The sequence below is a fragment of the Mercenaria mercenaria genome, chromosome 19 (assembly GCF_021730395.1).
Source record: "Mercenaria mercenaria strain notata chromosome 19, MADL_Memer_1, whole genome shotgun sequence".
Lineage (NCBI taxonomy): Eukaryota > Metazoa > Mollusca > Bivalvia > Venerida > Veneridae > Mercenaria > Mercenaria mercenaria.
This window is the reverse complement of record NC_069379.1, coordinates 44763092-44835180: the sequence shown is the minus strand read 5'-3', so window position 1 is coordinate 44835180 and position 72089 is coordinate 44763092. Positions and strand designations below refer to the sequence as shown.

The 72089-nt window shown below is 33.0% G+C and overlaps 3 protein-coding genes and 2 long non-coding RNA genes across 5 annotated transcripts; all 5 read right to left on the bottom strand.

Annotated features, from left to right (window-relative positions):
- Positions 1–32834: 32834 nt before the first annotated feature.
- Positions 32835–34661, bottom strand: LOC128551326 (uncharacterized). The gene is made up of 5 exons (XR_008368762.1): positions 34553–34661; positions 34076–34104; positions 33386–33570; positions 33082–33165; positions 32835–32887 (listed from the first exon to the last, which is right to left on the bottom strand). It is a non-coding gene; the product is annotated as an uncharacterized LOC128551326 (long non-coding RNA).
- A 3339-nt stretch (positions 34662–38000) lies between these two features.
- On the bottom strand, positions 38001–39136 carry LOC128551325 (uncharacterized). The gene is made up of 3 exons (XR_008368761.1): positions 39067–39136; positions 38379–38535; positions 38001–38162 (listed from the first exon to the last, which is right to left on the bottom strand). It is a non-coding gene; the product is annotated as an uncharacterized LOC128551325 (long non-coding RNA).
- Positions 39137–39783: 647 nt separating this feature from the next.
- LOC128551049 (deleted in malignant brain tumors 1 protein-like) lies at positions 39784–47613 on the bottom strand. The gene is made up of 4 exons (XM_053531340.1): positions 47460–47613; positions 40572–40747; positions 40253–40409; positions 39784–40018 (listed from the first exon to the last, which is right to left on the bottom strand). Exons 1-4 carry the CDS (start codon positions 47471–47473, stop codon positions 39784–39786), a joined length of 582 nt encoding a protein of 193 aa, XP_053387315.1. The 5' UTR covers positions 47474–47613.
- A 1399-nt stretch (positions 47614–49012) lies between these two features.
- On the bottom strand, positions 49013–54746 carry LOC128551104 (scavenger receptor cysteine-rich domain superfamily protein-like). Its single transcript, XM_053531496.1, has 3 exons — positions 54591–54746; positions 49843–49999; positions 49013–49211 (listed from the first exon to the last, which is right to left on the bottom strand). The coding sequence occupies exons 1-3, from the start codon at positions 54646–54648 to the stop codon at positions 49022–49024; spliced, it is 405 nt and encodes a 134-aa protein (XP_053387471.1). The 5' UTR covers positions 54649–54746; the 3' UTR covers positions 49013–49021.
- Positions 54747–58314: 3568 nt separating this feature from the next.
- On the bottom strand, positions 58315–64053 carry LOC128551048 (scavenger receptor cysteine-rich type 1 protein M130-like). The gene is made up of 7 exons (XM_053531339.1): positions 63956–64053; positions 63056–63215; positions 62289–62449; positions 61742–61903; positions 60393–60540; positions 59052–59221; positions 58315–58493 (listed from the first exon to the last, which is right to left on the bottom strand). The coding sequence occupies exons 1-7, from the start codon at positions 64032–64034 to the stop codon at positions 58315–58317; spliced, it is 1059 nt and encodes a 352-aa protein (XP_053387314.1). The 5' UTR covers positions 64035–64053.
- Positions 64054–72089: the final 8036 nt, after the last annotated feature.

The window sequence follows — 72089 nt, the reverse complement described above, 5'->3', positions numbered from 1 at the left end:
ACTGACATGCCGGCTTGGAGTATTCTTTTTGTATAACAAAGCGCATTAAAAGACATATAATTTCATTAAATGTATGTCTTTGTATTGAACTGAATAGATGATTTCTCGAAGCGGACGCTTTCCACTAGGCTACCAAGGTGGTCGTCGTTTTAACGTATATATTTTCTATATTCTGACTGGTACTGTTTCAGCTAAAATATCAATCTATTAGATTGCCTTAAGAAAATCGATGTGTTCTTCCTAATCGTCACGGATACATCATTTTGATACCGATGTTGAAATTTATTAGTATATATATATAAATACAGTCGGAACTCAGTATCTCGAATTTCAACGGACCATGCTTTTTATTTCGAGATAACCGAAATTCGAGTTATGAGAAGGGACGTATACGGACGAAGTGAGTACACATTACGAACAGATTTACTGTTTCCTTGATGCCGTGTATACGCTGTCGGCAATATACGCGTACATGATTCCGTACAGTTCGTTTTTATCTGAGTTTTAAGTTTGTCGAAGAATAAAAATGGTACCAACCTCAAATATTTTTGAGTCAAGTTTCTTTTTTGTACTACGTTTCTTTCCAAGAGGATTGACAGCATTTCGATCTGACATTTTGAGCAAATGATGCTTTCCCCCAAGAAGTTAATTTTTATACAGTCTCATCGCGATTACCTCTTAATCCTTATTAAATATCCCAACGTAGTCAAACCAATTAATTCATTAGTTTAAATTAAAAGCAATTTTCACAATGTCTCAAAAATGAATGTCTGCTGATTAAAGACATCAAACAGTTATCATTGCACGCGCAAACAAGCATTACGTCATCTCACTTTGATAATCGCCGCACCTTTGATATGTCGGCATCACGGCTTTCTGTTAGGCAATAAACATAGACATGTGTTAAAAACCAACCACATTTACAATGACATGTACGAAATGTTATCGCATATTTTTCTCACTTCGACTAACCGAGTTAACAATACACTTGAATTTTATTGACGGGACTGAAAATCCCTTTCGACACATCCGGAGTCTCGGTAAGTCAAATTTTGACGAAACCGAAGTTGAATTACATATATGAAGAAGGAAATTTGACGGGACTTGCAAATTTCTTCGACTTAAGCGGAATTTCGAGGTAAGCGAGTTTGAGATACCGTGTTTCGACTGTATTTTTTGATTTATAGCATTCGATCTGTAAGTTTTGTACGCCATAATAATTTTGAATTTATCTTATACTAACATGTGAAAGCGGAAATCTAAAAACATATTTAGCTTAAGTCATTTATCCACCAAAACATTAATTAACGATACCAGCTTCAGGAGTCGAGCTTTAGAATAACACGGAAGAGAAAATATAGGATTTTTATTTTCTGCGCATTAACCATTACATTGACATCATAAATATTTTTAAAAGATATCAAGTTTATGTCTTTGTAAGTTTATTGCACCTATAAAACATTTTGCCATATAAAACAGGAATGTTCTTTCTCTGATTACATTTATTTGGTACAATTTTAACTTTTTGCATCATATCATTTACATCAGTTGCATAAAATGTGACAGCTTACACTGTCTTTGCTAGCGGAAAGCGTCCTGCAGTAAGTAGAAATGTTGTACGCGAGATTCTCATGCAATATGTAATAGTCTGTCTAAATTATGTGCATAATTTTTATATACAACAAAATTTCCCGATTTAAACTAGAAGTTGATACAGACAGTTCTTAATTTAGTAATTTCAAATATATAACATATGGCTTTTGATCGCACACATATCATAAAGATGATAAAGTAACTAACACGATTCATACAAATTTAATGTTAAAAGCATTTCATTTAACACAAGAGGGCACTGTTATCAGTCAAATTAATATAGTTAACTAATGAATTTGATATAAGTGTCATTCAAATGTCCACAACGATACTTAAAAAGCCACCAAGCACAACAAAACAGAGCTTACTAATGTTCTGTGATTGAGTAACAAACACACCTTGGCCCAGTTCTTTGAAACTTTAACAGACTGTTAAACTAATCGCCTGTTAAATTTTGATTCAAAATACTTCTCTTGGTGGGAAACACTAACACAATGCTTTAATTTTAACGTTTTAGTGTTCGTAATGCTTAAGTCGTAAATTTGTTTTTTTAAGTTTTCTAAAATGCTGAAATATTACTTTAAAAGTTAATCGAATGTTACCTGAATCAACTGTTAAAGTTTCGAACATATGGATCCTGGTCTTCCTTCAGGAATTAAAATGCTTTGTCACATCCAGACGGTCAATGAATATTTAAAAAGAAATGAGGCTTAAAACGTAAGTAATTAAAGTTGCTACATATGTTAACTCTATCTATTCTGAGTGTTTTTGCAAATAGTTAACAGTAATGCATACAGCCTGTGGTATGTCTTAAAATGGGACATTTTAGAGCTCATGATCGAAACTATTCAGTCACTGAAGAAACAAGGAAGAGATTTTTTATTTGTTGTGCACTGAAAATTTATTTGTCGTAATGGGTATTTTAAAAGATATTAAGTTTAAATCAGTGTGTAATTTATTATACTTAAATCTTTCTTTTTTTTTTTTTTTTTTTTTGCCAATTAAAACACAAGAACATTACTGTCTGATTTCTTTCACTGGGTACAACTTAACTTTCTGTCTTATATCATTTATATAAATAATAGTACTTATATTATCAATATGTTTTAATGCCAAGTGAGGGCCATAAAATATCGTCAAATTTTTATCATTTTTTCTCACATTGAATGATATATTGTTACAAAAGTAATAGGATTTATTTAGAGAAAACATGATTTACCTTCTGTGCAGTATATCTTAAAAGAAGGAAGATCGTCGTAAATAATGATATTTTGATAAACAACAAGACATGTTTTGTAGCTTAATTAATGCACTTGTTTTATTCAAACAGTTCAACGGGGTTATTTTAACGCAAACGCATGAATAAATGCATCATGAAATAATTGTTTTGCAAAAAAATTTATAAGAAATGAACAAGTATTTGAGTAGTTCCTGGCTCCATTCTGAATATCTCTGATAAGTGTTTCGAAATTAATGTAACTCAGCGTATACTGCGCATTCTGAAGCTCTACAATCAAAATAATTTCAAGTATAGATCATTTTGCTACTTTCCGGCTTTGATGGTGGCGGGAATAAAAAAACTGGTGCCAATTCGTGCATTTTTTATCTCAGTAAACAAAAAACAAACACGATCAAATAAACAAAAAGAGAAGTGTTTTAGGTACTTTTGACTGTTTTCTTTTTTCGATAGAGGTACTTAAAGTGATTGATCGCATTCTTTATTTTACAATGTTCTGCTTGTTAATTGTATTGAACAATTCTTTAATCATGTAACCTATATATGGAAATGTATGTATACACCACACACAAGGAAGAAGAAGTTTGTACTTTTTTCGAACGTGAAAGTATTCGTTAAAAATAGTTTGGCATGTTTAAAGGACAACCAAGCTATTAACAGTTACAATGAATATCTTCAGTTATGTATTACACGTGTATTATAGCGGGAAGAAAGTATAAGAAAACGATTCAAGGGCAAAATTGAAAGCCGTTATTTCGTCAACTGATATTCTAAATGTAAATCAATGAAACTGTATTTCCATATAGATATAATTTCTCGTGTCAAAATCAAAAGTGTAAGCTGACTTTTAGTTTAAGAATTCTGATCACTGGTTTATTATTCCAATATCTATTAAACAAAGCAATTTGATTGGCAAGGTCAAATTAAAACATCTATGAACGGTTTTTATCACTTTTTTATCTATTACAGTTTATTTTCGAGAAGATCGAAATATAACAGCCCTGATTGAATGTACGGGGAGACATTTTACGGCCGCCATACGGCACAAACAACGCTGTGATAATTAAATAGAAAAAAGTGGAAATTTCATAGGTCGCCCAACACGACAAAAACGAACAAGTTGTGGGCTCGGTTTGACTGAGCCTGTTCATGGACGGGAGTGGAAATGCATGCTACCGCCCACGCCCTCTAGCCCCGGGTTGAGCAGAACTCAACATTTACACATGCTAAACCGAACAATACTAATAACAGACAAATAATCAATACAACGTGGCTGTCGTACTGAAATATTTTATTAGAGCATCCCTCCATGAAACTGCGTACTCAAAACGACACATACTAGTATACAAAATAATTCGTAACCATTTATATTGAACCCACGACCTTCTGCAATAGGAACGGGTGCTTTATCTGAAGGCTACCATGACTGTCGTCTTTTAAACGTATACAGTTTCACAATGCTGTCTGAAACAGTTTCAACTAAATATATTTTTATCAGATCAATGTCCGAAAATATCGTGCTATTCATCGTTATCATCACACATTCATCATTTTGATACCGATGTCGAGAAGATAAAATTTTAATTGTTGTAGCATTTGGCTTTAGACTGTTATTTCCTTGATACAAGAATGGGAGTGTATACTTATAAATCCGTCAAGTTCGTGATATCAAAAAAAAAAGGTTTCAAGTACATATTTACCTTGGCACATGTATCCGTCCAAACTGTTTGGATAAAACCTGAAAATTAATGTTAACAGTTTCCCCAGTCACGTTTTACAAAACAAGGAAGAGAAAATATCAGATCTTTAATTTTTGCACACTGGTTATTTATAGTCATCATAACTATTTTAAAAAGATTTCATGATTAAACCAGTTTGTAAGTTTATTGCATTTAAATCTAGGTTAATATAAAACAGGAGTGTTTGTCTTTGGTTTTTTATACATTATATCAGTTACATCAGCTGCATAAAATGTGACCCCTTACATTTTTTTTTTCGCCGTGCGACAGCGTCCTGAAGTTTTTACAAATACTCATACAATATACAATAGCGGGTTTAATAAATGCACATTATTAGCAATTAGGAGTGACCTGCCGCTGTTTTTTTCTTAGATTTGGATTTTCCAGACTGTTCTATTTATCAAATAAGGGTTTGAAAGCTCATTTGGTAGAACTGAGGAATCTTGCTAGTAATTTAACTTTTGCGATTAGGAGGCTGTGGGTTCGAATCCCACACAGGGCGATTTATTTTATGATTGAATTTCTTTAATTTATATTTTTCATGTTTTTTTTTTTGTTTTTTTTTTTTTTTTTGTTTCATATTATTTCATCATTTCAATTTCATTTTAATTTCATTCATACAATTTCAATACTCAAAACAGTTCAAACACACGCTCCCAATGGAGAATCGTCACACTCGCTGGCGGCGTCGGTTTCTTCCATCTCAGTGTCATCAGCTAGTTGAATGACCAAATTGTCAAGAGTTTTGTCAACCATGTTGAATAATTCACAATCAAAAAGATATTTGAAAAACCTATGTTATATGCGAAAATAGCAAAATGATACAAGTAATTCAATTCAATTACATTTTTAACATTATTATAATTTTAAATGTATATTACTAAATTATAAAATGAAAAAAAAAAAGATCTCCGTTGGAATTCAAACTCACAAAAGTTAGATTCTAGAGCCGTCACGCTTACCACTGCACCACGGCGTCTAATTGTCGAAGAGGCAGTTATTTAAATATTTATTATAAAAATAAGTTATAGGAAGGTAGGGTACCCCTTTACTGAAGTGGTTTATTCCAGTAACCTTTCAAATCTATTAATAAAAGCGACAGGTCACTACTAAATGCTAATAATTGCATACACTGCACTGCTGTATTTCTTGAAAAATATAAATATTTACGTTATATTTAAATTGTATAATTATTTAGTACATACTAGGCAAAATGTCTAAGCACACATCTCTTAACAAACAATTAAAAGCAATTTCAATGATGAACTTTGGCTTGCTCTTCATATCGGCACGGATATACAGTGTATTATTTACACAATCGTCACCATGCACAAATCTTTAGGGTTTGTCAGAAGCATACTTAATGTGTCTTACTTCTAAATTAATTTATTATAATGCGAGGTGCTAGTTTAACCTTTGACCTGCTAAAGGCCATGTAAAGTTAAGCTGGTAAACAGAATGATTTCATCCAGCTATATATTACTCATAATAACATGTCACGATTTTTTGGCAATCTAGTAAGTTGTTGTTTCATTATTCTATGTTCAGTTAAACTGTTTAGCATTGTAAAAATAAAAACATAGAAATACAAGCATATCTGGTTGATATATTTTCAATTTTGTTTAAAAAAATTAATGTTTCTTTAAAAAAAAATCACGCTGTCTGTCATTCATTAAGTAAAAAGATAAAGACATTTATGCAAATAATCAGATTCAAATTGAATTATTTATAAGTTTTATTTTGTGATTTACAAACATTCTTGAAGCAAACAACACTAAAGAAAAGAGCTTCCGATTTGTTTGTCACAGTTACAACTTATTTAAGTTAAGTATAAGTTCTTATTTATAAATCAATGAGATTTATTAAAGGCGCACTGAAACCAATTCGATTATGAAACATGCATCACCCCTTGTGCCCTTTAGAACTGGTGGAACTATACTGCATGGATAATAGAAAAAAAGCGTTTATCTGTTTGAATAACATTGATTTCCACTGATAAGTAACTATCCATTACATACAGTTGTTATTTTAAAAATGAACAAAGGGTTTTAACTTTTTTTTAGATGTTGTTCACTAATTTAATTTCTTTACAGCCGCAAAAATGTGTCACTTCAGGATACATGAACGAAAACCTACCTGTATGAATATACAGTTTGGTATCTACTTTTCCGTAATACGATATATGAAAAAAATAAAACATCATTAAGAAAGCTGCACGAACGGTCGATCACGTATGAAAATACCAGGTATCGTCCATCCATGCAAAGAAGACATAAAATATATATGCATGAAGATGTTAATCGAGACACTTCTAAAACTGAATCGTATTTTAATTGTAATGCATTAAATTTTTAAAGGGGATTTAGAAGGGTAAACATTTAGGCTGTTTCTAAAATTCATTTTTCGTTGCATGCAATTTAGTGTATTTGGTACCATCATAACCAGACACCTGTCCGCTATCAACTCCAAGTACTAGTATCAAAAGACAGTATCATCACAATGTACAACACTAAAGGTTATATAATAATATTATATCATACTAGAGCCCAGTCGACGTGTTGACGTCTTAAATGTAAAGTTATGATGTAAAGTTAAGTTATATTTTTTTCCGCATGTTAGTGAAAATATATTTTGAAGTCACGACGTACATATAAAAAGGTCTATTAAATGTAAATTCAACCAAGCCAGTGGATATTGTGTATTCACCTTAATGTGTTTATGTTTCGACGCGTAGGAATACACCTCAGTGAAGGAAAGTCATTCAGTTCACGAGATTTCACGACTTTTTATTATTCTTTGTCTTTTAAATACAGATCAAGGGGGTTTTGTGTTATGTATGTATGAATAATCATATAACGAAAGTTTTGTCCTAATTTGTTTTGAAATAGATTATGGTCTTAATCTTTGAGCAATGCAAGGTTTCAAGTCTTCCTTTTGATGGTATCATTTAAAACAATACCGGTAAGGTGTACGTGATTTGAAAATAAAACATTATATTAAATATATATCTAGCATCAAAGTAGAATATTTTGTTAATTATCGAATTCTCTTTCATATTAAATAAGAACATAATATTTAGACCATTTTCCCAATTTCTTCTCTATTCATTTTTTGTAATATTTTAAAATTTAAATGCTTTTAATCAAAACATGTAAATTGTGCTGTGTATGTAAAATGAAACCTTCCTCATCCGCATTCAAAACCTTCAAAATCCCTTTCGTTCATATAGCTTAAATGATGAAAAGTATTATTTTTATCTGCAATGTCAAACACGAAAGAAAAGCGCATGCTGAATTTTAGTTTCAAAATGCTGATCACTGGTTTATGATTCCAACATCTTTTTCTATAATCAAAAAGCAACGTAGCTGTCATACATCTTCTTGTATAACCACGCGCCTTAAACGACACATATTTTCAATAGCTTTATGTTTTATATAGAACTGATGATCTCGAAGCCTATCCTCTCCCGCTAGGCTACCAAGGCGGTCGTCGCTTTAATGTATATAATATTATATTCTAAATTCTTACTGAAACTGTTTCAACAAAAATAACTATCAATTAGATTTATTAAAGAAAACCGATGTGTTCTTCCTAATCGTCATCAATACATAATGTTTTTAATTTCGAGTTAATGGTGGAAGTGTGTACCTCTGGCATCTTTTGTTTTATAATATCAATTATTCTTATATTACATGTCATAGCGAAGTTATGAAACAATGTAATTATGAATTTATAATATTAAGTTTTAACGTATTTTAACATGAAATTATTTACAAACAGTTGACGTTAGCATTTGATCTGTAGGTTTTTAACACAAACTTATCTTAAATAAATCTTATACTTACTAGAAAAAATGGAGATATAAAAACATACTTACCTTAAGTCATTTATCCTTCAAAACTTGAAAATCAATGATACCAGTGTCAGGGTTGCGCTTTAGAATAACACGGAAGAGAAAATATATGATTTATTTTTTATCTTTTGCGCATTAACCATTACATTGACATCATAACTATTTTTAAGTTTAATTTAGTTTGTAAGTTTATCACTCCTATAGCACATTTTTTTCCAATATAGCACAGGAATAATCTTCTCTGATTTCATTCATTGGGTAACTTCATCTTTAATTATTTGGATCATATCATTTACATCATTTGCATAAAATGTGACGCCTTACATTGTCTTAGCTAGGGTATAGCGTCCTGCAGTAAGACGAATTGTTGTACACGAGATACTCATGCACTAAGTAATAGATTATCTCAATCAAACAGCTGCACATACATGTTTCTCTGTTTAAACCCGAATTTATACAGACAGTTCTGAATTTGATAATTTCAAATATATAAAATATGGCTTTTGATGCACAGATATCTTAAAGATGACAGAGTAACTCACACGATTCATCCATATTAACTGTTATAAGCATTTTATTTAACATATTCAGAGAGGGCGCTTTAATCAGTGAAATTCAATTTAATATTGTTCATTGATAATTTTTAATTAAGTGTCACTCAAATGTCCACAACGTTTCCTAAAAAGCCGCCAATCACAACAGAGCATACCTGGTTTTACTGAGCTTGCTAATGTTCTGTAATTTAATATAAAGCACACAATGTTTTCAGGAATTTAAATAATTTCTTTTTAATCCAGGCGGTCAAGGAATTTTTAAAATGGAATGAGTCTTAAAAAGACGTAAGTAATTAGAGTTGTTATATATGTTAAATCTACTTTAATTGTTTTTGCAACTATAATGATCATAAGACAGACGTTTTAATATCAATGGAAACAATCAGTAATGCATACAGCCTGTGGTTTATCTTAAAAAGGGAACATTTTAGAGCACATGAACGAAAATCTTCAGTCACTGAAAAAATGCGGAAGAGAAAATACATCATCTTTATTTGTTGCGCACTGATTATTTCGTTGTAATGGGTACTTTGAAAGATATTAAGTTTCGATCAGTGTGCAATTTTGTTATACTTAAATCATTTTTGCCAATATAAAACAGGAATATGACTCTCTGATTTCATTCACTGGGTACAACTTAACTTTCTGTATTATATCATTCATATAAATATCAGTATCTATGATATCAATATTTTTAAATGCCAAGTGAGGGACACGAAAGGTCATCAATTTTTTATCATTTCTTGTCACATTGTATGATACATTGTTACATAAAGTGATAAGAGAGAAAACATTATTAACCTTCTGTACAGTATTTGTTTTTTCTTAAAAGGAGGAAGATCGTGGCAATTAATGATATTCCGATAAACAACAAGATACGTTTTGTAGCTTAATGCACGTGTTTCATTCAAATGGTGCAATTGGGTAATTGTAATGCAAACGCATGCATAAATGCATAATGAAATCATGTTTATGCATAATAAATCTTCAAATTATACGTAGTTCCTGGTCCATTTTAAATATCCCTGATAAGTGTTCCGTTATGTTTCTGTATAAGGGATATACAACACAATTTTGACTGTTTTCGAAATTCTATATAATAAAAAACAAGGAAGAATATCCAACAGCGAAAGTCACGTTCTAAAAACGCGACTAAAACCACTTGGCCGTGGAGCCTTATTTTAATGAATATCGTATCACTGCGCGAACGTAACTCAACTTATCTAAGAAAAAGCAAAAGACTCAAATAGACAAAAAGAGAAGTGTTTTATGAGTTTTTGACTGTTGTCTTTATTTGGTAGAGGTACATACAGTAGATTTTTTATTATGGTAGTTATCAAGCATCCTGAAACAAACAACCGTATAGAAAGGAAGGATAGGACTTGCAGGACGTCTTGTATGTTTGTCACATTTACAGCTGACTTTGAGCTATTCGTGCAGCGTTGCATATAGTGTTCTAAGGTTGCTTGACTCTTATGAAGATATAAATCAATAAAATCTTCAAAGGGACCTTAAGGAAAACAATATATGGTCAAGGCGAATTTGAAAAAGGCAACACACTTTACGCCTCCCTGGCACATGCAATAGCGTATATAGTAGTAATAAACTTAAGGAGCTGATTTCATTGCATCAAATACACTGAGAGATTATTATTTATTACAGTCTTGAGTTTTCTTCGTGGAAATGAACACAAGTGTATAACTATTTAGACAAAATTCACTGAAATGTGTTATTTATGAATACATGCACGACAACCTACCGGTTAAAAAAGCGTTGCTACTTATCCGTAATACAATATTGTAAAAATGCGAAAGCATTAAAACATTTGATACACCGTTAAGATAGCTGAACGAACAATCTAGTAAATTAATGTAAAAAATGTAAAAGATCAGTTACCGTCGACCCGTGCAGACACTTAGAAAAGACCTAAAATGATTATTTAAAACTGCACGGATCATGATGTAAATCACAAACCTCGATGGCAATATACCAAAATAAAATATTATATTGTAATTTTATAAATGTAATGCAATAAACCAGATTGTGTTTTTATGACAATTATGTAATTTTAAAGTTAAGCTATTATCCTTCTGCGTATGTGCGTAAAAATATAGAAGTCGCGAAATACATATAAAAAGCACAGGAAATATCAAATACATTAGTCTACGGATATTGTGGTAGTACGTATGTTTTAAGATGCCGTGATACACATGGTTATACCTAAGTGAAGAAAAGTCATTCAGTTCACGAGATAAACCGTTAATCATTCCCTGTTCTTGAATACAGACAAAGAAGATTTTTGTAATGTATGATAGTAGAGAGAAATTATACATTTTAGTCTTTTTAACTGATTGGGACAAGAGAAGCTATATTTTCTCTCTCGAGGATACATGGAATATATAGAGATAGTCTGCACTAAGGGATATAATTATATTCAGAACAGTTGACTTTCCTATACGTGAGATCCGTTAGGATACAGATTCGCATTATAAATCATTATATAGTATAGAGAATTTATACGAACTAAATCACCACCACAATATACCAGACCAATTACGGGGAAGCGCCTAGCAATACAAACGAACACGCACATGCCACAGCAAGTCCACTAACCCAATACGATTAGTTTCGATGCTGCTTTATATACGAGCCCGATTTGAACTACACATTCATACTGGTTAAATATTTACATATATATACTCAAATCTCTGTTTTCATGTCTCACAAATCAGTAGTGACATTTTAGTCTATTTAACTGATTGGGACCAGAGAAGCTATATTTTCTCTCTCTGAAATTTAACTGGATTTTGAGGATACATTGAATATATAGAGATAGTCTGCATTAAGGGATATAATTATATTCAGAACAGTTCATGAAAAGTGTCTTCTACTCATTTAGCTAATATTCGGATTAAATTGGTTTTTATATAGAGATTCATCCGTCGGAAATCTTGATACACATAGAACATTCGCCTGAGTTGTTATATCATGAAAGGATAAATGAATTGACAAATACTTCTCACGACGGATGGCTGTTACAAAACGCCAACGTAGTCGACGTCAAAACTATTTAGAACGTTCACGGTGTGATGTCAGCCATAGAAACCTACGTCACACTCTGCCCAGGATTATTCTAGTAACTCCCTCCTTCAAAAATAACTCGACGGTATTTTGATCTTATCGCAACACAGGGTATCATTTTTATTCACAATTTAACAAACCTATTTATAACAAGAATAAATGTTAATAATGATTTTAGTCAACAAGCGTTCAGTTTCATACCTTTTTTTTTACGCGCTATGAAATTATTTACATGTATAACACCGGCTACACATGCCAGCTTGCAATGGTCTGATTTTATATATACATGTACGTAACAAACAGAAACCATTATATTGGATCGTATTTAGAGGATAACAAGAAGTACATATTTACTATCTGTAAACAAGTCTAGTTTGATTATACCAGTTTAGTCCTGTGTTGCAATAACTCATGCACAGGTACAAGAAAGTACTTTGGAAGCAAAGAATGCAACAAAGGAAAATAATATCAGACTCGGTCTGACTGAGTCGTAACTATGCACGTTTTTAACAACCGATTCACAGTAAGGTTCGTCTGCCTTCATGTTTCATCGCTTTTGTTTACTTTGAATATAAAAGATGGGACTATATCTACATAAGACACCATGTCATATAACAAAGAAATTGCCCATATCTCTTGTTTTCAAATTTCCTTTGATTTTATCTTTTTGAGGAATACAAGCTTATAATCTATTCAACATGTCTATAAAAGCAAGTTTCCCTTTGGATTTTATCATTTATAACAATGCATGTATGATTTACGTGGTTTGAAAATAAAGCATAATATTATTATATACATATCTGGCCTTAAAAGGGAATATTTAGTTTCTTTTGAACTTCCAACAAACAAGCCACTTCCATGTTAATGAAAACATACATCATTTTCACCTTTTTTGTTTCTTTCTTATTTATTTTTTTATTTGATACTTAAAATTTTGATACATCAAATCTCAAAAAACATGCACAGTTTGTAATTATATAATCTATATAACTATAAAGAGTCAAATTACATTAAACAGTGTATGCAAAATACGAACTTCCTTATTCAAGCACTTCCATTTATATAGTGATAAGATGAAATGCATTTTTTATAATTTGTCGCGTCAAAACCAAAAGTGTAAGCTGAATTTAAGTTTAAGAATGCTGATCACTGTTTCGTCATTCCAATATATTTATCAAAATAAAATGATTGGTAAGGTCAAATTAAAACATCTATGAACCCGTTTTCATCATTTTTTATCTATTACAGTTCTTGTCCTATCCGCTGATCATAATTTCCATTTCAAATTTGATAAAAAGATGATTTCGAAAGTTTTGGAGTGGAGCAAAACCCTTAAAGTCGGAAACAGGTTATCTTAAAATAATACGTATTTAATCATTTCATTGCTTTAACAGTCACATTTAAAATACAGCTCATTCGCTATTACAATATATATGACAACAAACAAAGTCTATTCTGCAACACTATTTATTAAATATTTTCAGGTTACTTTGTTTCCCTTTTAACTATTGCCTATATATTTACGTACCTAAATCATTTAAATTTCAGCCTATCTCTAACATATCGAATTACGGAAAAGTAGATATGCGACATTACATTTACATAATTTATCGCCCATGTAACCTTAAATGAAATATTTACAGACTCTAATATTTACTTATTTAATGGCAGTGGCTTGCCTGAGGTGGTTACCGGCAAGACTGGTCTATATATTCACCCGAGTGCCCGAGTGCTGATATAGGTTATATTGCACTGGGAGTAGTCTGAGGGTCAAATTAAATCTCAAATCTACAGGCCTGGAACAAACGTCACTGATCCATGGCCGGCTCCGCATCCGGTTATATTTCCCGCTTTGTCTTATTCAGTTATTTTAGGTATATATTCTCACTTTTAATATCACCGTAAATCAAATCAATATCTGAATTTATGTACCTGCTATTAAAGATAATAAACATTCATATTTTTTATGTTTTGGATATTCAGTTCATTCTGAATAATGATTCGAAATTTGTAAATGCAATACCGAATTTAGACGAAGAATCGTCTGAAAATTATCTGTTTTAATTTTGATAGTTGATATCGTATCTTCTGTTATAAAATATATTAAAAGAATGAGAATGACAAGGACAAGGTTAGATTATCAACAAAACACTTAGAGTAATCATTCATCTACAATACCCGCACCCCTACTTTACGCTTTTGAACTACGAGGAAAAAAGCCTGTAATTCACATTCGAATAAAGAAAGTATTTATGTTATATTTACAGTATCTGATTTCCTAGTACAAACTAGTCTAAAAGTCTTAGCACAATAACACACAATAAAAATGTTGAATTTTGGCTTGCTCTCATAATCGAAACGGACATACCTTGTAATTTTAGCTCACCTGTCACATAGTGATAAAGTGGGCTTTTGTGATCACCCTTTGTACGTCGTCAGTGCGTCCGTGCGTCCGTCAACAATTTCTTGTCTGCACGATAGAGGATTCATTTATGTTTATTTTAACTAAACTTGCATACAATTTGTATCACCATAAGATTTCAGTTTCTTTCTTGAACTGGCCAGAACCCATCATGGGTTTCAGAAATATTGCCCCTGAAAGGGTCAAAATAAGCTCTTTTGACCTTGTTTGCACAACAGCAGTTTCATTTATGATTTGAGTTTTACCAAACTTGCAAACAACTTGTATCGCCATAAGATCTTGGTTCTTTTCTTGAACTGGCCAGACTCCATTATTGGTTCCAGAGTAATGGCCCTTGAAAGGGCTTAAATTAGCTATTTTGACATTGTCTGCACAACAGCAACTTCTTATATTAAATTTATTTGACCAAACATGCAAACAACTTGTATCACCATAAGATCTTGGTTCCTTTCTTGAACTGGCCATATTTCGTATATAGGTTCCAGATTGATGGTCAGAACTAGCGATTTTGGCCTTTTCTGCTCAATAGCAGCTTCATTTATAAGTTGAATTCAATCAAACTTGCATAAAACTTGTGTTACTATCAGATCTCGGGCCCTTTCTTGAACTGGCCAGATCCCATTATGGGTTCAAATGTGAAGGCCAATGAAAAGGGCCAGAATTAGTTACTTTGACTTTGTCTGCACAATAGCAGCTTCATTTATGATCTGATTTGAAGTAAACTAGCACACAACTTGTATCACCACAAGGTCTTGGCTCCTTTCTTTAACTGGCCAGATTCCATCCAGGGTTCCAGATTTATGGCCCATGAAAGGTGCAAAATTTGCTCTCTTGGCATTTGCAGCCAAATAGAGACTTCATTTATGGTTTGATTTGATACAAACTTCAAACATATCTTCAACAACAATAATCTTGGATTCCATGACGAATCTGTCAGATCCAAACGTAGGTTCCAGAGTTATTTTATATCTGATAGCCTCCCCTAATTGTGACAAAACTGGATTTATATCAGTAAGTACTTATTTGAAATTTCATAATTGTCAACAGTTGGACTGAGACAATCATGGTAAATAACTATGGACTGATTTATGTCAATTTACCTCCCTTTATTTCAAATTAAAATTGGTATACCTCCATAACAAGCGAAGATACAGACCATGTCATTCATGTCAACAGATGGACTTGGACAATCAGTGAAGAAACATATTGACTGAATTTGGGACAAATTATCTCCCTTTATTTTATCTAAATGAATACACCTTAGCAAGTTTGAATTTGTTTGAAACGTTATTTATGTTATCCATGGTAAGAAATAGTCATATTAGATAACTCTTGATTAAGGATTTATCGATATGAATACTTTACTTATATATTGTTGTATAGGCTTGTACTTTGTATCTTCTACATGCATATGCCAATGCATAATAACCCCCCTCCCCGCCCCCGATTTTAATAAAATGGATTTATCTGGGTAAATATTTATAGAACTCATCTGACATTTCATTATTGTCTTTAGTTGGACTGAGGCGATCAGGGTATATAGTTATAGACTGATTTCGTGTCAAACTACCTCCTTTTGTTTCAAATTGAAATGGGTGTATCTCAGTTATCAATGAAGATACTGATTTGAAATGTCGTTAGAGCCATTAGATGGATTCCGGCAATCAGGACAGAAAACTTTTGACTCAATTTATGACAAATTACCTCCCTTTATTTTATGTGAACGAGTATATGTCAGCAGCATCTAATGAGATTAGTTTTAAATGTTCTTAAACTTATCCAGGGTAAGGAATAGTAATTTTAGTAAAAAAAATGCAGCATTTGAGCCTAGGACCCTCAAACTTGGTATGAAAATTGGCCCTGACTACATGAAGGTCAAAAGGGACTGTTACAAGAAAATGTTTATCCTGGTGATATTTAATGTGTACGGCTATGTGCTCCATGTCAAAACTTGACATTATCATTTTAAGAAATGGTACTTATGTGAGCGAAACAGGGCCATCATAGCCCTCTTGTTTATCAATTCATCACGATGTACAGGTCTTTAAGGAACTAAACGCTTTCAAATAATTAAGAGAAGCGTGTCATACAGATTTTATTAACTCAACATCAACCTTAAAGTGCCGTGTGCCGGATGTAAAAAGTATCTCCGTATTTGAATTCAGTGCTGTTATATTGTCTGGTCTTTTGGGATCATCAAGTCCAATCAACAGTATATGTTATAGAATTCCTCTTTAGCCGGTGCTTGGTGGCGTGAGTGGTGTTGCACATTTCATTACCTCTCATTTACATACTCAATCAAACTGAGTCTGCTATTATTCTTCTTGGCTGCGGTTTTTGTTTCCAAAGGATACTTTTACAAATTTTGTTGATGTTACTGACGTCGGAATTAACGTAACATAAGTAGACATGTGAGTATGAATGCAACAATGGAACATGCTTCCTTTCCATGTTATTCTTCTTTTAGACATTTTCCTTACACAAAATCTAACAAATTATCAGTAAACATATAGGTCTGACAAACCTTAGTTTGATTTTCACGATTGAGAGTTAAGATTATTTACTCGTCTGCCGATTAGGGAAGTCAGCATAATTTACTTTGCCTAATTTAGGAAAGGACCACTAACGTACTGAAGAACAATACATAAATAACGAACCGTTCTATTATTAAAGTACAAAATCATCCTGATTTTTAAAGTGAGCAATAGTAATAACAGACAAATTATCAATATAACGTGGCTTTCGTACTAAAATGCTTGATTAGGGCATTCCTCTGTATAACTGCGCTCTAAAAACGACACATACTTTCAATTATTCTTAACCCCTTATATCGAACCTCGACCTCCTGCACTAGAAGCGGGCGCTCTACCAGAAAGCTACCATTACTGTCGTCTTTTAAACTTATATAGTTTCACAATGCTGTCTGAAACAGTTTCAACTTGAATATATTTTTATCAGATCAATGTGCGAAAATATCGTGCTATTTATCGTGATCGTTACACATCCATCATTTTGATACCGATGTCGAGAAGAAAAACTTGAAGTTATTTTATCGTTTGGATTTAGACTATTATTTCCTTGATACTAAAATGAGAGTGTATACTCAAAAATCTTAAGTTCGTGATCATTTTTTTTTTTTTTGAAATGCAACGTTATACTAGTATCTAAATATTGTCTCGTTCATTAAGGTTTTGCTGTACAGACGGAATAATATCATTTTAGAACAAGTAGTTTCTAGAGGTCTTTGTTTTATAATTTCAATTCTTCTTAAAGTGTATGCCATCGCGAGGCTATAAAAAGAAATTATAATGTGTTTGAAATTCTAAGTTTAGAAGTAATTTAACATATTTTCAAATATTTTTCTTTAGCATTCGATATATGGATTTTCAACACAAAGTTATATCTTATACTGAATAAAATAAATGTTTAAATAGATTACATATTTACCGTGACGCACGTATCCTTCCAAACTGTTTGGATAAAACTTGAAAATTAATGTTAACAGTTTCCCCAGTCACGTTTGACAGAACACGGAAGGGAAAATATAAGATCTTTAATTTATGCGCACTGGTTATTTATAGTCATCAAAACTATTTTAAAAGCTTTCATGTTTTAACCAGTTTGTAAGTTTATTACATTTAAATCTAGGTCAATATAAAACAGGAGTGTTTGTCTTTTGTTTTTTATACATTATATCAGTTACATCAGTTGCATAAAATGTGACCCCTTACATTTTTTTTCGCCGTGCGACAGCGTCCTGAAGTTTTAACAAGTATTCACTCAATATACAATGGCGGGTTTAATAATGTACATTATTAGCAATTAGGAGTGACCTGTCGCTTTTATTTTTAGATTTGGATTTTCCAGACTGTTCCATTTATCAAATAAGGGTTTGAAAGATATTTGACTTATTTAAAACTCTCAATATATTTCAAATACTGAACAGATTGAAATTACATTCATTAATTGAGGAATCTTGCTAGCGATTAACATTTGCGATTAGGAGGCTGTGGGTTCGAATCCCACACAGGGCGATTTGTTTTATGATTGAATTTGTTTTATTTATATTTTTCATGATTTTTTTAATTTCATTTTATTTCATCATTTCAATTTCAATTTCATTTTAATTTCATTCATACAATTTCAATACTTTCAATACATTTCAAACACACGCGCCCAATGGAGCATGCTCACACTCGCTGGCGGCGTCGGTTTCTCCAAATCAGTGTCATCAGCTAGTTGAATGACCAAATTGTCAAGAGCTACGTCAACCATGTTGAATAATTCACAATCAAAAAGATATTTGAAAAACCTATGTTATATGCGAAAATAGCAAAACCATACAAGTAAAGCGATTCAAATACATTGTTAACATTATTGTAATTTTAAATGTATATTACTAATTTTAAAATTATAAAATAAAAAAAAATGATCTCCGTTGCAATTCGAACTCACAAAAGTTAGATTCTAGAGCCGTCACGCTTACCACTGCACCACGGCGTCTAATTGTCGAAGAGGCAGTTATTTAAATATTTATTATAAAAATAAGTTATAGAAAGGTAGGATACCCCTTTACTGAAGTGGTTTATTCCATAACCTTTCAAATCTTTTAATAAAATCGACAGGTCACTACTAAATACTAGTAACTGCATATACTGCACTGCTGTGTTTCTTGTTATAAGCTTGAAGTCTATATCGACATTTTCCAGTTTGATAAACCTAAATAATGCATTATGGCTTATGAGATCAATTTAGAATTGTTCATTAATTAAAATTAATATTAAACAAAGCAAATTTCTTTAAAAAAGCAAGATCCCTTAAGGATGTACGCGCATTTTATTCTTTTATTTTGTGTATAAACATATTGCTAAATAATTAAAATATGGAAAATAATGTACCATTTAACCAGACAGATTCTACTTTTTGCGAAAAAAAAATCTCTTCCCTATTTTTGGCATTGGCCTAAAATTGAGCTTTAGGCTAGGGATTTTGTCATATTTAGTTTTGTAACTACTTATCGTTATATTCATAATAATTAGTGTAATTATTACTCTAAATCAAATCATTGCCTGAATTTATATACCTGCTATTAAAGGGAATTCTCATGCATATGTTTTGGATATTCAGTTGTATTTCAATGAATCGGAATGTGTTAATTTAACATTGAATGTAGACGAAATAGTGTATAAGGTTTACCTTCGTCGTTCATGTGTTGTTGATATTTGATAGCATGTCATCTCTTATAAAGCAAAGTAACACAAATTCCTTTTTTCAAATGAGGGAGACAAGGTTTGATTATTGACAAAACACTTCTTAAGAAAGCTAAAATGATACCTAAGAAGTGAGTAAAATTTCAAAAGGAAAGTGTTACGATTCGCCAGGAGAATGAAATTGACACGACAACATTTCATTTGATCATTTAATTTACTTTATTTTACGCCTTTTCTGGTTGTATTAAATGCCACAATGGCCATACTATTTCATTAAGTTAACGTTTCATCTAGAATACCAAAACAATTACTAAAGCATTATGAACTGTGGCTCATTACACGAAAAACAGAGATATTCATATTAAATTGAAAAATATAGATATTCATGTTATATTTAAATTGTATAATAATTTGGTACATACTAGGCAAACTGTCTAAGCACACATCTTTTAACAAACAATTAAAAGTAATTTCAATGTTGAACTTTGGCTTGCTCTTCATATCGGCACGGATATACAGTGTATTATTTACACAATCGCCACCATGCACAAATCTTTAGGGATCGATCTAAATGCTTGCATTTTTTGTCAGAAGCATACTTAATGTGTCTTACGTCTAAATTATTTTACTATAAGGTGTTAGTTTAACCTTTGACCTGCTAAAAGGCCAAGTAAAGTTAACCTGGTAAACAGAATGATTTCATCCAGCTATATATTACTCATAATAACATGTAGGAAGTTAATGAACACGATTATTTGGCAATGTTGTAAGTTGTTGTTTCATTATTCTATGTTCAGTTAAACTGTTTAGCATTGTAAAAATAAAAACATAGAAATACAAATGTATTTGGGTGATATATTTTCGATTTTCTTTAAAAAATTTAATGTTTCTTTAAAAAAATAAAGAAATTCACACTGTCTGTCATTCATTGAACAAAAAGATGAAGACATTTATGCAAATAATCAGATTCAAATTGAATAATTCATAAGTTTTATTTTGTGATTTTCAAACATTCTTGAACCCTAGAGAAAATAACTTCTAGTTTGTTTGTCACAGTTACAGCTGATTTTGAGAGCAATGTTCTTATTTATAAATCAATGAGATTTATTAAAGGCGCACTGAAACCAGTTCGATTATGCATCACCCCTTGAGCCCTTTAGAACTGGCGGAACTATACTGCATGGATAATAGAGGGGGGGGAGGAAGCCTTTATCTGTTTGAATAACATTGATTTCCACTGACAAGTAACTATTCATTACATACAATTGTTATTTTAAAAATGAACAAAGGTTTTTAACTTTTTTTTAGATGTTGTTCACTAATTTAATTTCTTTACAGTCGCAAAAATGTGTCACTTAAGGATACATGAACGAAAACCTACCTGTATGATAATACAGTTTGCTATCTACTTTTCCGTAATACGATATATGAAAAAAAAAATATTATATCATACTAGAGCCCAGTCGACGTGTTGACGTCTTAAATGTAAAGTTATGATGTAAATTTAAGTTATATTTTTTTCAGCATGTTAGTGAAAAAATATTTTGGAGTCACGACGTACATATAAAAAGGTCTATTAAATGTAAATTCAACCAAGCCAGTGGATATTGTGTATTCACCTTAATTTGTTTATGTTTCGACGCGTAGGAATACACCTCAGTGAAGGAAAGTCATTCAGTTCACGAGATTTCACGAGATTTCACGACTCTTTATTATTCTTTGTCTTTTAAATACAGATCAAGGGGGTTTTGTGTTATGTATGTATGAATAATCATATAACGAAAGTTTTGCCCTATTTTGTTTTGAAATAGATTATGGTCTTATTCTTTGAGCAATGCAAGGTTTCAAGTCTTCCTTTTGATGGTATCATTTAAAACAATACCGGTAAGGTATACGTGATTTGAAAATAAAACATTATAGTATATATATATATCTAGCATCAAAGTAGAATATGTTGTTAATTATTGAATTCTCTTTCATCTTAAATAAGAACATAATATTTAGACCATTTTCTTCTTTATTCATTTTTTGTAATATTTTAAAATTTTAATGCTTTTAATCAAAACATGTAAATTGTGCTGTATATGTAAAATGAAACCTTCCTCATCCGCATTCAAAACCTTTAAAATCCTTTCGTTCATATAGCTTAAATGATGAAAAGTATTATTTTTATTTGCCATGTCAAACACGAAAGAAAAGTGCATGCTGAAGTTTAGTTTCAAAATGCTGATCACTGGTTTATGATTCCAACATCTTTTTCTAGAATCAAAAAGCAACGTAGCTGTCATACATCTTCTTGTATAACCACGCGCCTTAAACGACATATATGTTTTATATAGAACTGATGATCCTCTCCCGCTAGGCTACCAAGGCGGTCGTCGCTTTAATGTATATAATAATTTAAAGTGTGTACCTCTGGCATCTTTTGTTTTATAATATCAATTATTCGATTATTACATGTCATAGCGAAGTTACGAAACAAAGTAATTATGATTTTATAATATTAAGTTTTAACGTATTTTAACATAAAATTATTTGCAAACAGTTGACGTTAGCATTTGATCTGTAGGTTTTTAACACAAACTTATCTTGAATAAATCTTATACTTACTAGGAAAAATGGAGATATAAAAACATACTTACCTTAAGCCATTTATCCTTCAAAACTTGAAAATCAATGATACCAGTGTCAGGGTTGCGCTTTAGAATAACACGGAAGAGAAAATATATGATTTATTTTTTATCTTTTGCGCATTAACCATTACATTGACATCATAACTATTTTTAAGTTTAATTTAGTTTGTAAGTTTATCACTCCTATAGCACATTTGTTTCCAATATAGCACAGGAATAATCTTCTCTGATTTCATTCATTGGGTGACTTCATCTTTAACAATTTGGATCATATCATTTACATCATTTGCATAAAATGTGACGCCTTACATTGTCTTAGCTAGGGTATAGCGTCCTGCAGTAAGATGAATTGTTGTACACGAGATACTCATGCACTAAGTAATAGATTGTCTCAATCAAACAGCTGCACATACATGTTTCTCTGTTTAAACCCGAATTTATACAGACAGTTCTGAATTTGATAATTTCAAATATATAAAATATGGCTTTTGATGCACAGATATCTTAAAGATGACAGAGTAACTCACACGATTCATCCATATTAACTGTTATAAGCATTTTATTTAACATATTCAGAGAGGGCGCTTTAATCAGTGAAATTCAATTTAATATTGTTCATTGATAATTTTTAATTAAGTGTCACTCAAATGTCCACAACGTTTCCTAAAAAGCCGCCAATCACAACAGAGCATACCTGGTTTTACTGAGCTTGCTAATGTTCTGTAATTAAATATAAAGCACACCATGTCTTCAGGAATTTAAATGATTTCTTTTTAATCCAGGCGGTCAAGGAATTTTTAAAATGGAATGAGTCTTAAAAAGACGTAAGTAATTAGAGTTGTTATATATGTTAAATCTACTTTAATTGTTTTTGCAACTAAAATGATCATAAGACAGACGTTTTAATATCAATGGAAACAATCAGTAATTCATACAGCCTGTGGTTTGTCTTAAAAAGGGAACATTTTAGAGCACATGAACGAAAATCTTCAGTCACTGAAAAAATGCGGAAGAGAAAATACATCATCTTTATTTGTTGCGCACTGATTATTTCGTTGTAATGGGTACTTTAAAAGATATTAAGTTTAGATCTGTGTGTAATTTTATTATACCTAAATCATTTTTTTGCCAATATAAACAGGAATAATACTCTCTGAAAATAAATATCAGTATTTGTATTATCAGTATTTTTAAATACCAAGTGAGGGCCACAAAAGGTCGTCAATTTTGTTTTATCATTTTTTGTCACATTGACTGATACATTGTTACATTTAGTGATAAGGTACATTTAGAGAAAACATGATTTACCTTCTGTACATTATTATTTTTTTGTTCTTAAATAGGACGAAGATCGTGGTAATTAATGATATTCCGATAATCAACAAAATTGTTTTGTAGCTTAATCAATGCACTTGTTTCATACAAACAGTGCCATTGGGTAATCTTAATGCAAACGCATGTATAAATTCATAATGAAATAATGTTTAAGCATAATGAATTTTCAAATAATATGAAAGTACCAAGTCTTAGATTAGTTCCTGGTTCATTCTGAATATCTCTGATAAGTGTGCCGTTATGTATCTGTACAAGGTATTTAAGTTTTAATATGGTAACATTCAACACAATTTTGACTGCTTATCGAAATTCTATATAATAAAAGCAAGGAAGTATATCCAACAGCGAAAGCCACGTTCTAAAACGCGTAATAAGTTTATATCACTCAGCGTATAGTACTACGAATTCTGAAGCTCTAATAGCAAAAGTATTTCATGATTTGTTTTTGTTCTGTTTTGATGTTGTCTTTGTTTAGATTGAGTTTAACATCGCACAGACACAAGTATAGATCATGTTGCGACTTTCAAGCTTTGATGGTTGAGGAAATATCCAGGTGCCTTTTTCGTGCATTTTTTATCTCGGACGGGCACTGCCCAATGACCTTCCATAAGACAGTTTGATAGCTTTCTAATTTAATTGAATTAACACTCCGTAACCACTAGGCCGAGGAGTCGCATGGTTGTGTTGTGGACCATATCACTGTGTGACCGTAAATCAACTTACCGCAGTAAACGAAAGAAAAAAAACTCAAACTAACACGAAGAGAAGTGTTTTAGGAGCTTTTCACTGTCTTCTTTATTCAGTAAAGGTACATGCAGTGATTGATCGCATCCTTTATTATAAAATATTCTTCTATATAACAGTCTTGAATAATTATATAGTTTATCTCAGGTAACCTATATATTGACATGTATTTGTACATCACACACAAGGAAGAGGAAGTTTGTATCTTTGTCAAACGTGAGACTATCAGTTAAAACTATTTTGGAATGTGAACAACTAAATATTTTGGAATTGGACAACTAAAGCCAAGGACCGTTAAAATGAATATTTTTAGCTATGTATTACACGTGTATTATAACATGAAGGAAGTACAACAGTACGACTCAATGGCAATACTGAAAGCCGTTATTTCTTAAACTGACATTCAAGATGTAATTCAATGAAACTGTAAACTATTTTCATAAATAAATACAAATTCAATTTGCAATATTTCCGAATTCTGATGCAATTATTTAGATTTTTATTATGGTAGTTATCAAGCATCCTGAAGCAAACAGCCGTATAGAAAGGGAGAATAAGACTTGCAGGGCGTCTTGTATGTTTGTCACATTTACAGCTGACTTCGAGCTATTCGTGCAGCGTTGCATATAGTGTTCTAAGGTTGCTTGACTCTTATGAAGATATAAATCAATAAAATCTTCAAAGGGGTCTTAAGGAAAACAATATATGGTCAAGGCGGTTATGATAAAGGCAACACCCTTTACGCCTCCCTGGCACATGCAATAGCGTATATAGTAGTAATAAACTTAAGGTGCTGATTTCATTGCATTAAATACACTGATAGATAATTATTTATTACAGTCTTGAGTTTTCTTCGTGAAAATGAACAAAAGTGTATAACTATTTAGACAAAATTCACTGATAGGTGAACATTCATTTCAGCAGTCAGTTTTTCTCGCGGAAATGTGTTATTTATGAATACATGCACGACAACCTACCGCTGTAAATTTGTAATTGTGTTTCTACTTATCCGTAATACAATATTGTGAAAATGCGAAAGCATTAAAACATTTGATACACCGTTAAGACAGCTGCACGAACAATCTAGTTAACTAATATAAAAAGATCAGTTACTGTCGACCCGTGCAGACAAAGCCTAAAAGGATAATTTAAAACTGCACGGATCACGATGTAAATCACAAAGCTCGGTGACAACGTCTTTGAGATAAATTGTAATATTGTTAATATATAAATGTAATGCAATAAACTAGATTACATTTTTATGATAATGATGTAAACTAAGCTATATTCCTTCTAAATATGTGCGTAATGAAATGGAAGTACCGAAATACATACAAAAAGTATAGGAAATATCAAATACATTAGACCAAGCCTAGGATGTCCTATAGTACTTATGGTTTAACATCTCATAATGCACATGGTTATAACTAATTGAATAAAAAATGTTCACGAGATAAACTGTTGAATATTCCTCGTCCTTATAATATAGATCAAAGAAGTTTTTCGTATCATGAATACATGTATATATATATTGAATTATAATCATTAGGTGTTTCAAGATTATACTTTTTCTATACTACATGAAGTGTGACTTTATCTCAAGAAGCTAATACTTAATTGACTTGAATATTCATTCGTTGAAAAAAGATATAGTGAATATCCGTTTGAGTCGTAATATCCTAAAAGGATAAATGAGCTCACACTTCTAAATAAAATGGCTGTGACAAAATGCCAATATAGATTACGTGAATACATTTTAGAACGTTCATGTTTTGAACTGCTGACCTCCCCACATAACTCAAAAGTGGAGGACGAATGATTTCAGACACAACGTCTTTGATTAAATTGCCACGGAAGAACATAAGCCCCGAACGATGGTCAAACTCGCGCCCCATCGATCCGTACATTAGCGCTATCGCTATTGAGCTAAGTGGGCAGATTGACTAGGAGTGAATATCGAAATATTTGTATATAAGTTGGATGTAATTATACCAGTTTAGTCTTACGTTGTTGCAGAAAGTCGTGCAGATGAATGACATTGATAAAGGAAGACACTTTGGAAGAATAGGGGCGGATTGACATGAAGTGAATATCGAAATATTTGTATGTAAGTTGAGAATAATAATCCTTTTTAATCTTACGTTGCAGTAGCTAATGCATATCAATGACATTGATACAGAATGACAGATTGAAATCAAATAATGCACCTAGGTAACCTCTTCGGTTTGACTGAGTGAAAAACATACATTTTTGTAACGACAAATTCACAGTAAGGCTTCATTTTTCATCCTTTCTATTTACTTTGACTTTAAAAGATATGTATATCTTCTACATAAAACAGCATGACATACCAACAAAATTTTGTATTATAATTTTTGTTTTCAAATTCCTATAATTTGGTGTGTGTTTATTTTTATTGTTTTTTTTTTTTTTTTTTTTTTTCTTTTTTTTTTTTTTTTTTTTTTTGATATTTTAAAATTTTAATGCGTCAAATCACAGCATGTAAATATATAATCTATATCGCTATAAAATATCAAATTACATTAAAATGTATGTAAGGCCACACCAAATTGATTACTTGGTCAACGGATTTCCCGCTCCATTATTTTCCGAAATCAAAAACAAATATTTTATTTTGAAAATCAGCTTCCGCTCGCTTCAGTTTTTGCAGACCGATTTAAAAATTTCAGAGCGGGCGTTTTTCACTGTTTAGGGGCCTTATTATCACTGTGAAGCGACAGTAATTCATAAAATTTAATACTTTTAATCATAATTGTGCATTAAAACACCAGAAGAACATGTTTGCGAAACTGACAGCCGAAATGACATTTAGATTGTGTAAATAAATCCTTGAAAGATCACCAGAAACAGTTTCCGCAGAAGATTTTTTTCTCAAGATGAACATCAATATCTCATTATTTAAAACAGTGTCATTTAATAATGGCTGGTGATTAAAACAACGTTTTGCTGCAATCCTTAAAATTATACACATATATCAGCAGTAATTTGGTAGTACTTAAGGTTTAGGAGTATATCACCAAAACACAGAAATATTTTATAAACGAACAACATCGTTACCAATATGTTACCTGACCATTACATGTTCTGCCGTACTGAAAATATTCTGAAAAAGTTGTCCCCCTTTGAAAATGAATGCCATTTGTAAAGAAATAAAAATAAACAATCGCTGAAAACTGAATATTTTCAGTACGGGACAGTACGGCAGAACATGTAATGCTTAAGTAAAATATTGGTAACCATGTTATTCGTTTATGAAATATTTATGTGTTTTGGTGATATACTCCTAAACCTTAAATAATGAACAGGCGGTATAATTCAGTTTGGACTTCACATACAGTGTTACATCAGTAATAATGTATTGTTGAAATAACTTTAATTTTTAGGACTGGAACACAATTTTCTTGCGGTACGCACATGGAACGTTATTAGGACAAAGCTTACAAACTCACAATCCAAGAAAACATGCATTAAAGGCTTACTTTTTTTATTTTTCAAGTAGAGTTATTATATAACTGTTTATAGATCCTTTTTTAGATTTGTTTAATGGGTACAATCAGATCTATTTATCAAAAAGAAAATGAAGATGATAATGCATTTATTGTTAAGACTTGCATCAACAAAAGTAAGTCTTTCCTTATCTGCCAAAGTTAAATGTGAAATCAAAGAACAACAGAAAGTGCAAAATTTGTCATTGAATTAACAAGTGAATTTGGCCATCAGTGGATGATGGATTTCCTGGTATCTTGTGAAATTGCATTGCAAGTTGACAGACACTATGATATATAGGTCAAGAGTGCCTAATGTACTGGTGAGGTGGTTGCAGTATTTTCCATATATATAATGATTTCTGTTATACACTACATGAGAGTAAGGGCTTTCTTATTCTTACGTAGTGATATAGAATCTAAGGCAAAACCCTTTATGTGGCCAGGGTACTGGCTTGCCTAGGATAAAATTTAGCAAACACATTAGTTCTATACACTAGAAATACGGTCAAATTGCCAGATTTTCTTGTATCTGCCAGATGTCTGTTTTATGTCTTTTCAAGCCATTTTGATAAGTTTTTGCAGTGCTTGTTGACATCCGTGACAAGGTGTTTTTTTTCTACAAATCGCTCCTTGCCCGCTCCAAAAGTACCCGGCTGTCCAGAATATAATCTTTGGAAGGAGAACGCTAAATTATTAGCAACTAGAAAACGTGTGAATATTACTTATGCATACAGCCTACAGTTTGACGTTTTACATAATTTCATTCTTTGATAGGGTTGTGCTTGTGGTAGTCAACTGACGATATTAAAGTACCCGGTTGTGTAAGATATATGCGTATAATCTTTGGAGGGAGAACGCTAAATTAGTAGCAACCAGACAAATGAAATGATTTAGACAGAACCAGAAATGGAACCTGTATTGACTCAGCCACATTACAGAGCAAATACGTTTACTCCATTAACCGTGATCCCTATTCCAAAAAAAACATTAAAAAACATAAAATGAATCACAGTGATAACAACGCTAGTTATAAGCTTTAGGATTTGTGTACAGCCGCAACAATTGACCAGTCAGCTATAACGCGAACGTACGAAGTACTAACTCCTACGGACGACTTACTACCTCGTACGGTTTAGTAGCATTTTGGAAGTACCTATGTTAAAACATTACATTAAAGGAGAATGTTGACATATTAAAAGTGTGTTATAGGGGATGGAGGTTGGAAAATCGAAATGTTTTCTTTGTTAACAGAGTGTCCATGCTAAATTGTCTTAAGCAGCTCGAAAAAAACAAGGAAAAATATCCAACAGGGAAAGCCTTCCAAATGCGCAGCCTCCCTAAAGGCACACACGATAAACACAAGCACACCAGACTAACGAAATAGATACACAAGGACAAAAAAAGCAAATACAGGAACACAGTGGGGCACCGCCTCGGAACGGTCTGGGGTAAAACCACCACTGGGGAGTTTAAACCGGTTTATGGTCACCTAACCTCACTCTAACCCCACCATTTCCAAAGTCACAAGACAGTGTAAATAAAAATTATCTCTGCCAGGTGAAACCCTAACATATGTAAAGGCAACAGAAGGCATGTAATGTACAGGAGCTTGAATTAGCGATGAAACGAGCTTTACATGGTTGTTTGTGTAATTTTAGAATCCAGTACATTGTAGGAAGTTTAATTTGCTGGTCATCATTACGAACTTTCAAACTGAAAACTTCAGTGACGTAATCAGTACTATCTAGTTCGTTTCGTAAAACATTTATATAATGAAGGCGTCAAATGATGATAATATTGTTAGCCGCCTTGTCTGCTGGAACTAAAACATATTTAGTATGAAATTCTTGGATTTCTTTTTTTAGATGTCTTAAAGTGAACTTTGGCTTAGGTGAAAGTAGTTGCTCATTTGTTTTATAAAATATAATACAGGAATCGACAATATTAAAGATATTATGTTTCCAAGACGATAATGCATTTGGATCAGCATTTTCACGTCGGCACCATTTAACACAAAAAGTTTCGATGGATTCTGCAATCTGATCACAACATGCATCAAAGTCAATATTTGAAGAAATAGTCTCAAGTCGACTGTCAATTATCTCTGAAAACAGTGAATAGTTATCATCTTTATTAGTTAAACGGGCTTTATATAACGGCCCTTGCATAGTGATCACTTACAAATGCAATTACTGAGGATGCCAAAATCCTCCTCCTCTAGTAAAGATACAGAGCTCTCTGACCAAAAGGGCAGGGCAAGAGAAAATCCCCATAACAGACTGAAAGAGACAGAGAAAGTAATAATTCGATGACGCAAAAGCCTGTTGGGCTAACTTGGCCTTGCTCTTTATTGGTAGAGAGTTCTAAAACGTTCTCGGTGTGTAGCACCGATTCACGCAAAGCCGTCTTTTGCAAGAATGATTAAACGCTACTAGTCTCATAGTTGTTTGATGATCTCAGAACTTTCCAGTACTAGACCTGATTTAGGACTCCAGATCACTGGATTTTCGGTTAAGCATGATACCAATAGATCGCCGGTTCTTTTGTATTATCTGCTTACATTAAAAATGCTATCAGTAAACACAGGCACAACAAACACAATATGTCACAGGAAGTAGGTAACAACAATACACCTTTATTTAATCATCAAAACTACTTAAAGGCAAATGACAATTGAGATAGACGGTTGAAAATCTTCGTTTAAGACAAGACAATAATTATATAATTTGTTAAACGTTTACCTGGCCTTGGTTTAGTTAGTTCGGGGATATTTGTGTGGGCAACTCATAGCTCAACATTCAATTTGTTAAATGTTGTTATTAGATGAGAGTGCATATGTTATTTAGGCAGGCGGCGATGTGCACCAGCTTTACCGGAAGCGACTATAAATAACCTGACCTGCTAGTGGGGTTTAAAACATATTTGGCCGGGAAATTAGTGTTTGTCTAGAGTGATGTAGGAACATTTACTTACAAGCATTTGTTTACAGGGGCCTCAGTGCCCGAGTGGTTAAGGTCGCTGACTTCAAATCACTTGCCCCTCATCGATGTGGGTTCAAGCCTCACTCGGGGCGTTGAATTCTTCATGTGAGGAAGCCATCCAGCTGGCTTACGGAAGGTCGGTTGTTCTACCCAGGTGCCCGCTCGTGATGAAATAATGCACGGAGGGGTATCTAGGGTCTTCCTCCACCATTACAGCTGCAAAGTCGAAATATGACCTATCATGTGTCGGTGCGACGTTAAATCCAACAAAGGCATACAGGAATACAGATATTATAATCTCGACGACAGCTAACAAACATCTTTTATTCTGAAGATATAGAAATGAATCATAATTCTATATTATATAACAACGAGCTATTTAAAAACAATAAATACAGTGTTTTTTTCCGGCGTTCTATCATAAAGAAGAATTTTTGTTCGGTGAATAACATCATAAACTGTGATTGTAGTGTTATATTATTGTATACTGTCAAGAATGACTACCAAATACTGCAAACATATTTAAGGAAAAAATATCTAATTTCTGAACACTACTTTAATATTTGACACATATTTTGATATAATAGAACATATATTTCATCATTTTCTTCCTGTTTCAATACACACATAATTTATGTTTTGAAAATAACTTTAACTTGGTAGAAATGCCAGATACATCATTTCTTGTTATATTCAAGCGTCGTGTGTTTACTAATAATTATAGGTTATCAGAATTGTATCATATGTATTATTTACAGAATATTTATGCGTTTAGATGTAATAAAAAGGTTATCAGATTTGTATCGGGAAATATGTACGAGTTCTTCAGCGGAAATATTGCGCGACTTTAGGAGTGCATATTTCCCGATGCAAAGATAATAACCTTTTTATTACATACGCATCTAAACGTATAAATATTATGCAAATATCATACATATGTTCAATAGCCTGAATAGGATTGACAATACTGAACTAAATAGTGCAACAACACACACTGAATTACGTCACGCACCCGATATGAAATTCAGGCGTAAGTGTATGGAAACATATTGACGTTTCCGGTATCAGTGTAACTTAACAAGGAATAGAAACGAGTATGTAACAAATGTTAGTATATTTCAAAACAGATTTAATGCAATAAACATAACAATATGTATATTGCGTTTTCAGTAAAAGATTATAAAATTATGACTAATTAAATGGCAAATGGAATACTTTCTTTAATTGTGAAAATGCGGAATAGTAAATGTAAACGCCAGTAACCCAAACACCAAAATACAAAAGGTGGAAACTCAACAGGTCGATCAACACGGCAAAAAATGAAAATGTTGCAGGCTCAGTTTAATTGAGTCTGTTCATAGACGGTAGTCGAAATGCATACCACAATCAATACCCTCTAGTCCCTAGTCCCTGGTTGAGCAGAAATCAAAATTAATAATAAAATCAAAAGAACAAGAATATATAGACATCTGCAGGCACACAGAACCATCAATGATACACTAGTCTAGTTTTTCAACAAAGATATAAAACAGCAATATGAATATAATGTTAGGTTGTAAAATAATTGTAAAATGTGCAACATGTAACAAGGTTTTGATACTTGATAAAAAGAGTGTTGGATGACAAACAACAACACTTGGATACTATTTAGCAACGTTTTGTCTATCACAGATAATTATTCCTGTTCTGGCGTATTTCACACTTTCATATTCATTGCGAATTTAATGTGGCGTTGTCGGAGCACCATTTTAAACACATGATTTGAGAGTTTAAATAATATTTGACATTCGATAGAATTTCCACATATGATCAAACGGATATTGTCCTGGTACTGATATTGTATTATGCACACGAAAATGACATATACATTCAATCATTATGAGTGACAAACACGTGATATGTCTAGCCTAGCTGGTACTATCAATACGGTCGTATACATGGTTACTCTCTTCTAACTCTTCAAATACTTGAAACCTTGTATTGACGTAGCCAACATCTGAAAATATGAGGAAAATATTGCAGATATGTAAACTTAAACTAGATCTAATGTTAATTTTAGACATTTCATTGCATACTAAGAAAATGGTACATTTATTGTGTACATCATATGGCAAAAGTGCACAACATGGTAGGCACGTTACATTTTATTGTTTACAGAATAGTACTGAATAGTATTGAGTAAATCGGTACCGGTGTCTGACGGTGTATTCGGTGAGGCATTAATTGTTCTAACATCATCATATGGAGCACCTGTTGTTAACTCATGTGCGTGTCCTATAATTAACAAGCATATATATACATATATAAAACAAGATGACCTGAATACTGTAAACGCAGGCATTTTTGCGATGGTTTATTTTCGTTTTATTCATCCTGAAATTAACCATATGTAAATTGTTTATCAAGACGATCTCCTTATTGCACAAACCTTCAAATGGAAACGGCTATATATATATTACTACAACTTATACTAATCACTCTCGACACCTCATACCTGATGAAATCCATCGCCACGATGGTATGAGAGTAAAGGTCAGTTTCCCTCTAAATGCTGAGCGCCAAGCAAGGGACCTACTGGTAACATTGTTCACGTCTTTGATATGTCGCTGCCAGTGATCGAACCCATGACCTCTTGCACTTGAAGCGGACGCTCTATCACTAGGCTATCAAGGTCTTTAACTTTTAAGACGAATAGTACAAACCACATAAATATTTCAGTTAGAAAGATAGAATAACTGTTGTGTTAATCAAATAATCATTGGCATCTATGCCCCTTGATGTTGATAACATTATAAGCCGTATGTGTTACAGTTATAAAGTCATCAGGGTTTGCAGGTTATGAGATGTGTTAGAACATCCATACCATCAGTAGCGATTGACATTCGTAACAATCGGTTACAATGGGATTATTCAGGATAAATTTTTCAGCTGCGTCAAGATAAGACCTAGCGCAAATACTCAATACTTCAAATTTGGTAATTTTTGACCCGGCTAAATATTATGTGCTTTTTCAGTACTTACTTGAATATTTCAGATATAGTTATATTGCTGTAATTGCAAAGTAATAATAAACAGATAATTATATGTCTACAGTTTTAATTAGTTGAAAAGAGTACTTCCAACATTAAATTGAATACCAACTTCAAAGTATAATTTACGCAGGCATCTGTAAATAATACCATACCTGGTGTGTGTTCTCTTGAGTGCCCATGTCTAGAAAAAGAATATAAACTGCTAATATATCTTCCATGCTTATTAAATTAGAATTTGTCTTTATACGACTAATTCCATATAGAAAATTTCAAACTTCGACTAGAACGAGAAAAAGAAAACGTTGCCAGCTCAGTTTCATTGATCTTTTTAACGAATGGTTTTGAAAATGCATGCTATATGCTACCGTAAATGTCCTCTCAGTATTTGCAATAATCACAAGTTTTCCAATATATGAAGCCAATATTAAATAAGACATTAATATCAGCAATTTAATTGAAACTGTAATGCACGGAATAGATATTATCAATATATAACTATTCATAAATTCATATATAAAGATGACATTGTCGTATATTAATACGACTGGTGTGTAATGAGTCTTATAATTTGAAAATGGTAGGTTCTAGTTTCATGTAAATGGCATATTGGATGAAATATTTTTCCTCACCTTAGGCATCGTCTTATTATAATGACTAATCCAACAGCAACAAGAGTAACTGCTACAGATCCGACTCCAACTCCAATGAATGCACCAACATTCGAAGAATCTGCCGAATCAGATATGACTCTTAAGATAGCTGGAATATATATACGTTTGTCTTAAATAGTAGGATGGTTGAAAAGTGCAACATATTTCAATGTAAAGAAAATAACTTTAAAATTAAAACTGAAATATCCAATATAAATTTGATAATTTATGTAGTAATATGGTGAAAATGTGGTATTTATTTGACTTGATACACAGACTAAATACCTGTGAGTGAGTAAGATACAAGCATTTATATTGAATGCCTGTGTGACTCTACAAGGCCAACAGATACACACCAACCATGCTTGATGCAAAAGTGATAAGTGATACATGTGAGAAATATACGGTTTAACATCAAGTTAAGGACATTAAGAAATCACATGTAATATAAAGGAAATGGCTTCAGATCAGAGGTACATGTACAAAACACTATTTGCTTTTTTAAGTTAAAATGATAGAAAGTGTTCATATTTACATTTTTGTGTGCATCCTTCTCCTTCAAAACCGTCAATGCAGCCGAATTTGCATCCACCGTTAGCTCTTAAACAGACAATATTTATGCAGTTTTCACTGCAATGGCCTTGACACATGTCACCGTGGTATCCGTTTAGACAGTCTTTTACGCAACTTCCATTCGTATGAAAACACTTTCTACCTTCACCATCTGGTAAACATGTAGACGCACATGTCATGTTACATTGCTCACCGTAATAGTTGATTATACAGCCATCATTACACACACCTGATGTCTTATTACAAGTTGCATTGGCACAATGATTTGAACAATCATGGTCACAGTCAATTCCATATTTACCGTCGACACACTGATCGCATTTACTTCCCGCGAACCCATCCTTGCAACTGTAACAATTTCCATTACCTTTACAATTGATATTGCTGCAACCAGATGGACATGCAATGTTACAAGCAGTTCCATATTTACCATCGACACATTGATCGCATTTAATTCCGGCAAACCCATCCTTGCAACTATAACAATCTCCATTATCTTTACAACTGATATTGCTGCAACCAGACGGGCATGCAGTGTTACAATCAATTCCATATTTACCATCGACACATTGATCGCATTTACTTCCCGCGAACCCATCCTTGCAACTGTAACAATCTCCATTGCTTTTACAATTGGTATTTCTGCAACCAGATGGACATGCAGTGTTACAAGCAGTTCCATATCTACCATCGACACATTGATCGCATTTAATTCCCGCAAACCCATCCTAGCAACTATAACAATCTCCATTATCTTTACAACTGATATTGCTGCAACCAGACGGGCATGCAGTGTTACAATCGATTCCATATTTACCATCGACACATTGATCGCATTTACTTCCCGCGAACCCATCCTTGCAACTGTAACAATCTCCATTGCTTTTACAATTGGTATTTCTGCAACCAGATGGACATGCAATGTTACAATCAGTTCCATATTTACCATCGACACATTGATCGCATTTACTTCCCGTGAATCCATCCTTGCAACTGTAACAATCTCCATTACCTTTACAATTGATATTGCTACAACCAGATGGACATGCAATGTTACAATCAGTTCCATATTTACCATCGACACATTGATCGCATTTACTTCCCGCAAACCCGTCCTTGCAACTATAACAATCTCCATTACCTTTACAATTGATATTTTTGCAACCAGATGGACATGCAATGTTACAATCAGTTCCATATTTACCATCGACACATTGATCGCATTTACTTCCCGCGAACCCATCCTTGCAACTGTAATAATCTCCATTGCTTTTACAATTGGTATTTCTGCAACCAGAGGGACACGCAATGTTACAATCAGTTCCATATTTACCATCGACACATTGATCGCATTTACTTCCCGCGAACCCATCCTTGCAACTATAACAATCTCCATTACCTTTACAATTGATATTTCTGCAACCAGATGGACATGCAATGTTACAATCAGTTCCATATTTACCATCGACACATTGATCGCATTTACTTCCCGCAAACCCGTCCTTGCAACTGTAACAATCTCCATTACCTTTACAATTGATATTGCTGCAACCAGATGGACATGCAATGTTACAAGCAGTTCCATATTTACCATCGACACATTGATCGCATTTAATTCCCGCAAACCCATCCTTGCAAATATAACAGTCTCCATTATCTTTACAATTGATATTGCTGCAACCAGACGGGCATGCCGTGTTACAATCAATTCCATATTTACCATCGACACATTGATCGCATTTACTTCCCGCGAACCCATCCTTGCAACTGTAACAATCTCCATTGCTTTTACAATTGGTATTTCTGCAACCAGAGGGACATGCAATGTTACAATTAGTTCCATATTTACCATCGACACATTGATCGCATTTACTTCCCGTGAATCCATCCTTGCAACTGTAACAATCTCCATTACCTTTACAATTGATATTGCTACAACCAGATGGACATGCAATGTTACAATCAGTTCCATATTTACCAATGACACATTGATCGCATTTAATTCCCATGAACCCATCCTTGCAACTATAGCAGTCTCCATTATCTTTACAATTGGTATTTCTGCAACCAGATGGACATGTAATGTTACAATCAGTTCCATATTTACCATCGACACAATGATCGCATTTACTTCCCGTGAACCCATCCTTGCAACTATAACAATCTCCATTATTTTTACAAGTGTCATTACTGCATCCAGATTGACACGGAATGTTACAATTAGTTCCATATTTACCATACTCACACTGAGTACACATGTTTCCAATAAACCCAGGCCTACAACTATAACAGTCGCCATTAATGTTACATGAATTATTTGCGCAATCTACAGAACAGTTTATGTCACATGCATTTCCGTATCGGCCGTTTACACATTGATTGCATTTATTACCTTGAAAATTAAATAAACATGTGCACTTTCCACTATCTATGTCGCAGTGACGATTTTGACACCCAAGACCACATTCGTATTGACAGGATAATCCATACTTTCCAGATGGGCAGGCGGTGCAGTTGTTATACGATGTACACGCTTTACATGCTGGATTACAGCTTCCTGTGTAATAATTTTTTGGAAACCGTTATATTTTTCATCTATACATTTGGTGCATGTGACATGATGTACATGATTGACAATTACCCTGGCATTTATTTAAGATCTTAGAACGGACATATTTGTTTATTTGCCATTCGGCCAATACGTTAAAAATGTATGATTTCATTGATTAATTCAAATTTTTTTTTTCAGATTGAGAATTCTAGCAAATGAATATAGGTACATACTCATACGAGTAAATAACAAAGTGCATTTATATAATTATATCGCATTACGTTGGTAAGTTAATACAAGCCTGTGCAAACAACAGAAACATCATCGTCATGGCCACAGTTGTCATATGTAATATACGTGCAGTTGTTAATATGTAATGCGTCTCCCCCACAGCTCAGATCGTCCACAAATATTGGCCCTGTGCCTGGTCCATAATGTGCATCGACATAATACGTTACTGCTGGACTTTGAATATAAATATCAATGTTAATAACTGATGATATTCAATATTCGTTTTATTTTTGAGAACAACAATTTATTTTGAAATGCTGGAACGGATGCAAATCTGTTTGACTAATGTTTAACTTATATCAATTGACTTATATGGGAAATAGAACTTGCACTATAAGTTTGCTCAAATATTAACATATTATCTTCATATTTAAACCTTTGTATGCTTACGGATATCCTAGCATACTGCATATAGTATTAGCCTCTTGCATTCCAAAACGATCATCGCATACAGTTCCCCATGTTCCCAATGATTTCAGCTCGACCCTTCCATTTCTTGAATTTGTACCATTTACCAATCGCATTTCGGTTATATCCAAAGGGAAACCTGTATCAAACGAATTTGGAGATGTGTCTTGAATGAAGATGCGAGCGTTACATAAAATCTAGATTAAACAGATAAAAATAAAGTTGGACATTTTTATTACGTAATATAACAATACTTTTAAAGCTTCCACGTATTTTTGGTAAGAATTAGGGTCATGGAGTATACTATATAATTCCGCTTAAGCGTGATGGGTGTTGCATAATAATATTATTTCATTACCTCTCATGAACAGACGCAGTCAAACCGTGTTTGCTATTATTTTGCGTGGTTGCATTCTAAGCTTCCAACAGATTTGCTTTCATATAGATCTTTTAAAATTCTGATGATGGGAAAATATATATCGGATATGATAATTCAAGTAGAGAGTAATATAGTACAACTAAGACCAAATTGAAAATTATAATACCACGAAGGATAAAAGCGATTAATAACGGTAAATATACATTTACTACTCTAACACTTTTATCGCGACATGCTGTTATAATAAATTACTATCACATCAAAACATACGTTTAAAACAAATATACGAACTATATTCTTCACATTCTCCTTCTGTGATCCACGTTTGCGTCTGGTTATCACACGTCCGTTTAAGCTTCCCAACATATGTCCTGTAGTAGGAACAGTCGGCATACAAGGTAGTGCCATTGTATTTGAAGAAATCCACACCCCAGAAGTCTATATCTGGTTGTCCACAGTCTAGAGAAAGTTGATATACAAGACAAATGGTGTACAGTTTACAAATTTATGTCTATTAAGGGGAAATAAATAACTTTTATTCCTCCAGTTATGAAGAGCATACATTCAGAATATTTAAAGTACCTGAAATAATCTAATTCCCACAGATAATTAAAATACGGTAGGATATGCCAATTTAAATTATTTCTCTTCCATAACGTAATCATTCACAATGAAGTTATATTGAAGAAAAAAATAAATATTTTACTTTATCTAAATAATTCGTCGTTTATTCTTCTTTGCCAATTAGTTTTGCTTATCAGCTCAACGTATCAATCAGAATTCTATTGTTACATTTATGTCTTATTTTCAGACTTCCATGTTTACAAGGGTTATGTTCTGGTAACAGCTTAAAACTAATCATTTCTTCATATCAATGTACTCAAGTCGAAGAGTGATATAACACTCTCTTCATAGGAAATATTTAAATAATTAGCAAAAAATAAATTACATACAAATTATTTCTATAGAGTATACTATGGTGTATTAAGGTAAGCTATTCAGAATAGGTTAAATATGAAACTCCTGCTGCGAGGGAATATTCAATATCATATTTCCTTCCACAACTTCATAAAGCCACAAACCATTGCATACGACAGATATATCCCTCCCATGGCTACACTCATTCAGGAACAAATATTTGCAGTTGCTGAGAGAATAATGGCTGTAATAACAAAACAGTTGATCAATGAATACTGGACCGCTTCCTTCGCCATATATTGCACCAGTGAAATACTGAGCTGCCCTAAAAAAAAAAGAAATAATAAGTAAGTCGCCTTAAGTAAAGCACTGTAATATAACAGCTGTAAAGAATATTTTCCCCTTCAATATAAACATGTATCATTTGCATGTGTAGATTTGTATTTGTTCAAAGATGCTTTGCAGTATGTATACAATTTTACAAAGAAACATTGTTGTGTCAAAATAAACCAATGCAAAGTTTATTATTATGCTATTTAAAAAAAGAAAAAAACTTTACCTCAGTCCCATCAAGTCACAAAATAAATCTGCAGCTTGAATATTGAAGTTTTCATCGCAGATTGTTCCCCATGTGCCGTTCACATTGATTTCAGCACGCCCGTCATATGGGCCAGTTCCATTAACTAATCGTGCAGCGGTAATGTTTAAGGTTGGTCCTACAATGGTCAAACATGAGATCTATAAACCCAATTTTAATCACAGTGAAACATATCTAAACTATTCATTTTAGTAAATCACGTAATTTAAAGTTATATGTTTTTGTAAAATAAAATAAATATATATTATCTCAAAACCGTAAATGGGAATGTAATATTTACCATAGCACATTACAGATACATCTTTATTATGGCCACAGTTATAGTAGTTATCAACAGCATATCTACAGTCGTATAGAGGGTAGTCAGTATTAGTTGTATAGGGACAATCAAGCCTATCTATATAAATTGGACCACTTCCTTGGCCGTAGCGAGCGCTGTAGAAATATGTTCTGTATCTGTCAAGAAAAACAAAAGAAGTAAGACGACTGACTGCAAGAAAAGGACAATGAACTTGATTGTTTGTGTTAACATATAGTGAACATGCATCAAACATACAATCCTTTAATTTAGTTATGTACGTTCGAATAAAATCTGTTCAGTCTACAAAGTAGAATTTCAATTAACTACGATTTTTTTAGAAAATAGAATAGCGCTGAAAATTCAGACAGTAAGGGGTTCATTGCAGATCATGGATGTCAGTTGGACTGTAATTAATAATATTAGAGTGGAACAAATAAATAGTACACACAATGTTGATTGACAGCAGAGTGGATGGAGAAGAAGCAAACAACTTCATGCATATCATGTTGACTATGCTATATTCAACTGCAAGCAATTGAAACTGAAGTAGTTGAGAGGTCCGCTATTGTCACATGAATTACCAAGTTTGAACTTAATTCCTGGATCTGTTTTCTAGTTCCAGAGAAGCATAACATAATACCACGGGCGATAAACCTATAACGAAAGTGGAGATATATTCCTAGACACTGCGGTGTAAGTTAAGATCCTCTGTCTTTGTAACCAGTTTTGATAAATTCCCTTACAAACGTTTCTATGTTATACTTCAGACAAGTTATGATGAACTGTTATACAAATTATAATGGGAGATATTTTGGAAAGTAAACAGAACGTAGCTATGGTTCTTAGACATTTAAATTTATGATATGTTCCTTTTCATTGTGCAAAGTTTCAACAGTATCTCTTGGATAATTTGTAATGATCTGGACAAGGATAATAAGATATAAGAAAGGGAGATAATTGAAAACGTGGCTCGGTAGAATTATAGTTCTTGGTCAGTGTACTTCCTCTCAATTTGTTCTATCATTGTATGAAGTGTCAACTTAATCCCTTCATTAGTTTTCCAGTTAGGTGTCCGCACTGATGCAAATTTTAAACACATAAACAACTTAGGCGACATTTTATATTTTGATATATGTTCAAACGCATATAAATACCAGTATATATGTATACACTCAGTAATACAACCCTATTAATTATCCCGGAAATTTGTTTTCGAAACGATTTGTTTCAAGTCCAAAAACTTGCACGGAAAAACAAATGACCCACATTGGCGTACTTATATATAAGTTCAATTTGCAAGGAATTAACAGCAATAGACTTCAGTGTTTTTTCAATTATATTAATTCTTCACTGCAAGTGCTTTCAATTGTACACATATCTTCAGGCAGTTTACATTTTGAAATAATACAACAATACCCGAAAATAAGTCGCGGCTTATTTTAAATTATTATCGAGACCGGCTTAGTTTTGAGTCCGGCGAACTTTTGAGTACATATTTTCAGTTACGGTTTAAAACCCGGCGTATTTTCGAGTTGCGAAATGCTGAAGATAAGGATGTCATATACTTCACTTTTTTATAAAAAACATCGATGTCGATAAATATTTATACTTCTGACAAACCAGTTTTGTTACAATTTGTTACAATTTCTTAATGAAAATAGTCCAATGCTTACAGATAATTACCCATTAAAAAGTTTTGTCTGGCCTAACAAACATTTTTTGTTGGATTTAACGTCGCACCGATATGATATATGGCGACTTTCCAGCTTTAATGGTGAAGGAAGTCCCAATGTGCCCCTTCATGCATTATGTTATCACGAGCGGGCACCTAGGTAGAACCACCGACCTTCCATAAGCCAGCTGGATGGCTTCACTGTTTGCCTTGTTCTAGATGCTTCCGAGGGATCTAATTTCCAGACTTTATTCCTCACATAAAGAATTTAATGTCCCGAGTGAGGCAAGTGATTTGAAGTCAGCGACCCTAACCACTCGGCCACGGAGGCCCCTAACAAACAAATACACCTAAAGTATGATTTAAGCGGCCAACGGATATGAAAAACCTGCACAATACGTGATAAATACTGCATTGTGTTATAAAGACCGGTCATGTTAATTAGTAGAACTGACGTGACAAGAAGTGTTTGAGACAGATTTTACCTGTGGACATAAATCTGCTATGTACATGTGAGAAACTTTTGCTATCTCATTTGGTGTCCTAATAAAGTCCTTGATACTATTACTGATACTAAAAACTTGACGGCTTATTTTTGACTGCGGCTTATTTATGAGCCTTTTTTGCCTGTAGTGAAATAGTGGCTTATTTTCGAGACCGGCTTATTTTCAAAACCGGCCTATTTTAGGGATTTCAGGGAATATTGTATTAATATTGGCTTATTGTATTATCATTTCAAAATAATAACTCTGTTTTGTTTTTTATTTTATCTGTAGGGGCAAGATTATAGATATTTTTTCTAAGTCGGAATCGAAACGATTAGTTGCTTCCACGCGAATATTCTAGCATTGCCACATACAGTTATACGCGTGATAGGCATGATTTCATTCACTGAATGTCGCTTTCGTAGGTAGATATTTTTTAATCTGTAATAATACAGTATTTTAATAGCGAATTTCTCTTGATTTTTATTGTATAAGTAATATCACTTCAAATCCGATTTCCAAATGTCGGATAATGACAGTTGTCTAAATGAAATCATAAAATGGATGACAACCTTCAAACTGAAAATGAATCAGTCTAAAACTGAAATAATTATTATTATGTATGGAACAAGACAACAGTTAGCGAAATTGGACATCACAAGTGTAAACGTTGGTGGGTGTGACGTAAAATGCGTCGGTCACGTCAGAGACCTAGGTGTAACTATGACCAATACACTCAACTTTGACCATCACATTCAGAAAAAGTGTCAGATAGCTCATGTACAGTTACGAAACCTTAGGGCTATACGGAAACATCTCACACAGAAGTCAACTGAATCATTAGTGCATGGATTGGTTCATTCTCACATTGACTTCTGCAACAGTTTATTTACAGAAATTCCAGCCTACCAAATCAATAAACTACAGCGAGTCCAAAATCATGCCGCTAGAGTAGTCAAGAATGTTTCCTATGAAAAACCAAGTACCGAACTTCTGAAAGAATTACACTGGCTTCCAGTTAAGGCTAGAGTCATGTTCAAAGTTTTAGTAATAGTCTTCCGTGTCATCAATGGTACAGCTCCAGTATATCTGAGGGAAATGTTTGTACCTACTCGACAACGATACAGACTTCGCTCACAAAGTGACACTAACTTTAACATCATCCATAGACGGCGAACAAAACTAGCAGACAGATCTATGGCAGTCGTTGGTCCCAAATGGTGGAACGATCTGCCTAGCTATCTGAAAAACATTCAGTCTGAAGCCAGCTTTAGATCAAAACTGAAAACACATTTATTTAGGCAGTTTTACGAACAATGAGTGTAGTCTTGTTAAAATACAAAATATTCAGAAGTGGTGTAAAAAAGTATTTATATATGTCCAAATCTTTAAATCTAAGTTCTAGAATCCTGTTCATATTTTGTATGTATATATGTTAAATGTGTGTTATGTAATTGTAAAACGCAATAGAATATTTTATAATTTTTGCGCTATATAAATGCCATGTATTTGTATTTGTATGTCGCAAAATTTAATGCTTACGTCTGCTTTATTTTTGTAATCCAAGGACTAATTTCTTCATGCGCATTTGGCGGTTCAAATTTAAAGGTTTGCATGGAGTGTCTTCGGATTTAGCCTAACTAAAGCAAGAGGCTCTGACGGGTTCCTTGCTTTAAATGATAGGGTCGCAGTTTGTATTTTCGAAAAACTGATTGTACAAAACGGAAAGAAAAGTTTCAATAATGGGCGTCTATCGAAAAAATACAAATTTGATAACCTTTTCGTATACACAAAATTTTCTACACATTAGATTTAAGTGAAATTTCTCTCATTCTCAGTCATTTATAACTATATTACCTATTAAATAATAAAATAAAATGTATAGGTCCGTTGTCTCGTTTCTGAGATATTTGAACATGGTTGCAGAAACTTGCATATTACACACTAGTAGTAAGACATTCATTGGAATAATCTGATGCACTAAACGTTTAAGATTTCATATTTAATTTGTCTTTAGAAAAATAATAACTTTAATAGATTTACTAAAGTGTTGCAATTCACTTATAAAACGATTTTCAGTTTCATATAAGTAAAGATTTTATTCTACGTTATCCGGATAAATGACGTTACGTCAATACTTCCGCTTCATCAAAGTAGAAGAACTTTTTTAAATCATAGGAGATAAACGTTATCACGCCAACTTGAAATATGTGATCTCACCATCGATGCATTAAATCAAGATGGCTTGGTTGCAGTAATATTTCTGAACATGGAAGGGAACAAAATTAATGTAGTATGCGAATACAATGTCAACTCAATATTTTTTATAATAGTATGCAACTTGAATTATTACATAACGGGTGTTGCCAATTTCACGATATTTTATAAATAGACTCATTAAAAAATTGCTTTTAGGTTGCTTTGTTGAAATAATTTCTTTCCTAGTTGCCTAATTATTGTTTTCGAAATGTAACCTACATGATAGATTACAAGCATTTTGTACACTAGATAAGATAAGATGTTAACGTTAAGTTTACAGATTGGTATGGAATTTCTAAATAATGTATGATGAAATTATTTTATTTCGTTCGATGAAGAGTAGCATTTTCTGATATTTAAACACCTCTTTTACGTGAAATGTCAAAAAACTAAGACAAAAGATTTGTTCGATTTTTTTTTCAAAATCTCAGAAGTAACTGGACCAAATATTAATATGGAAGAAAACAATTTCAAAAAATGTATCAAAAGCTCGAGTTTTTATCAAAACTGTTAAAATATAATTTATTTTAGTATTTTATGTAGTTTGGATCTAATTTTTCTATTGAAAATATTTCACTGTTGGATAACAGAAAGCTGTTGCATACAGTTTGTACGTGTGCGTAAAATGAAATTTCAAACCTGAGCTACATTTTTAGTTTAAAGAAAATTGAAAGAAAGGTTAATCCTAACAAAACGTTGAAAATTTGAAATGAAAACGAATCCAATTGTACACTGAATATATAATTATTAATAAGAGCTAGTAAAATGTTAACTGTATAAACAGCAATTTTTCCTAAATAATTAATATATAAATCCTTCTAATTCTATTACTCTTTACATTTTTGTTAGCATGTACCTTCCAATTAGTATGAGTGGACCAGGAAAAAAATATTATTAAATATTTACTACTGCATATCTCTTTTTACATAATAAAGCATAGGAAAATTCGATATGACAGGGTTGCCGGACGCAAACACGCCGATTTACTGGGACGTAGAGAGAAAAGTCGAATTCCTAAAACACCATGGCGTTGTCGCGAAGCAAACAAACGCTTGTAAAACCTATCTTTACGTCCAGATTTACTGCACAACATCGCTAATTGTGCTTCAGCGCTTACACTAGATTGTTGATAAGCGGGATGCAGGGATAAAGTCTTGAACTACAAAACAAAACGGCATGGCGCAGGGCAAATATTTTCTTGGCAACGGCTTGGGAGATTTACTTCATGCGAATGGGCTTTACCGAACAAAATGCTATTTGTTTCATGATGCCGCCTAATAAGTTAACCAATCAACTTTTCACCCTCTGCCCTCGCTGAATATCGTGTTACCTTTACGCAAACACGCTATAAAGAGAGTTTTCCGCATCCTTCTAATCTCAATTTGTAAATATGAGACCGTTATATTACAATTACAATTATTAACTGCTTTTTAATCAGTCCATGTCTGTAATTGTGTTCAGGGTTACGATGTATCATTCCAAAGCAATTTTAATTTTATTTAATATTTTATTTACTTCCATGAACAAACACTTTGCATTTTTTTATTACACTTTTTATATTTCATTCCGTAAGTACATAATGTTCGACCCTTGTAAATCTTGGTTCGTAGAATATGACAAACAATAACTTGAATGAAAATTATAAACACTTGTATACACATCTCCATTGGCCTGAAAATTACAGGGAATTTTACGGTACTGCAATAGTATCATATATCCAACTGTTCGTAAACAAATAGTTAGTTCATCAAAGTTATAATATAATAACAGTATGAAATAGTATATTCCTCTAGGCAAAAAGCAATCTATCAAACACAGGATAACGCTGATCAATTAAACATATCTTCGCATACGACCGACTTGAGCCATTATCATCATTGAATACCGATGTTTTCATAAGCCTTAACTAATATTATTATTATACCAGATTTATATAGCACCCTTTTCCTGATCAAACACGTCCAAAGGCGCTTTACAAATACTGCAGCCACACAGGGCACGAAATCATCATCTACTAGTACAGACACAGAGCGATCTGACCAGAGGGACAGAGTGAGATAAAGCCCCCAGAACAGACAGAGAGACCTTTTCAGAAACAGACGTACCCGGCTGACTTAGCCTAGCTCTTTTTCGAATAGACAGTCTGGTTCTTTAACGTGCCCGCTGTTAGCACCGATGCATGCGAAGCCGTCTTTCCTGGGAAGAACCAGTACAGGCCTCTAGTTAGGTGTGAGACACTCAAGAGCATCTCAGAAATTTTCAGTGCCTAGACTGGGATTCGAACCCCAGACCTCTGGATTGGCAGTCAAGCATGTTACCACTACACCACCGGCCCACCTTAACATATTTTTACAACAAGTATACGCTACTTTGCTTCTGGTTACAGTTTAAAAGCATGAGTTGCTGATATAACAACAAATAATATAATTTCATTAGTAATGGACAACTTACGTCGATCGGAACATTTTACATACGGCCCTTGCATCGTTCCAGTCGAATCGATCATGACATACTGTTCCCCATGTACCATTGACCTTTAGTTCAACACGCCCATGATATGGTCCATTAGTACCAGCAAGTCTTATATCCGTTATGTCTAACTGATATCCTGCGGAACAATTTTATATGTTGTGTAACAGCTCTTTGGATATTGCACTTTCATAAATGTTACAACTAAATAATTAGTTTTCCAACCAGACAGTCTCAATCTCTTTTGATATCTTTATCCTAACTAAATGTGTTTCTTCTCCATTTTTTGAATACTGAAGGCATCAAGTCACGTTTACTGCGTTTTGTATCGTCTGTTATTATATACGAAAAGGAAATGTTAAATAATCGGTGTTAAACTGGTTGACATGCTTTAAATACAAGGCCAATTTGAGCATTGTGTTATAAGTTTCTGTTAAATAAAATGGTATACAGTAACACCTTTTTGTACTACATTTCGAGCGGAGGTTTTTATAGATTTGTTCTGTGACCTTTTGAGTCTAAATGGTAGCCGAAAGAATGCCGCACAATCAGTCAAGTAACCAAAATACATATATAAAGTGTCACATCTTCAACACGAAGCTGTAGAAAGTCATTATTTAGACTTCATAAGTACAAGTACATGTCTCCGCTTGAGACAGTGCCACCAAAAAGAACAACGAATGATGAAACGTTAATAATGTAAGTTGTAGAAGAATAATGTGTTCCAATTAATTCTAACTACCACAGTAAATACAGAAATCCATTGACAGTTTCACCTTTGAGAAATTTTAAATACATGGGAATGTTATAGCAGTCGAATATTGAAAATGGAGTTAGTGATTAAAGGTAACTGATAATGCTAGTGACAATGCAGATTTTACAAACACACAGATTACTTTTTATTTTTGATCTGATCTTTTGAAAACATACGTGTAATATTGCGTTTAGCTAATTGCGTTTCATTATATATTGAAGCAAGACACTTTTGGCACTATTAAAACTTCATTAATTTTTAATACAAACATATCAGAATAAAACGTAAAAGACTTTCAAAAGCTCGAGTCAGGGACATTTTGCAATTTATTCTAACTGAAAAAGCAAGTCTAACGTGTTTATAGCGACCGATTATCTGATATTACTGCATGAAAGAAACTTAAAACTTAAATGACATAGGAAAAAATCTCTTTTTTTCTACCTTAGAGTGAGCACATGTGCGAAAACTATGTGCGCATGTATAAAGGACTTTTTATTATACGGTTGATTACAAATTCGATTTAAATTAATCAAACTGCACTAAAATAAACCAAATAAAATATTATCTAAATGGTATAAAAACCGATGTTGTAATATCAATACTATATTTTTGTAACACATTTTTAAGCACATTAATTTGAAAATATTGTCAACCGTATACATAATTAATACATGTCCACTGTATGCCTATCCAATAGTAAAATTTGCTTATTTAGCCGTTTTTTGTTTTGTTTTGTTTTTTGGCTGGTTACTGTTTGCCTTGTTTTCGGTGCTTCCGAGGGATCTACTTTTCAGATTTTAATTAAATCAGTACCTGTACAACTTACAGCCACATCGTCATAGTGCGTACAGTGATTTGAAATCTCATAACTGCAAAGGTTTATGTGACTTTCTGTGCCCACGCAGTTCAAATTATTGACGTAGATAGGTCCGCTTCCTCTACCGCTGTTAAGGCTAGCCTTTGTGGAATAACTGCTATATCTGTCAAAGTTTATTTAGCGATGTTATACTAAACCAAAGGAATCTTAGAGATTTATCCTCATAGATTAATTGGAGGGAATATCTATTGAGTGTTGTAAATGCTTTTCACGAGTTTTTATTTACATACTTTACCAGTTCAAAACTAATTGTTCCTACACAAATAAACTTTTGTAATCTGCAGAGTTGTAGTTGTTGATTCTTTAAGGTTTACAATTTTGCAACATGAACAACTTACTAGAGTCATCTTAGCATGAAGTTCCCTCTGATTTTCTCAGCTATCAGAGACCGCATAAGTCCTTAGCAGCATATTATTTAAGGGTATTATTATATTATGTTCAAAGTGTTATCCGGTATGTTTTAAATTAGATATTATTTCACAAATGACATAATACATTCTGGAGGAAATAAACTCGCATCAAAATTAACTTCTAGCGAATTGATTAGAAATAGGTTCCTGTTTACATTATAAGTATATGATCTCCAAACGTACCGTTAAATTGATGTATATGTAAGAAACAATAATTAAAATGATCTTTTATATTATTTCAGATAGTCTTCTAGAAAAGTTATGTATTATTATTTCCAGAATTAATCACAAAATTAGAAGGAGAGATAAGAAATAAATACTTACTCTAATCCAATCATTTTGCAAATAACTCTCGCATCTTCAGAAGCAAAATTAGTGTTACAAATTGTCCCCCACGTTCCATTTACCAAAATTTCAACACGTCCTTCAGATGGTCTATAATTACTCTTTAACTGAATGTCACTAATATTGAGTGGAAAACCTGTAATGAATATGCACTGAAATTTACATAGAACGGTTAAACGACACTTCACATTCTCCGATCAGAGGAATCACACTAACTTTTTAACAGAATAACACAGGTCATTTACTGACTACTACCATTTATCTGTTTCAGTGGCTATCACTATCGAAGTTGCCCGTTTCAGGTTGTTATGGACAAATGTTATTTTTTATTTATCTATGCAGATCCGGGTCTTACAGTATTAATGATTTTTATTTATACATATCGAGCGTTCATTTATAAATGTAGCTTGTCTTGACATGTGATATAGTTTTAGATACATTTGTGTATTAATTATATGTTTAATAGGTGTAAGTATTTCTTTCAAGATTCAAGTTAGTTATGAAATTCTAAGCATTTACATAACATAAACGTGAAATTCACATTTCAAAAATAATTAATATACAAACACGTGATCAGCAGAGGACAACTCTTATTTAAGAAAGGTGAAGGAATCGGCCTTCAAGTTTCATCTAAGGAATTGTATTCACGTTTTACTTTTATTCTGAATCTATAAAGTAGATCTAGTTTATCATGATTTTAGTGCATCGTTATCTTGTCTATATTTAGAAATTTTAATTACCTCACTCAGTAGCTAATTTTATGATTGGTCAGATTATTTGCAGGGGTTTCTATGAAGAATTATAATGAACATAAATATGTTACTTGGTCTGACATATGAGTTACTGTGTCATAGTTATTGACCGTGTGATTTTTGAGCAAAGCATGCTTATTTTACTTTTAAAGTCCCTCACACATGGTCTTCCAGTAAAACGGTGGTCATTGTCAGTATCACAAAATGGTGTTAATGTGGATAGAGATATTAATAAATAGAATACATGTATTAATAAATAGAATTCACAGCAGTTGTGTCATATCTCATTTTTAAATAATCGATATATATGTACAATGAAAACGTTAGTTTTATATGGCACCTTGTCTCCAGGTGTAGTGAGCTGCCGAAAGAGCAAAATTCTGCATGTTTCCTTCTGTTTCTTACACTTATTTAAATGTCAACATTATCGTGTATAAAAAGCATATACAATTTTGCTTTGCACCCCGCCCCATGTAACTAAAGTTTTATAAACAAAAACATTTAAATTTTTCCAACATCGATTTATAAACATAAACATGGTTGGTGAGATAAACAAGTAGATATAAACATATCAAATATATACCTTCTGTTCATCAAATGTTAATTCTAACACGACCAGCAAATAACCTACATATGTAGAGCAAATTCTATCTCGGGTTATTCTGTGATAAACCACTCGCGTGGAATGACTTCATCAGATCCTTGTGCGTAGCACGGTCGTAAAAAGTAGTTACCATTTTTTTCTATCACTGTTGGTACTAGTATGTCGTGTTAGAATCGAAATAATAAGTTCCCAAGTGTGATTTGTCGTAGAATAACCCGCATTTTTCGTTTTCATGCGAACCAATATATCACTCAGGCCTACGGCCTTCGTGATATATTCTTGCGCATAAGAACTAAAAACTCGGGTTATTCTACGATAAATCAAGTTTGGGAACTTATTATTTTGTTAAATAGCCATAGCAAAAATGTCCAAACTTAAAAGTTTGCAACTCGTACCCTTTCATCTTTGTTATATTTATTCTTTACACAGCATTAGTAGGCTGCATAAATGTGTTAAGTAGACAGAAACATTTATAAAATGTTTTATTGTAAGATCAAAAGTAAGCATGCCACCTTTCTCGATTTATATTAATTTTAAAAAGCGAAAATTTATTTATGTTCATGTTTTGACTATCATTTTTAGGAATCAAATCTTGACTTTGAGTCAAACATTCGTAATAATACGATGATAATAGTAAAAGTCGATGCAGTCGCGTATCAAGAGATGAAGCATTTATTGCATGATGAAAATAAAGTGAAAAGATAGATAAAATGATTTTTTAATGTTCAGGCCTTTCATCTTGGAATAAAAATGATTCAGTATACATTTTTGTCTACGTTGGATCCGAATCATGTCAAAACGTTCACCAACGTGTTCATGAGAATCTTCTTGATTGTATATTATTTTTCCCTATTTGTGCATGCCAGAAATCGGCACAAAAGGATAATGGTCTAAATATTTTAGAAGTAACTGACAATCGAAAGTCCATAAATACTTTAAATTTTAAACAGATCTTGTTCTTCTGTTTCAAGTATACTTTGATTTTCATCCTCTAAATTTGGCAACTGTAAGCCAAATCGTTCTCAGTTATTGCACAGAAACCGTTCTCAGTCTCATGGTTAGGTTGACCATGACATTTAACCCATTTTAAATAAATTAGACATAATACTCTAGTCACTCACACTCATTGGAAACCAATCCGTGTACCGACAGACATTGAGGAAAGAAATTCACCGCTTCTTCTTCGAAGTGTATGTGACATATAACTATAGATATGCACTAATGGTCACTTGCAATTAACAAATATTGTTTGCCTGTATGACAAATGTATTGATTTTCAGACCAGCTACGTACAGTTACACATATTCTAACCATGTGAACTGTTTTATAATATTTGGCGCTGACTTAAGCGCCTAGATAAGGAAATCGTGAGATCTAATTACAGACGAGGTATACTTTTCACTCAAATAATAATGTACATGATGTCAGTTAATATAAAGTATCATCGCTCTGTTTGTTAAAATGTTTCACTTCTCTAGATTTATTTCATTTAGGTCTTTATCTAAATAATGCGGCCATAATTTACTGCTTGCAATTGCAACACAATATAATATTATGTAACAGTTAGGAATATTTACACAACTCATAAACCGAAAGAATAGGCGTAAGTAGTTATATTTGACATAAATTAAACGTATTTGTAAGTACTTTCATTTTTGAAAGATAATAGGTAAGGGTAGGTTTCTCGGAAGCACAGAGCACCATAAACACAGCCCAAGAGCCACACTTTGGCAAAATAGTCCCACAACAAAAAGAAGCTGTAATGTAAAAATTTAACAGACGGATCGAACAAGTATATATTAATTTATGCCAAATATAGATAGAGGGAAAGGAAATGGTAAGGAGTAATATGGGGTTGGGGGAAGAAATTGAAGGGGAAAGTAGAACAAGGATGAATGTACAAAAGGAATGCTACGTTCCTTAATAACAGTCATTCTACAACGTAAACCACAATAGAGACACCCATGTACCAGAGATAAACACACAACCACACCCATCTAAATAACTTAGAAATACGATAATAAGTTAAATGAATCCTCACATCAATAGCTATATGTTGCCATTTTCTTTTTTCTTTTTTCATCTGAGAAGTTTTCATGGATATTTTATGAACTTTCTGGGAAAAGCAATACTTTTCGCGAAAAATTGAATAAACTTTCGTGAAAGAAGGACAAAGTTGTCGTGAAAATATTGTCTGGTTATCGAGACAATATGTCAATATAGTGCTCTGAACTGCATAAAGCTACCCCAATAGACCGCTCTACGGAATGAAGTGTGCTAAATCCACGTCAATGCCCGACCACTACCGCTAAGGGTGTCTTAAACTTATATAGTTATTTAATTATGACATATTGACTCGTTAACCAGATAAAACTTTCACGAAAATTTTCTCCTACTTGCACGAAAGTTTGTTCAAATTTTCGCGAAAAGTATTGATTTTTCGCGAAAGTTCATAAACTGTTCATGAAAACTTTATAATTATCGTATGCAGAAATATGCCACCATACATCTTAGTATAAGATTTATTTTAGACACATTTTCGCCATCCTACGGTGCAATTACCTCTAAAAGGCGGAATTTATATCAGGTTGTACAAATGGATACTAATTTAACACTGGGGATACAATCTATTGAAGAGATTAAATAAACTTCTCTGAATAGCATTCCCTTTTCTTTCACGTTTTAAATTCATAATCACCAGGATGCTATACCCTGTTCTCAACCAAACTAAGCTAATAGTAACTGTATTATTCAAAACAATGTACCTTCTGCAATCCGGGCTACAAAATATCTCACAGACGCTGTGTGAGCTGTGGTCTAAATCTGTAGACTATAAAGATCTTACATGCCTGCCTGTGTAAGTAGGGGTTTTCCCTAACCGATGGACAGTGTGGAATGGAAAACCGAGCGTTAGCGAGGTTTTTTATCCATGCTGTCTCGGAGGTAAGGAAAACAGCTGTCTTACACAGGCAGACATGTTAGATCATTTTTCTTGCCTATCACATTCAAAATAGATCGTAGAGACAAGCGGGTTTGGGTATTTCCTGACATTATTTATAAAGTTTATGACGTCACAATGGTGCCAGTTCTATGTGACGTCACCTTAGTACACGCTATTTTAGACAAGCTTTTTTCCCTAGGGAAAGACAGGGATATCTGTCCCCGGCGCGTGCTCGGATAAATGTATACTTTCACCGCTGGGTAGGCAAGAAAGTAATAGCTCTGGTCGACACAAATTAAAAAGAGTGACAAATGTTCAGGCAATTGAAATGTTTATATACAATCGTATACAGTTAGAATGGATACGCTTCTAAAACGAATGAATTATAACAAAATAATGACAAAAAAGATATAAACATTGTGCTCCATACCATAAAGTGGAGTACATCTTTGTTCCTCGGACCAACTATTGTTATTCAGACACTTCATTTTTATCTGGTTTGGGAAGAATCCCGTATGGCATGTCACTGTTAATTCGGTCCCATTGAATGCTACTGGATTCCCATTATAAATGTCTGGTAAACCACAAGCTGAAAATACAAAAGCAGAACATCGCCTCATGTAGTGAAACATACTAGCGAAACGCATATGAAAACTTTATAACATTCTCTTAGCAAAACTAATATAGTTGCTAAATACATTATAGTTACGCTTAATCTGAACGATCTTTCATAGATTAAATCAATTATTAAATGAGCTCAAAAAATCCTGTAATATTTTAATCAATCGCTAAATGCATTGTGAGTTGTAAGATGATACATTAACTTGATTTTGTTTGTTTATGTTGAGAATTTATTTTGCATCATAGTTTTACAACAACATCACAAAACAAAAGCCTGAATATATAAATTTCAAATATTTACTCGTATTTATATGGAGCATTGAAATGTTACTTCAATACTTCCTGTCGGTGAAATAACAAGTATTTGAACGTACTTGTACATCACTTTTACACAAATCCTGTCTACGAAACTTGTCTTTATTTCTTCCCATAGTTTTATCTTCTATTATACTATTCGAAGTTGTAACAATTACATAACAAAGTAAAATGATGTGCATGTGTATACGTACTTGTACAAGCTATGGATAAGTCGTACAGGTGAGAATTAGGAGAACGATATGGTGCATATAATGTACAGCTATTTACAGTATTCAGTTCTGCATAGCACTTTATGTGACGTATTAGTACTGGCCCAGGTCCTACACCGTATATTGCAGTATCAAAATACATGGCTAAGCTAGAATAAATAAAAAACAAATCACTGTATGCCTATATATGGTCCATTTATTTAGCATTACGCTGAGTAATTTTCATATAAACATTATTTATCAGTCAAGAATAAGTCAACTTAAAATAACTATTCAAGCTGAAGGAACGTTGTGTCTTCAAAATGGTTTTTTAATCCCCATTAGGGCTGAATTGTTTTTATTTCTGTCTTCACACCGACCTCGTCGTGCCCTTCAGGGTGTTTCTACTGAAGCTCTGTCTTCTTCAAAGGCATTGAGTACATGCGTTGTTTTCTTTAAGTTTTGTTTTTAATATACATCTTTATTATCTACCCTCCTCTCCCGTGACTTTGGAACAGAACACGGTCGGGTCAAGAGTGAGCTAAGGTGTGCACCATAAACCGGTTTAAGCTCCAAAGAGGTGTTTTTGCCGGCGGTGCCCTACAATGCTGTTTTATGTGTTCGTTTTCTACCTGTGTGTTTGCTATGAATATGTGTCGGTCTTTCGCACGTCCGGTTGTTGTGAGTTGTGATTTAGGGGTGGGGTGGGGGGGGGGGGAGGTGCGGTTTTGGAACCCCGAATTCCCTATGTTTCTCTAATATTCTTGTTTTTCCGCAGTTACCCCGTATAACAGGATACTTAGAATATTATCAAAAAGTTGTCCCTGTTAAAACAAGTGATATTCGCAAAAAACATAGAAAAATCCACTCAGCTGAAAACCACGTTTGGCCTTATATTTTGAGATTTTATCATTGATTACCCGCCGCCAATAAATAAATAAATCATAAAATATTCTATTTTTAAAAAATAAGAAAAAAACTTGGGTCACGTGACACGTTTCGACCATCTTCGTAACACACCATTAGTTACAACCATCTCGGACGACCGTGACCTAATTCACACGACCCTTTTGTTTACGTTTTTATTTCTACAATTTTCGCCTTTCATGTGGTACATTTGACTTAGATACAAGAATTTTATTATTTGGTGGTAATGTAGGTTTACCACGATTATCGGAGATATGTGGAATAATGTTTTTTCTTAATATTAAATTGTTAAAACTGGGTGTGTATGATGTCATCAATATCTACGTACATAACTTGTAAATAAATAATAAGCTGATCAGTGAGCTGATAACCTTTGATAGATGTGAGTAAATGGAAATGTGTTCACATAATTTCTGTTAGGATTCTGGTTAGGAAAGTGTGGTTAGTTTGCATAAACTATAGATATTAGATTTTTTAGGATATAATCAGATAGTTTTAGATTGCCATGACCTGCAAATGACCCGAATTATTTTTGAGATCATTAAAAGGACATTCATTGTGACTGATCTGAATATACATTTCTGGCGGCGGAAAAACTTTTGACTTGTATACCTTTGCCAGTGCATCAAAACGAAGATGTTTCAAAAGCGTTGGCAAAAAAAATGATGTACATGTTTGCCTGGCGTCGAGCATACGATTTAAAGCGCCAAACCTTGTTTGTTTTATGTCACTTGATACATAATACATGTTAATATGGTAAGTTTAAATATGGTAACAGCCCGCCCGCTTAGCTCAGTAGGTAGAGCGTCGGTCTACGGATCGCGGGGTCGTGAGTTCGATCCTCGGGCGGGGCGTATGTTCTCCATGACTATTTGATAAACGACATTGTGTCTGAAATCATTAGTCCTCCACCTCTGATTCATGTGGGGAAGTTGGCATATACTTGCGGAGAACAGGTTTGTACTGGTACAGAATCCAGGAACACTGGTTAGGTTAACTGCCCGCCGTTATATGACTGAAATACTGTTGAAAAACGGCGTTAAACCCAAAACAAACAAACAAAAAACAAAATAAATATGGTAACAGATACATTGATCAAGGTTGTTGTTTCAGTTTTCATCTTTTAAATGTGCACTATTATTTGTACTTGAAGATCATGAAATGGAACATTCTTCGCAAATTTATATTTTAATATTACTTGAATAATTAATTTATTTAGAGACTTTAAAATATCTATAATCTATATTTATTCTACCTTCACGTGAAATGAAGGGCATATCTAGGGGTATACTATTTTTTTCTTTATTAAGTAAGTCTCTGAATAATTTTTTTCTGGATTTCTTTTTCTTGATTTCATTTTTCAAAACGACACCATTTTGTCTTTAAAAACTGCTAAAAGACAAATGAGAATCTTAAGGTACGTAAAATCATGTCATTGCTGTATTGCATATGCCTACCGTACTTGCAATTGCCACAAACAGTTTTCATTTAGAAAACGCATATGAAGCCTTGTCCGTATCGTTTGCCTACGAATTTAGCTTTCTACACTTATATCAAGGACTATTGCATCTAAGATGAAATTGACGAATGAAGTCGACGAAACGGTTACTTATTATTCTGTGAAGCGGCATTACGAGTTGTATAAATGTAAGTCACATCAAACGTTTGTTTGGGGATGTGGGGGGATAACTACCCAATTGCAACAGAAATTTGAATAAAACGTCACTTGGCATTAAAATAGTAATTCATGTACAGCAGTTCAAGGTCAAGTACATAACACAAGGTGAGCCTTTGTTCGAATACATACTTTGTTTTTCCGCTTTCATCTTTGATGAATATTTGGATTTTTTAAGTTATTTCAATGCAGATTATATGTGCATTCAGAGGGCGCTTTAAGTTTCAAATAGAAGGCAGCATAAACCTAGTTGGTTGTAGATTTTAGTTTAAATGATTTTAAATCAAAAGTTATGATAAGTAGAACACTACATTTTTGTCTTTTTGATTTTTAGTTTATTCGGTTCGTCTGCGAAGAATTAAAGTTTTCGCTAAAGCCTAGACCTTTATATATTCTTCGCCTAATAAATCAAATTCAAGACTAACCTAATACTCTCTATGTATTTGCCTTGCACCGTGTGTATTGCAGATTGTCCTTGCATCATACAGATCTACATATCTTCTATCTATTGTCCCCCAATGACCATCTACGTATAATTCGATCCGACCGTCGTACGGCCCAGTGCCATTTACAAGTCTCGTATGGGTAATATTTAAAGGAAATACTGTAAAAAGCAACATTGAAGGTCTATTAAAATATATACTCGATGTAAGAAGGATTTCAATGATAGCTTTTGTTTCAGCTGCCTTGAAGATTATTTCGTAAAAACTAGTCCTCATTGCATTTAGTATTGACTTAATACGTGTACCACATGGTAAACATTTGCTTTTCTCGACGAGCAAGATTTGTTAAATGTAAGTTATGTTATGATTCAAAGTTTTAAGAAATCGATACTATTCCTTATGCCCTATTTTCGATACAATATGTTAAAGGTATCCATCTGGAAGTAAAAGGTGTACATGTCTCTGTATATGTATAAAACGAAAACAACAAATAACTAAATCGTTTTAAAGACAGAATGCTATCTTTATACGACAAACCTAATATAAACGAGATTCTCAAATGTAAAATACATCAAATATCCTTAAAACCTAGAAATACTTGTTCTTTGCAAATCTGTTATGCTCTAATTATTGACGATACAGACAAACAATTTAAAAGCAAAGCAATGTCAACACATTATTTCTTACAAGAAAATAATAATAACAAAAATACCCCATACCTCTGCAAACAACAGCTACATCCCGGCTATGATCTGCACATGATACATCTAGGCTATATGCGCACTCATTGATATCTGTCACAGTTCCTTTGCAGTCAAGATTGTCTATATGAACAGGACCTGTTCCTTCTCCATAGGAGTAGGAACTCGTGAAATATGCTTCATACGAACTGTGTGTATAGAAATATCGTCTATTGCATTTCATAATATTGAATTTTATTATAACATGACCTTGGTTTGATTACCAGTGAAACAAAGAAGAAGTTCAAACTTAATTATGACGTCAAACTTTTACATACGTCTGGTTCAAAACTACTCAAAAAGTAAAGCCCTGCATATTTGTAAACAAAAGTAAAATGAACGTGTAAAAATGGAAACAATCAAGACCTTCTTTGGTTTGTTGTCAATTTTCCATGGTTCTCTGTTCAGATTCTCAGGTATAAACTGATTCCTGCGCATCTGAACTCTAAATCGTGATAGATTAGACGACAAAAGCCTCGAATACCTTGAATATTTTTAAGTTAATCCTTATGATGTATAATTTGACTTGATCATATTACGATACCGATGGTTCGCAAAAACCTTATATACTTTTTACCTTTCATCCATACGTATACGTCATTTTCAATAATGATTTGAAACATATGTTTACTGTTTATAGACTATGTTGCTCAATACCGTTGCAGAGTTGAGCTCTTGTGTCGTGAATAGGTATGTTAATAAAATGTGTAGAATATTTTTGGAAGAAACAACGCAAGTGAGTGAATCTATTTATAAGAGGAAATAAAATGTACAACACATAATTTAGAAGCATAAAATGCACCCAAGCAAAAAAAAAATAGCAGACCCGGTTTGAATGTTCATGAGAGGTAATGGAAAATTCAACACCTCTCACGCCCCTAGCACCTGCTTAAGCGGAATTCTATTACACATGTTTAGTATTTGGATCCAAAAGAACCAGAAAATATAACAACACCGAATCTAAGTTCTAGTAAACGAACCTTATATATGAAAAGATAAAAAAAAATGTAACGCTAAGATATTTTAGTCTCTATAATAGTTAGCAACAGTAAGTTATATGTTTAATATAAGTTTCTTTAGATATTTTGCGACTGTTTGCAATACTGATATGTGATGTCGGCATAAATTGATTTAAATCTTATTCAGCGGATCTTTATTAAAATTCATTTAATTTAGTTCAAACATAAAGTGATACACAATAAAAAGTGTTTTATTTATCGACAATTTAAACATTAATAAGATATATCACTTTTTTTTTTTACATTTTTAAAACTATTTTAGGAATTTGCTTTCTTTGAAAAAAATTATAAACATACGTACGTTGTACCATACAGTATATAACATATAGCCCGTGTCTCGTCCCAGCTAAACGATGTACTACAGATTGTTCCCCAAGTTCCATTCATCAGTAACTCAACTCTACCATCATACAGTCCAATGCCATTAGCGAGCCGAATGTCTGTGATATCTGAGAAACGAGTAGTAAATAATCACCGACTATTTGTGATATCTGATAAACGAGTAGTGAAATAATCAACGAATGCCTACTTTATCTGATAGATGAATAGTGGAAAATTATCTAATATATTTGATATTTTATTAACAAGTAGTTAAATCCTGTGATATCTCATAACGAGCAGGAAAATATGATCTCCTGCGATCATATATGATAAACGAGTAAAGGAATAATCACCACATGCCTGTGATATCTGGTAATGGAATAAGAATATACAGTGCAACCTCTGTAGAGCATCATCCTTTGGGAGATACAAATATTAACTGTTATTTAGAGGTTGTTGTTCTGGAGAGGTACATTTGATAGTATAGGGAGCTTAGGGAAATTTTGATGATGTTGTTATAGAGGGTTTATTTGCTGAAGAAAGGGCCGCTCTGGAGAGGTTGTACTGTAATCACAACAACTTAACTATACTGTTTACTTCTTATTTGGTCTTTATAACCATTCACTGAATAATGATGCATGTACCAAATATAAGACTTGTATCAATATACTCAGCTACGAATATTATTTATCTAAAGGCAGTGCTTATTTCTATGTCATGTTATCAGACGTGAACCTTGTTAATTTTATCTTAAAAACAACCTGAAATTACCGTGATTTGACATAATGAAGTATAATGATTATGGCTGAGGTACTTTTGACTCCAGAGGCATAATTTGAATGAATATAGTAGGGTATGATATACTGTAAGAGACGAAGATATTATGATGGTTTTCCTTTATAAGTCCATTTAAAAATACTGTCCCTCGGATCGGATCAATCTTGAATCCAATGGCATAGTTTTAATACCTCTAATACTAGAAGACCGCCAGGTAATACCTCACACCATATTTCTAATCTATACACATGAAGATTTAAAAAAAAAAAAATCCAAACACTTTTACCAAGATGTTGAACGGACGGACGACAGACATCGAATTTCCCCCTTTTGTTTTGAATATCAACAAGTGATATAATCTAAACTCAAGAAGTCGTTTATTTTACTAGAACATTTAAAATGTACACAATCAATAATACTTAAAACTCAAATAACAAATGACGTATAAGTCTATGCAAATACACAATAAGCAAGTGACGTTAAGCCACGTGATTTTTAATCTATGCAGTGCGAAATGTTATCTTAGAAACATTAAAAATGGCACTTTCATACCTGCTGCTGCACAATATATTGACGGTACAGACCATGCCCCTGCTTCACAGACACTTGTATCAATGTTTGACCTGAATCCAGTTTTACATGCTACAGTAAGCACCCTTCCATTCTCTGATATTGACTTTGCGTATCCGTTAGATATATCAACTTCGCCACATTCTGTATCAAAATGTCAATTACCTATCTGTCTAACATATAATGTCAGTAGTCGAAAAATATCTCCACATTAAATGTTGAGCTTTTTACCTCTTATATCAAAATCAAAATATTTGAATATTATAGATTCTCAAAACAAATAGAAGTCGAGAAAATTTATTCTGTTATATTACTGACTAAAATCATAGCAAAATGGAACATCCTGGAGCCTTATTCTAAAACTAGATTCATGTGTGGCCGATGAATCGTATGTTAAGTATTTTAAATTGAACAAGAACAACAGCGTTCCGCTCATAAGCGTATTAGATAGACACCCATAAAGTACACGTGTTCGTTGCATACAGTAGAATCAAAATAATTTCAAATCACCGAGAGATTTGCTACATACCTGTGCAAACAATGCTTATATCCCTAGCATGTGTGCACTGTACATTTACATCAAATTTGCAGTATTTGATATGTTGCTCGTATCCACTGCACTTAAATTCTTGAGCAAATATTGGACCAATTCCTTGTCCATAAAAGGCACCAGAAAAATAGGCTGTCGCTCTGATTAATGGAAAAATGCGGAACGAAACTGATACATGACAGAAAAGATATACAACGTATCAATTTGAGGTGTTACGTATTAAAGAGAGGACCTACAGGGTGTTATATGATTTATTCCTCTCATGAACAGACTATTTCTAAGGATCCTTCATAGAATTAGTTATTTGATAAATATATGCATAATACTATGTCGTAATGTTAACAAAAACATTTTCTAGGAACAAAATTGAAAACATTTATTTGAATCTTGATCTGTAATATGTTCGTAAATGTTGCTTTTATCTAAACAGATATTGAATGCTCAAAATCTTTAGATTTCACTCTCTATCTTATCATCAAAGTTTTAGCCTTATGGCCTTTATCAAAATGATGAAATTTCAAGAAATATTCTGATCTAGTTATTGTCGTTAATTGCATTAAAAACAGAAATGCATTTTTGATAAGGGCTATGGATCCGAAAGATTAATGGAAATTAATGAGATTAACTACAGTGTAAAGTGAAATGTAGTGTCATTGTTCTTGAATGCGTGATCATTTTAACATTATGAATTTCAATTTAAAGCAATACTGGATAAAAGATAAAATAACGAAAATCATTTTACATACTGAAGATTCATTGTTCTACACATGACTTTAGCATCATTCATGTCAAACGAATCATCACAGACCGTTCCCCAAACCCCATTTATACTGACTTCTACACGACCACCAAATGGCCCTGTACCGTTTGCAAGTCGAATTCCACTGATGTCCAAATAATCGCTTGCTATATGAATAAAATGTTCAAAACTAAAAACGTTTTGAAAATATTTTTCAAATACAATAATATATGTCAAATGTCGAGTAATAACAAAAATACAATAGAACGAAAGAACAATAAAACCGTCGGTTTGTTTTTGCCACGCCAGTATGTGTACGCGTTTTACACAAATGAAATAAGTTTTGAATTGTTTTATTTACTCACCTGTTTGAAAGTTATTATGATTTCATTTCAAATTATTATTTATATGTATGAAAGGATCTCATTATACCATGGCAAAAACGCAATCGGCATTGCAGATTGGTATTTTGCTATAATTGCAGAATGCATTGCATGGCAAGATGGCAGATTTTTTTTTTTTACTTTTTCCCTGAAAAAAACGTGTTTCACCTACTTCTGGGCTTATGTACTGTATAAATTTATGCAAATCTATTACTAGCAGATGAAATCATAACACAATATTATAAAGAAAAACCAAGTGCATTAATGTTTGAATAGACAGAACAAAATATAACATTTTAATAATCAGACAAATGATATCAGGACAAGGGAAAATAGTTTAATTAATGTAAAATGTCAACTGCAATGTAATAAATTAGATAGTGAATCAATAAAAACTTCTGACGCTGAAAAAATGCAACAACAGATGACAAATAGTGGAAAACAAATAACTTGAATACAAATGATGTTACGCATTTTATATTTATACTAAATACAAGTATTGCTTTAGAAAACGACCGTCTTACCCGTTGAAATGCCGATCAAGACATGAAACAACAATGCCACGCATACCATGTGCATACTAATGAGTTTCTTGCATGTCATCTTATCTCTTCGTCTCTGCAACATTAAATAAAATACATAAACAGAATATTAAAGGAAATAAGATATGTTAGCGTTACGATTTTTGCTTCCGTCTTTTTTTTTTGTTTGCATTTACATCTAGCTTCAAAACATACGTTCATGGACTCAATGTGCTTTTATCTTAAATTTTATTATTTTCTGGTCTATTTATAATGAGGATTAAATGTTAATATGTAGTTTATTCATTTCGCTTTATGTGAACATGGCCGTTACTCTCATGAGAATACCCAAAAATCTTCTTTTTATTATATCATTCCATTTTATCTTCTACTAGATTTGATTAGCATTTATATTATCAGAATTATCAGAAGTGTCAAGTGTTGGCCACAAAATTTCGTCAATTAGTTATTATTTCTGGTCAACTTAAATGATGGAGTTCAAAGAGTGGTCAAAGAATATAAATGCTTAAAGGGAAAAATACAAAAAGATATTAGGAATAGCTACTGGCAGTATTTAGACACTATAATCTTCACTGTCGACTCCAAACCAGGTCAAAACAAAAAGTTTGACTCATTTGTCAAATCGAATAGGACAGAAAATAGTGGTGTTGCTCCTCTCAAAAGTGAAGGTCAAACAATTGTCGATCCGACAGCAAAAGCAAACATACTCAATCGGCAATTTGAGTCAGTATTCTCACGGCCTCAGCCCCTAAGCTTCGCCCAGTCATGCAAACAACTGCTAACCCCTGTAAATAAACCAGTCATGCCCAAGGTCAACATATCCCAGGAAGGTGTAGAAAAGCTCCTTAAAAGCCTGGATCCAAGTAAAGTCTCTTGCCCAGATGAACTGCCACCTAGGTTATTGAAGGAACTATACTTAGAAATAGCCCCTGTCCTTACCTACATATTCCAAATCTCCCTCAATACTGGTATTGTCCCCAGTGACTGGAAGCATGCAGTCACTGCCCCTGCATATAGAAAAAAGGCCCTAAGTGTAAACCCTCTAATTACCGCCCCATATCCCTCACATGTATTGCCTCTAAGTTAATGGAACACATTCTCGTTTCCAACATCATGTCCTTCTATGATCAGTTTAACATTCTCAGTCCCTACCAACACGGCTTCAGGTCAAAACACAGCTGTGAAACCCAGCTAATAAGTTTTCCCAAGAAGTCAGTGACAGCTTAGAACAAGGTCAACAAACAGATATCATAGTCATGGACTTCAGCACAGCTTTCGATAAGGTAGATCATCACAAACTAGTCAACAAGTTACAGAGACTAGGTGTCAATCCACAGGTCACTTTTTGGGTCAAGTCCTTCCTTCAGGGTCGCACTCAGCAGGTTGTCGTCGAAGGTCACAATTCAGACAATCTCCCCGTCCTCTCTGGTGTCCCACAAGGCTCGGTCCTCGGACCTTGCCTTTTCCTCTCGTACATAAATGATCTGCCTGAAAGTGTGAAAGGCAAGGTGAGGCTGTTCGCAGATGATACAATAGTCTATGTTACGGTCAAATCAAACAGTGATGCCCAAGCCCTACAGCAAGATCTTTTCAGTCTCGAAACCTGGGAGTCTGACTGGTCCATGGAATTCAACCCAGATAAGTGCGAAGTCCTAAGAATCAGTCGCAAAAGAAACCCTGTAATATTCCCTTACAAGCTGCATGACATCGAGTTAAAATCGGCTGATTCTGCCAAATATTTATGCGTAACCATTAGTAAAGACCTATCATGGACCAATCATATCAATAATGGTACATCAAAAGCAAAATATTCCCTAAGATTCCTCAAACGTAATGTCAAAACCCCAAATAAAAGAGTCAAAGAGGTTGCATATAAAAACCTATGTTAGACCCCAGTTAGAGTACTGTTCCACCATATGGCATCCATGGCAAAAATACCTAATCCATAAAATTGAGCAAGTTCAAAGATCTGCAGCAAGATATGTCTATGACGACTACAATTACACCAGTAGTGTCTCCAAAATGATAAATGAACTAAACTGGCAAACCCTAGAACAACGCCGTAAGATCAGCTCAGTTACTATGTTATACAAGATCCAACAACACCTTGTTTTTGTTTACCACAGTCACCTTAGACCTACCAGAAACTTAAACTACTTGATACCGTATTCAAAGACACATTATCATGCAAACTCCTTTTTTCGCAGAAGCATACGTCTGTGGAACAGTCTCCCCGTGTCTTTGCAAGCTAGTCCCAGCTTAGAAGTATTTGTTGGGCAGCTACCACCCTTCTATCAGTTCTAATGCAACTTCCTGCTTTTACTTTTTAACCTGACCTGTAAAATAGTTCTTTTACTTTATCTTTGAGATGCACATAATCTCTGTATTCTTATTATTTTTAACAGCTATCCCTGACAAAGCGCCTGCTAGTTATAATCGATAACGATTGTTAAGCAGTATAACATAGACATAGATTGCAGTATTTAAATTTCAGTACTATTAATTTCATATACTTCTATTACATTTACTGAATCCAAAGAATGTGATTTAAGGACACGTCACGGCTGAGATAGTTTAGCATTATTGCAATACACAGTCGGTACTAAAATTGTGTTTCCAATACATGTGCTCATAAGATAAATCCTCAATATCTATGGGAAAATAAGGGGTGTGTTTGGTATGATTGCAACACTGCAAGTTGCTTTATAATTAGTGACAAATCCCTGAAATAATAGGAATTCGTACGTGACTTCGACAGACTAAACGACAATCAGATAACAATATATACTTATATTGTTTTTATTCACGGATTGTAAGCTACAATATAGAATAACCTTTTTTAAAGAAAATTCAACTAGAAGCTAGAAATAACAGAAAAAAATAGGTCATGAGTCATAATATACCTATCAAAATTTGTCATTTGTTTTCACGAGCTGTCAAAATATTTTTTATCTCTCTATTCTGCAAATGCATTGTTTTTGTAACTATCTTGGTCGGATATTGTAGTGTGTAACTTACTCAATCTGACTAAAGTACATATCCTATTACGCTACGCTAGGATCTGACAACGAGCTATTGATAGCCTCGTTCTGACGACCCTTTCGCTAGCCAATCTAAAACTAACTTACAAAATTCTGTAAGCTTTAAAAAGCCTTGGCTTTTGATATCTACAATTTTTATGTCGAAAGATGTCAGATAGCCGGTTAGCTCAGTCGGTAGGGCACTTGCTCTTTAAGCGAGAGGTCCCAGGTTCGAGCCCTGGATTTACTGCAAATTTTTCTTACTCTTTGACATTCGAACAAGTTGTCTGACTGGTTAGAAAAAAAATAGATTTGCGAACATAAAAATAGCAATACTGGAAATCCAAAATATACAGAAGACGAACGTGAATGGGTCGTTCTCAGATCTTCGTTTAGAAAATCAAGTATTTTAGTCAGATTGTAACTTACTTTACATTCAACAGTAACATTTGTGCTTAAATTGTTTTGTTGAGCTCTGAAATCACGTCTGAATTTCTATTGTTTTAGTTTATTGTCTGTTATAACGGTACCAAACCTCAATATTAAGATATACGAATTTGTCCTCTCTGGTAGACAAAGGAAACTATTTGGTTGAATCATAATCATTTTTGGAAAAAAATGAATATTCTTTGCGGTTTTTTTTTGTTATTCACCGGAAATTCAAAACGAGACATCACCTTAACGTTTATACTATGTTTGAATTGTGTTTCTGACTAGGAAATTGTATACCCTGCATGATAAAATTATTCTTTTTTTAAATGCTGTCCTTGCTTTTGCTGTTGCTTTTCTATTACTTACTTGCTATATAACAATCATTTACAAATGAAATAAATTTCTAAAAAAAAATAAAAAACAGAAAGAATATGTTGATAGCAGTTTAGGTTTATAATTATATTACGTGTAGAGAAAGACCTTCATAATGTAGAGATAGACCCTAAAATTTTCAATGATAGAAACACATTAAATAAAGTCTAGAAATTGATTTCCAAGTCCTTGACATAACCAAAAATGATTTCACAAATGTGAAATTTATGATAGTTTTGTTAATATCAATTACAGAAGTTTAAATATTTAACTCTGTTTAAAGTTGTGATCCACATAGAATGACAACTCTTGCCTTGGGCTAGTACTCATAAGCAGATATATCTATTAGTTTACTTCCCTTGCAATTACACAAATGAGTGGAAAATGAAAACGGTTTAAGACACAATATGATACATTTTTGCACAACAAAAACATTTAGGATTTACTCATATGTATTTGATTTACCCCTCAAAACCTGCTTCATATGATTTTGTCAACTTACTTATGGTGAAAAAATAACTTTTATCATGCAACTACTATGCAAAGTGCCTGATATCACTTGCCTGATATTTAATTTTGTTATCAGGTCATTGACCTGATATCAAAATTAAGCTTGACGGACTAGTTTTTACATCAGTTTCCTTCCAGATTGAATTTTATTACAGAGTCCAGTTTCGATGTTGCACAACTTTTTTTTTTCTAAATAGATTCTGTAATCTCAACAAATTTCCTTGAATATGGCTGTCTCTAATTTTATCACACAGACAATAGCACTGAATGACGTCACTGTGAAACGTTCATCATGACATCACAATGTTTACATGGATCGATTCTCGGAAAGGTTTACAATACATTTGACAATGTATGATATACTTATTCTTGATTTATGCCTTATTTAAGGCATGCACATTTTATCAAGTATTAGCAAAAGTATTTGTGTTAATTATTATTCTTGAATCAGATAATTATAATTCTTGGGTCAGTGTAAATTTCGTGATTTTAAAAACTATAAAGTCTGGAACTGGAAGTGAAATTTTCAGGGCTTTGGACATGAGTCAAATGTTTCATGATAGATCTATGGAAATAAAGCATGTTCTGGATAATTCAAGAGGATGATTTTTTATTTTTACGCAGGTAAGAGTTTATTTCATTGTTATTTTTTTTACAAGAATATCAGAAAGTAAAAAACATTGTCGGAGTTGAATTCAATATGGCTGCCGTATTGTTTCGTTCAGAAGTTTCAGGGGCGGATGAATTTTCAAACTCGTAAATAATAAATTTAATTTTTTGCTTCAGAAGACATTTTCTTACGAAAAAAAAGATGAAGACATGTTTTTCTAGGCAGTTTGTATGAGTTTCATGATAAATAGAATCGGTTCCCTCACCCCTTCCAGCCCATATCAGCCTCGACCTGATAACATTGATATCAAAAGACAGTAGCCTGTTATTCTCTATTTAACAAGCCGATAATAAAATGAAATACTTGTAAGTATTTTATAGTGCAGATAGTATAGTTTTGCTTGTATCAACATGTCACATTAGAATCACTTTTGTAATACAGAACACCTGGTAGGATTAGTGAGGTGCAATTATATTGATCTCTATTTCCTATGCCTACATAATGTAGGTCAAACGGTGTGTTTTTCAGCTTTTGTGGTGGAAGAAGACCCCTGGTGCCCCTTAAGTTTAAGGCACTTTCTGGCATGTGGGTGGACATACCAACCTTCCTTTGACCTGTGATGGCTTCCTGGTATATGGAATTCTTCATCTTAAGTGAGATTTCGAGCCATTCGAACTAAGCGATCTGAACCAAATGACCAGGAGAGGGCTCAGTTTTGTAGTGTTTGTTAGCACTTTGGGTTATCTCCTTCTTGAACTTATATCTATTAATGAACAAAGTGTTATTAAATTGTCATGGTCCATTAGAAGAATTTAGCATTTAGTATCTGTTATCTGTTATTAATGTATGACGTATTTCCTTTAAATCTGCTGTAGTTACGTGGGTTGGATTAGAGTTATGAAAAAGTAAATGCGTATTGACAGACTTAATTTGCAGCATAGACTTTGCATCTCCTATCGGACAAATTTCGAGTATGCTGTCACAATATTTAGACGTGTTCTATGCTTCTGAAAGATTTTCTTTAAAATAACATACTGTCAAGAAACGAAGTCCAGACGAGTTGTATTTCTACTTCATCTTTATCTCCGTCTGCAATTGATCTTTCATAACATTTACTAAATTTACTACATATATTTGCGGCTACTACATTGCAACATGTAAGAATTATGTACATTTGGTGATAAAACATGATTTCTTTATACACATGAACCTTTTGTTTTTGTCTTAAAAGGAGGGAGATCGTGATAATTAATGATATTTTGATTCACCGCAAGACATGTTTTCTAGCTGAATACATTCACAAGTTTCATTCCAGCGGTACCATTTTTGGTAATTGTAATGCAAACGCATGAATAAATCCATAATGAAATCATGTTTTTGCACAATGAATTGTTAAATTGCATGAAGTTAAAAAGAGTAGCTTCTTGTCCATTTTGAAAAGCAATATTCGTTCTGTTATGTTATGTATTTAAACCAGGCGTATCAGATTTAATATTTTAAATTCAACAAGAATTAGACTACCTATTGAAATTCTTTAAAACAGCTAAAATAAGTTAATGTAACTCAGTGTATACTACTGATTCGCAAGCTCAAAAGGTACTCCATGACTGTTTACATACATTAATTCTTCTTGGGCGGGCGTCTTGGTAGAACCACCGACTTTCCACTAGCCAGTTTGATGGCTTCCTCTTATGTAAAAGTCACAGCCCTGAGTAAGGCTCGAACTCATATGGGTAAGGGGCAAGTGATTCGAAGTCAGCGACTATCTTGTTAACTTGTAGATCATGTCACTAAGTGAATATATGACAAAACTGTCCAATTGTAAAGGTTACCATCGAGAAAAATAAAACAAAGAAACAACAGACAATTGTAAAGAGCAGACCTTTATGATTTTTTTCATGTATTGGAAGGTAGTTCATATGGTGACTGGTTCCATCTTAATTACATAATAAATGATTATATCACATTTCATGTAACCTAATACATGGAAATTTTATTTGTTTATAACAAGGACAGAAGAGAAAGTTTTAATTTTACAAAGGATCATTTTACAGTTTTCATTGTGAAAGAAAAAGTATCAGTTCAAAATATTTTGGAACGTTTAAAGGACATTAAATGGTCGGGTAAAGTTTATCTGGTGAATAAAATTATTTCTTTAAGCTATGTATTTCTCATCATAACATGTAGAAAGCACTATTTTTGCAATCTTGTATTATTCACTACCATTCATTTTCATGAATTATTATTCTCGTTGCAGCTCAATAAATTCTTACAGCATTTTTAATAAAAACATAGACATACAAGTCAATATGTCTGATATATTTCCGATTTTGCGAAAAGCATACGCTTTTTCTTTGGAAAATATATTCATACTCACTACCTGTCATCCATTAAATAAACGGTTAAAGCAAGACATTTGTGTATATATACAGATTCTGGTTGAATTATCAAGAAGTTTTATCAAACATTCCTGAAGTAAATTACCGTATAGAGAGAATAGGACTTACAGAGCGTGATTGTTTATCATAGTTACAGCTGACTTCGAGGGTATGAATGTAGTGTTGCATCTGGTGTATTGTGGATGCAATATTTTGATGAAATATAAATCTATGAATCTATTAAGCGACACAGAAAAAAGTTCAAGCGCGGTTATGAAAAATGCAATAATCTTTGTACCATATAGACAAACGAAACTGAAGTAAGTTAAAAACTGAATAAAGCTGTTAATCTATTTAGATATCATTCACTGATAGGTAACCATTATTTATAGTTTACAGTTGTTCTTTTGAAAAATTAATAAATTTGTTAACCTTTTAGATGATATGCACTGATTAAATTTCATTACAGTCGCAAAAATGTGTCATTTAAGGATATGTGATTGAAAACCTACCGCTGTGAATATACATTTCTGTAATACAATATAATTTTTTAGAAAAATAATACATCGTTAAGACAGCTGCACGAACATCGATCCATGCAACAAGTCCTAAAAGATACTGTTTCAAGATGTAAATCAAGACACTGTTAAAACTGAATTGCAATCATTTTAAAATTGCAATACACTAAACGTTTTAAAGGGGATTAAAGTGTATGCAAAATGCAAACTTCCTGATAAACATTCCAACCCTTTAAAACCCTTTCGTTCATATACAGTCAATCCTGGATTAAGCAG

Coding starts and splice junctions, on each gene's coding strand:
- LOC128551049 (XM_053531340.1), bottom strand. Junction 40,410..40,571: donor TGTATCTGTAATGTGCTATG/GTAAATATTACA, acceptor TGACCATTGTAG/GACCAACCTTAAACATTACC. Junction 40,019..40,252: donor TGTGACTTGATGGGACTGAG/GTAAAGTTTTTT, acceptor TTTTTTTTTTAG/GGCAGCTCAGTATTTCACTG.
- LOC128551104 (XM_053531496.1), bottom strand. CDS start 54,648: ATGAAGTGTCTGAATAACAATAGTTGGTCCGAGGAACAAAGATGTACT. Junction 50,000..54,590: donor AAGATGTACTCCACTTTATG/GTATGGAGCACA, acceptor TATTCATTACAG/GTTTTCCACTCAATATTAGT. Junction 49,212..49,842: donor TGCAAAATGATTGGATTAGA/GTAAGTATTTAT, acceptor AAACTTTGACAG/ATATAGCAGTTATTCCACAA.
- LOC128551048 (XM_053531339.1), bottom strand. CDS start 64,034: ATGACATGCAAGAAACTCATTAGTATGCACATGGTATGCGTGGCATTG. Junction 63,216..63,955: donor CTTGATCGGCATTTCAACGG/GTAAGACGGTCG, acceptor TTATTCATATAG/CAAGCGATTATTTGGACATC. Junction 58,494..59,051: donor TGTAGCTGTTGTTTGCAGAG/GTATGGGGTATT, acceptor TGCTTTTTACAG/TATTTCCTTTAAATATTACC.